At 43.8% G+C, this 72,089-nt stretch overlaps 3 protein-coding genes across 4 annotated transcripts; 2 read left to right on the forward strand and 1 right to left on the reverse strand.

Annotated features, from left to right (window-relative positions):
- Positions 1-5,511: 5,511 nt before the first annotated feature.
- LOC119161426 (uncharacterized) lies at positions 5,512-13,512 on the forward strand. 2 transcript variants are annotated; one of them, XM_075894047.1, is made up of 2 exons: positions 5,512-6,516; positions 13,363-13,512. In XM_075894047.1, the coding sequence occupies exons 1-2, from the start codon at positions 5,925-5,927 to the stop codon at positions 13,413-13,415; spliced, it is 645 nt and encodes a 214-aa protein (XP_075750162.1). In that variant the 5' UTR covers positions 5,512-5,924; the 3' UTR covers positions 13,416-13,512. The 2 variants fall into 2 exon arrangements, with proteins under 2 accessions (XP_075750162.1, XP_075750161.1); XM_075894046.1 differs by having other exon boundaries at positions 5,514-6,576.
- A 9,042-nt stretch (positions 13,513-22,554) lies between these two features.
- Positions 22,555-30,129, reverse strand: LOC142814493 (uncharacterized). The gene is made up of 2 exons (XM_075893261.1): positions 29,394-30,129; positions 22,555-22,607 (listed from the first exon to the last, which is right to left on the reverse strand). Exons 1-2 carry the CDS (start codon positions 30,043-30,045, stop codon positions 22,555-22,557), a joined length of 705 nt encoding a protein of 234 aa, XP_075749376.1. The 5' UTR covers positions 30,046-30,129.
- Positions 30,130-32,418: 2,289 nt separating this feature from the next.
- Positions 32,419-33,815, forward strand: LOC142814777 (uncharacterized). The gene is made up of 5 exons (XM_075894048.1): positions 32,419-32,590; positions 32,662-32,721; positions 32,777-32,881; positions 32,937-33,050; positions 33,349-33,815. The coding sequence occupies exons 1-5, from the start codon at positions 32,566-32,568 to the stop codon at positions 33,783-33,785; spliced, it is 741 nt and encodes a 246-aa protein (XP_075750163.1). The 5' UTR covers positions 32,419-32,565; the 3' UTR covers positions 33,786-33,815.
- Positions 33,816-72,089: the final 38,274 nt, after the last annotated feature.

Genomic DNA, 72,089 nt, shown 5'->3' on the forward strand with positions numbered 1-72,089 from the left:
TCGGGCAAACTTTTATGCGCTAATATTACGCCACAACTCATTTTACATCATATTACGTCAAGTGAATGTTCATGCAGAAGCAGAAAAAATTTTGCAGCTTTTCGTTCAAATGAAGCAGTACAAAAACTGCCTTTTAATAGTAATTCACCGCAAACGATACGTGAATATTCATGTTAGTTTCTGGTTTATTTGTTTGTAGAACCCAAACGGAAGCAAATGGTGAAAATGTAATTCAATACGTATATAACTGCTAACATATTTATCAGTATGGTCACATAAAAACATGCACATGAGCTGCTGCTACTGCTGCTGCTAACAGCGCATGGTTATCTGAACATACAATTTCCCTTTCTTAACGAATGTACCTGCGCGTATTGCTTACCACACAATAATTACGTATCATTAGAGCTTCTATAAATATATGTTCACTAACACAAACTCACTTAAAAGTGCACGTTATTGATGACTGCAGTGCCACTTGTAACTCGTCTCACTTGCTGTATACGAACGTCCAAGCTTAGAAACCTCTCTCTAAATAATTCCGATCATTTTTAATATGTCGCGTCTCCTTGGTTTCTAGGTGACATCGGCCTTACGATACCTCTTACAATACGGCCGCAGATTTGGCATTTTCGGGTTTGAAGACTGCCTGCCAACCATCGAGCTGATGGAAATGATATTTAAATGGTTCACCATACACAACATAAGAAATACAACCTTCCACGTAGTAAGCCGGGACCAAAACAGGATGCCGTTCAGTTCCCCAGATGATGACAGGTACATTCCATTTATCCCGCTAGGTTTCATATTTTCTACAATAAACTGCTTTATTTTCAGGTTGATATGGCTGGAGCAGGAATTTCTGCCCTTTTTCGCAGCATGGAAAGCCGCGGCACCACATAAGAGGGCATTCATATCTCTTGAAACATACGAAGCTCTCCAACTGACCACAATGTCCACAGTACAGTGCACACAATTTCTCATCCGTTCAGGTTTCCTATACGTGTTGACTGCCAAATTCTCCAGTGACCCTGTCGAAGCACTTTTTTCCACCATCAGACAGCTTCAAGGAAGCAACGATCAGACAGACGCCCGTGCTGCGCTTTCATCACTGCAGAAAGTCCTCGTGATGGGAATGATGCACTCATCACCAAGCGGCAGTACAGAGCAAACAACGTCTCCTCTTGGATCGCCCAGTGCAAGGCAGGCGTCGTGCTCCACAGCAGTAAAGCAAGCCGGACAACCTCTGGAAATGCACTCGCTAGTAAACCAGAATCAAGGGTCGTCAGGCGAGTGCGCGGCATCGACATCTGCTACTATAACCCAGACGATGCGGCCACATCTAGAAGCCCTGCAGACTTGCCGTGGTGCGCTTTTCATATCTCGTTGATTCCGTGTAATGGAATGATTTACATTATTTAAAAATTATTACACACCGTCCAACAATTCCCCACTATACGATATTATGCATATATTATAAACTCTGCGCTGCTTACTGTGTTACATGCAAGCCGCGTGAGGCAGCGTTTGCGTCAGTGCACGATGTAGATGAAAACATGCTTCTCAATCAGTTATACTGTGTATGTATGTAACGATAAGTCCATGGTACAAGCAGGTACTATGGCTTACATTTAAAAATATAACATGCTTTCACCAGGCGCCCACACAACTCGACTAACCGACGTCCCTTTCCCGCAATCGGGGAAGAAATTTTCGGCGGTTTTGAATCGCTGTCATAACTGGCACACAGATGATGGCATGGCTCGTTTGCGTTCGCCTTACTCTCTTGAGATGCTGTCCCTTCCTAATCCCGTCGTCTTTCTCTTGCTTCTTCTCCTAGATTTTTTTTTATTTTTAAACGTTTCTCCCTCAGTTTTTTTTATGTTGTTGTTTATACTATTCTCCGGACTTCTTCCCTCCTGTCGTGACAAGCTATAAATCGACGCGGAAAATGTGTAAATATTATTATACCTTGAAAAAGACGGGGCTCTCCCGACGCAAACGTCGGCTGAATGAACAGTTATCTTGATGATATGTGGGGTTTAACGTTCCAAAACCACCATATTATTATGAGAGACACCGTAGTGAAGGGCTCCAGAAATTTCGACCACCTGGGGTTCTTTAACGTGCGCCCAAATCTGAGAACGCGGGCCTACGGCATTTTCACCTCCATCGAAAGTGCAGCCGCCGAAGCCGGGATTCGGTCCCGCGACCTGCGGGTCAGCAGCCGAGTACCTTAGCCACTAGACCACCGCGGTGGGGCAACAGTTGTTATCTGAAAGCGCATTAACATCCATATATATATATATATATATATATATATATATATATATATATATATATATATATATATATATATATATATATATATATATATATATATATATATATATATATATATATATATATATATATATATTTCTCATATTTTGTATACGGACACGTGTCGGTTTAATCATGCATGCTTATCTATATACTGATAAAATTCTTGCACACTTTTCATTTCTACCTTCCCACAGGTGCCCCACAGCCAGGCATAAGGGCCAGCACGCTTGGCCTTATAGCGGGCTTCCTGGTGAAAGCAGCTGAGGATTGCATTACTTGCGACGACTGCATCGGCAAAATCAAGGCTCCCAGCTCATCTGGACCAGCTACTGCTGTGATATTTAATTTAGACAGGGGAGGGCTTTCATACCCAACGATCTCATTTCTTTCCTTTGTGAGCACTCTAGAAAGGGCCGCGGAAGCATTTGCGCCATTGGCCATTTCCAAAAAGAGGCCGATGGCACTTTTTGTGCAAACTGTGCTACCTGCAGTGGCCTTGAACCCTCTTTTCAGCCATAAAGGCGCTACTAGCGAGCACCGAGAAGCCATGGCGCGGCTAGTGTTGCAAAAATTTAGCCGTCCTTTCTTCTCAAACTACGTGCGGGACAAAACAGCCAAAGAAGGAAAGAGAAAGAGAATAGCCGAAAAGCCAAAATCTCGCAAGATTTTAAAAGTTTAGTTGCATGCCTCCATTGTATCATGTACGCGCCCAGAACCTTGCTAGCACATTTTATTGAACTATGACCCAAATGCACGCAGCTCTGTACGCGTACATATGTTTTTCTTTATTGCAGACACAAGCCGTCACTGTGTGCCAGCAAGTAGGATATTCTTCGAAAGTGCAGAAACTTTGTTTGAAACATCAGCTTTAACTGGCATATTGTGGCACGCATAAGTAAAGCGACAAATGTGTTTTGTTTCATTTTGAAGTGCTGTAACATTGCTCGAATCACACGCATACACTCGCCAAATTCTTTTAGCAGAAACCTTGATATCACTTTGAGGGATCTGCTTTTCATTGACAAACGAGTATAATGGCACATTTTCAGCATGTGTACGCGCCCCAACTGCGGGTGTCGCCCTTGGGCGCTATCAATCAAACATAACCACTAGTACAACAAAGGCGGTACTATTCCGCCCTAAAAATAAGTCTGTTAATGAAAACATACATTTCAAGTATGGCGATACTATTATTGAGTTAGTAAATTGTATAAAAATTCTTGGAGTTACATTTTCGAGCAATATGCTTTGAAACGATCGCATTTACAGTGTGCTGGGTCAGTTATCTCGCGTAGAGGGCACGGTGTACAGTGGCAAAACTGTTCTACTATACAAGGTAAAATTCTTACTTTATAAATGACTGTTCTGTTGGCATCTTGCTTATTGTTTCTTGGTATGAAGGACTACGACTAACACGCGCTTACAAAAACTGTACCTGATGCAAAAGACGTATATTAGAATAATTTTTTACTGGTCGTATGATGCTCGCAGAAGTGAATTGTTTCAACAGGCTGGAATACCACCCCTACATCGTCTCTACGATTTTAAGTTAGCATTGGTGGTCAGGCGTCAATTTCAAGAAAGTCGACATTATTTGTACGACCTCTCGAAACTGCAGCCAAATAATTTGTTCGAAACATGACATAAAGAAACATGGAAAATAAAAACTTCGAGAACAAACTACTCCACAGATAGGTTGTTCTACACAGTTTCTACGTTAATTGATAAATATGTGAAAGCTGGCATAGATTTCTTACTCTGTACCCGAACTCAATTGCACGATATACACATGTATAGTTTTCAAGATTTCTTTGCAGTTGCTACATTGTTATCATGGTTGCTATTTTTATTTTTAGAATTTGAACTTGATATTTTTGTAATTGTTGCTTAGATAACATTGCTAACTGTTTGCCAGTGCTGTCGTGCTAAAGGCGTCTGTGGGCCTATGTCAAGCTGCCTCTTTCGAAGAGCAGCTTTTACCTGCCGCTGTCCTTCATCAAACTATTGATGAAAAATAAAACATTATTATTATTATTATTATTATTATTATTATTATTATTATTATTATTATTATTATTATTATTATTATTATTATTAACTATGCTCGACAAGATGATGATAATGATGACGATAAAAACTTTATTGGGGTCGCAATGTGTTGCCCTCGATAGGCACATCACTGCCTTTACCATATCGTCTCATCGCACGGACATATAAAATCATAGAAACGCGCATCGGCCAGCGCTCCCCGTTCCAGCAGACAAACTCCCGTAGCGAAATTTGACGCACAATTTTTGTTGTGTAGGTCACAGTAAGAGTTAAAGCTTCAATTCCTGTGTCTCTCCTTGATATGCGTCCGTGGGCGTATGTGCATTATTCTCTTCTATCAATTGACTACAAGTGTAACACCTGTCCAGGGCGAGTGTCCAAGGTAAGTGCTCAACAGGGGCACTGCGTTTCACCTGACGCGTCCTAAACAACCTAAAATCAGTTTGATATTCTATTACCAATGAGTACATTATTAGTCAAAAGCTTTATGAATACTAAATTGAAGTTTTTTTAGGCTGGAATGGCAAAAACAACCATGCAGCAAGACATTTCTACGCAAATATACAGCTTTAGAAGTCAATCAACCAGTATAGCCTAACTACTAAAATGTAACACATAGCACACGTTAGCCTTTTCAGCAAAAAACAATCACACGTATAGGCAGTTTGTCACAGAAGCAGACGCATGGTATCAGTCCGTCGCCCTCCTGCCGGCCGCACAGTAGCAGACGAACAGGTTATAGGTAGCGCCACCTACGGCGAGCGATTGAACGAGAGCGGGGACACGCGCTCCCATAGGAACCCCGCTATCTGAACAGGTCAGGAGTGTAGTAGGTCATGGCCACGCTCTCAACGTTAGAAGGGCTGTGTTCCGGCTGTGTTCCAATTCTAGGCAGCGCGTAAACAGTCTACGCAGACTGCTTAGAAGACAGCACCGAGCCAACGCCTCCTAGAAAAACTATGCCTGGAACGTCGCTCTCTCATAGAGAAAGAAAAAAAAAAGGCAATGGCTGCTGCGCCGCGCGGCGCTCCAGCCATCCCCACACAGAACTGGCTGCTGCGCCGCACGGAAGTGACGTCACAAAAATTGTCTTGACATACGTCGTTTTCGATTTAGCGCGTTGTTCGAATTTACCGAATCGGAACGTGGCTCAGCTGGCCAGCAGACGCTCACTTGCTGCTGCTGCTGCTGCGGCTGCTGGAGTACGGCTGGTTGCTGCTTCTGCGAGCTGTCTACAGGCCTTGTTCTGCTACGTATTCGCAAGCCTCGAACATCATCTTCATCTAAGCTCAACCGCTTATTTTCACTGCTATTTTATATTTACTAACGTTGTTTATATCCATCCCAATACGTATTTTTGTGATTTTTCGCGTATAGGCTGATTTAGCAGTATCTGTGCGTGGCCCTTTCTTTGGTCATCCGTGTTAACGTGCTTCGTATCTGTGTCGTAGTGCATATGCGTAGTTGACAGCCGTGTTTTAGACTAAATATTCACTTTCTTGTTTCTTTTTTTTTTCATGGTGTAATTCTGAATTGAAAGTGTGCGCAACATGACGCGTGTGTTAGTAGCGGGCGATTCAATGGTGAAATACGTCGACCAGTATTTCCCATCGTGCCGTGGCTTGTCTGTTAGCGTTGCCGCACACAGAGGAATAAGGATTGAGCACTTGCTCTCAATGATTGCTGACAAGCTGGCCAGTTTTGATGTTGTCATTGTACATGTTGGCACGAACAACACTGTTGACAGTGTCAACATGTGCATGGACAAATATCGCCAGCTCGCTCAGGGAATCATCGAAAGCAATCCCACGTTGCATGTAGCTTTTTCTGCCATTCTTCCTCGGGGGCAGAATCGGTACCGCCAAGGGGAAGAACAGTTGTGTGATGTTTGTCATTTGAATGACCACTACAGGAATGTGAATGCCGCACTCGCACAGCTTTGCCTGGAGAGGGGCTTCACTATCCTGGATAGTCTTGTGGACAGCTGGCCTGGATTCCTGAGCAGGGATGGTGTCCACCCCAGCCGGCTTGGCAACAAGGTGCTGGCAGACTTCCTGTACCGTGAGGCCTGTGCCTTGTCCACCCAACTAGAGAGGAGACACATCCAACAGTCCTACAAGGAGTCCAAGGCATCTGCATGGAGTGGGTGGGCTCGGCAGGAGCACTTTTCCATCAACTTGGAAGTCGATTTTCCAGCACTTGGTATGCATGCAGTTCAATATTCTCCAGCAGTAGGTGGGCCTTCCGCTGCACCAGCTCTTGTCTGGAAAACCAGCAGTGCTCTCATGCAGAGACACGACACTGACCAACTGGCCAGTACCATTCATGGTATTGGCTTTACGCTCGTTGGCGGTGTCCGCGTTCGCTGCAAGGGAAGCAAGGCTTGGTGGACCTGGGACAGCCTGCCTTCCCCCATTTTCCATGGCACAAGTGTACCATGCAAGGGAAACACTGGGGAGAGGCCTATTCAGCCAATGATCCCTAGTCGAGGTGCAAGCACCACTTGTGACAGGAAAATAAGGAGAGCCTCACAGGAGCATGAGAGTGCTCTTGTGCGCTCTTCTGTGGGGGAAGAGGAGGCCAGTGCTGGAAAAGCAGCTGTGCCACAGGCTGTCGGCCAGTGTGGCGACAGTGAGTGGAAACTGGTGCAGTCAAAGAAGAGCCGGCGGAAGGCTGCGGCACTGCACAAGCAAGAACAGAGCTCTAAACTGTGTGCAGACAGTGAAGGCAAAGTTCTTGCTGTGACAGCTGCCAAGTCCATCAGGTCCACTTCACCTATGACAGCAGTTGTGAGCCAGAAACAGATTCACTCTGCTTCTTCCGCTGTCTGTGGTAGGAAGCCTGAAGGACGAGCCAGTGTCTCGCACAACGTCATTCGTGATAGTTTTAAAAAGGTGCAGCGTGTTCCTAGCAAGCAGTTGAAAGACTGCTCAGTTAGTTCCGCGACTCACTGTGAATCTGTCACGAATGACGCTGTGAACGAGGTTTCTGTCTGCAAAAGCCATCTACCAGCACTGACTCGGGATTGCATGCGAATTGAGCGCGATCCTGGCACAGAGGCTGGTGACCCTATGGAAGCTGGGTGCACTGCAGCTGTGCAGTACAAGTATTGTGAGGCTGCTTTGACATCCAGAAGCAGGCCTGTCAGCCTTGGTGCCCAGGCTATTTGTGTAAACATTGGTGCCAACCCAACCGTCCTCAATCACCCAGTAAATACACTATATGGTGGGGGTAGCAAAGTTTATTTAAATGCAACATTTGATAACTTTCCTTCTTTTAAGAAAAGCTTTGATGAGTGGTGCAGGGAGGGCAGGCATGTAGTCATGATAAATAAGAGTAATAAAAGTTCATTCACATCAGAAGATAAGGACTTCGAGTATATTAGGATTAAATATAGCTGCATTCACGGTCGCACAATAAAGCCCAGGGGGATAGGAAAGCGACCAAAGCAAGCTTACAATGGTACTGGCTGTGAAATGACAGTATCTGTAAGCCTATGTAAATCGCCTACTCTGCACTACAAGATAACTAAACTACAAGCTAAGCATAACCATCCCACAGAATACTATGATTTGTATCCTCAGAAGAGGCTCCTGAATCATGGAGAAAAAGAATTCTTTGACTTAGCTAAATGTAATATTGGCGCAAAGGATTTTAAAAACTTGGTCGAGCAAAAAACTGGTAAGAAGTTAACTACAAAGGACATTAATAATTACAAGCAACGATTTTCTATTCCTATCCGCAATGAGCAGGCTCATGGTGAAATGGTTTTAGAGAAGGTAGAGACCTTGCTAAAAAATAATCCAAACTGGGTTATTCACTATGAAATGAATCAAAATAATAACCTGCAATTCATACTTCTTCAAACAACGCACATGCGTGAGATTTTGGAAAAGTATCCAGAGATTCTATTTATTGATGGAACGTATAAAGTGAATATTGAGGGTTATATTCTTTACTCTACATTAGTTCAAGATGGTCGTGGTCGTGGAAGACCTGTGTGTTATGCCTTCTTACGAAATGAGACGACTGAAATTGTTGAGCCCATGTTCACAAAGTTTGTAGATTTCAACCCATTTGTTGTGTCTGCTTGCAAAGTAGTGATGATTGATAAAGATCTCAATGAACTGCGCATTTTAACCAATATTCTTCCTAATTCTAACATACTTTTGTGTACGTGGCATGTGTTGCATTGTTTCCAGCAAAAGCTTAATGAAAAAGCTAGACAGCAACGTGATCAGTTGGTTCCTCTCTTAAAAAGCTTAGTTTATTCCCCCACTGACCAAGACTACTTTGATAAGCCTGCTAACCTCCAAGCTATGACTTGCACAGATTTCATTTCTTACTATATGCATAACTGGCACTTGTGTAAGGAAATGTGGGTACATGCATATCGGCAAGCCCTTCCTACATTTGGTAATAATACTAATAATCGCATTGAGTGCCACAATCAAAAGATTAAAAATTATCTCTCTTCAAGCATGCATTTGGTTCAAGCAATAGAAGCATTGGTAGGTTACATTGATAATGATTCTTTATCTCTACAGTTCTCTAAGCTTAAAGAAATGAAGCTGAACCGAAACATAAATGATTTCAATGACCCATTTCAGCTAGAATTGTCCCATAATTGCACTTCTGAGGCTACAAGTAAAGTACTAGAGCAGTATGAGAAGTTTAAAAATATAAGTTATCAAGTCACTTCCACTCCTAATTCTTATGTTGTAGTTTCACCAAGATCACAGTACAGTGTTTCATTGTGCTTGGCTTCTTGCACATGTGCTTTTTATAACCAGTACACTCTGCCTTGTGCACATATTTTAGCAGTGCGTGACTTTACTAAGCAAGATCTTTTCGACAAGGCTTGCATACCAGACAGGTGGTGCAAGGATCATTTCCTGAGTGACAGCTGCACAACCACTAGTGCCACACCAGTGGCAACAAGCAGCATTCAGTCGCCACCCTGTGTGAAGCTTGACACTGCACAAGAGAAGTATACTTATGCTTATAAGAGTCTTTGCGAAATGTCAAAAACCGTGGCTAACGTATTATCTAATTGTGGTGAGAAGGAGTTAATGGAAAAACTTTCGTCCTGCGAGGCTTTCTTCAGAAATTTAACGACATTTCCTCGTAACCAAACTTCAGCAGCCATAAAGGCTGCACCAGCTCAGTTAGCACAAACTACTGCCACAAGTTATCTTGGGCATTCTAACAGTACAAAACTTGTGGTACCTTTGGTTAAAGCAAGAAGGGGGCGGCCAAAAAAAGTGAGAGCTGTCAAGCGTAAATTTTTCCCAAATCAAGTAAAAAAGGTAGGCCTTGCAACTGTTAAAGTAGACATGCTAAATGTCTACAAACGGTATTCTCTTTCAGATGCAGATTTAAATGTTCTGGTACAGGGCACCTCCATATCAGATAGCGTAATCAATGTCGCACAGTATTTAATTCAGAAAAAGTATCCTACTTGTGTCGGCTTTCAAGATGTCTTACTGGGCCGATGTTTACAATTCACTCAAATCAAAGGCCCTTTCGTTCAAATCTTGCATGTTCAGAACCCCAATCATTGGCTTACAGTAACAAATGTTGGTGCGGACAAAAACACAGTCTTCATATATGATTCAATTGATCAAGATACCCCTCCTGACACTGTTAGGCAAATCTGTCATATTCTAAAATTACAATCGCCAACATTAACCATTCAAACAATGAAGGCACAAAACCAGTGCAACACACTTGACTGTGGCTTGTTTGCAATTGCCAACATGTATTATATAGCGTCAGGCAGAAAACCAGAAACTTTGAACCTTAACCAAGTTATGCTACGCAAACATTTGCTGCAATGCATACAGAATGGTATGATCGAAGACTTTCCCCTCATAAACTCCATGGCTGCTCGCGTACAGCCAAGAGATAGTATTTACAAGTTACATTGTGTCTGCCGGCAACCACAATATAGTGGGGTAGTATTGGACATTACTTGTGCAAGTTGTTCAAGAGGATTTCACGGAGCTTGTCTCGGCTCTTTAGCAGCTAACTTGGACAAAAAAGTATTCGTCTGTTCTCAGTCATGTTTGCTGGTTGCCAAGGAAAAGATACATTCTTCTAATTAATAATAGCATTCCATTTTGGTGTAGACATATGGCAAAATTTCTAAGCATTCTTCATGTCTCCTCGTCTAATTTTTGCTTTTCTTTAAAGGGCCACTCACCGGGTTTGGCGATTTTGAGCTGACAAGTGCAATGCGTACATCGGGAGTTTATGGTCACGTCTGCCAAACATTGCAACTCTATGCGACGTGGAAATGGGTCAAATTTCAAAACGAACGCTTCTCCCCCTTTTTTTTGGGTCGCACCCCCAGAGAAGGAGGTTATGATGTGCAAGTATGAATCGCCCTACATACACAGCAGTGCAGTGACGTTGGTCCTATATGTATACGACTGTGCTCTGACGCTGCCAACAGTGGCACGTGACATGACGGAAATTATTTAACGTGACATGCGTAGTTAATGTACTTTGTTGCTTGAAGAAATTAATAAAACTTGGGATACATACTGAGACGCAATAGAAGAATGCGTTTGTCTTTTGCATTTTTTCCCCGTGAATTCCAACGAGATGGCGAGCTAATGTGCTGGCGTTTCGCATGCGTTTGTGTCTCCGCGGTTACTGCATCAAGCAGACTCCTGTCCTGGAAAAGAAATTAATGGTCCTGCACATTCGAGCACTCATTATGCTCATCTTTTCAACCGCATCAAAGCCAGCGTTTCCAAACAATGTCGCAAAAACAGGCAGTAGACACAATACAATGCTGGTCAACAAAAAAACACCGCTCGCGCGCTCGAGGGTTGGGCTTGTTTGAGCACGTCATGGGCACGTGACCTCTTGGTTGGATGCTGGAGAGGGTAGGAAAGAGATTTGGCTTGTGAAGGCTACACGGGGGAGTGGCAAGGGTTTTGAGCTTGCCTCCTTTCATCCTTGTTTCCTGCTGTTAAAAAAAGAAGAAACTGTTTTCTCAGCTCGTAATGAACCGATTGAAAAACTTTTTGTGGTATAATGCTCTCCGTTAGATACACAACTTCCACAGTTTGTTATGGGACCTGGTGAGTGGCCCTTTAGGGACTGACTTCAGGGATCGAAAGTATGAAGTTAGGCATGTTGGTAATGCATAACGGATCACATAGCACAAAAATTTGACCCAGGACAAGAGAAGGAACAAACACGAGTGCTCACTTCCAAGAGGATTTATCTTGAAGAGCAAACACATATATACTCCTGAAATGTGAAAATCAGGCAAATCATTCAAGACGCCCACAACTGCCATGCGCAAATAAATATCTTACATTTTCAAAAAAGACAATTTGACAAAGCCCGAGACATAGTGCTGATGCAGTTCAGCTCTAGTCTACAAATCCTCTTTGCCTCGATAATTTCTCTTGTCATTTTATTTGTTGTTCTTTCTTCCAGCAATAATGATGTCCCGCAAAATCATTTTGCAGCCACACGTGCTGCAATAAACACCCTTGTAACCTCAAGAATGGTCGCAATCGTTTCTTGGCCTTGCACTGTAGCAGGTGTGGCTCCAAACCACTTTTGTGTGACACCATTATCATTGGGAAAAAAAAAACTACAAGAGAAATTGTCGTGGCGAAAAAGATTTGTAGACTAGAGCTGAACTGCATCAGTACTTTCTCTCACTCTGTCTCTAGGGATTTGTCAAAACGAATTGTCTTTGCTGAGGATGTAAGGTTTTCGTGCATGGCAGTTGTGGGCTTTTTGAATGATTTGTCTATTTTTTGCATTTCAAGAGTATATATGTTTGCTCTTCAAGATAAATCTTGTTGGAGGTGAGCACTCGTCTTTGTTCCTTCTCTTGTTCTGGGTCAAATTTTCACATTATGTGATGAGTTAACTTTCTGCATGCGCCACCTTATTTTTTTTCCTTGTTGTAAGCTAGTGGTGGAGCGTTAACTAGAAGTACATAAAAACATTGCCAAATGTATGTTACCACAACGAACCAAATTCCTTTGTTGAGGCAATCCTTTCTGTGGCATTCCTTCTTTATTGACTTCTCATCACGTCAAACCTCACACCTGTCTCTTTCATAAAAGTTCTAGAACTAGTTCTTGCTTTGTTTTGTTTTTTTTTTGCCAAAAGTAGAAAACTTCCCTTTGTTGAGCAAATTTTCCTGAACTAAAATATATTCATATCTAATGCATGGAATAAAAAATAAAAAACAAGAAAATTTATAGGCTGATCACTAAATGTCAATTGAATAAGGATTTCGGAAATACTACCATGAATGGCACACAGCAAATACTCATGCATGCAGCCTTTTACCATGTGCAGCTGTAAACTGCAAACAAAAAGTATCAGATATTGTATATGATTTGCTTTTTTTTCTTTTCAGCAACAGTAACTTGCCCTTTAAGAGAAAAATATGAATATAAAATTTTCAAAAATAGTCATTTTTGAAAACCTGTCAATATATCAAAATGGTTTAGTTGATTCATGATTATGCAAGCAGTTCTTGCATGCCTGTGGCACTGGGATTGTTAATGTAGGCAGGCTGAGTTTGTAATGCTCTAAAGCCTCAGCATTTTAGTGTTATATTACAATATAACATTCAAATATTTTATGAATGCAACTATGAAATTTGCTCACAATGAGTTTGCTACAAATTAAGCAACCAAAGTCTGTGTATATATTGCCCACATTAAGGTCGCACTGCCACAAGTCTCTAGGCGGAGCCTGACCGCTACAGAGCGCGTTCTCGGGTGGCGGATAGAGAAAAGTCTTGCAATGAAGTGATGCTAAGCAGCTTCTATTAATAAACAAGACTGGCACTTGTGCCCGCGGACCAACAGGCAGAAAATACATTTGACAACAGGAGTCTTTTCACTGCTGTGGTGGGCAAGTTGAAAGTTTCAGGTGCCATTTTTTAAACTCTTTGATTTATCTGTTGTTTTTTTCGTCTGTTTTCTTCATCTTGTACAGGTCCAGTACATTGTGGACTCACCCTGTTGTCAAGTCATCAGGAAGTTGGATGATGCTGTCTTCTTCTAGCTAAATTATGCAACTACTAAGAAGGGGATCAGAATTCTATTTTATAGCAGTTATATTACAAATAAATGTTAGTAAAATTTTTCTTGGTTGTAGTAGTGTCATTGTGTACTCACGGACCATAACATTACATAAGACAGGAATTCAAGTGCACAGCAAAAAAGTGCTGCTATGAGCACCTGTTATCAACATCAGCTGGTCATTCTTAATTTTGGTCTTTTATTTATCGCACATCGAGTAGCCGCAATTGCTTGGTTTACAGGCTGAGAGAAAATTTAGCTCCCTTTCTTACACGCCAAAGGTTGCTGGCAGTGAAACAGCGTTGTCAGCATTTTGATAGATACTTTGAAAATGAACGTGAAAACGACGGAGGGACAAGACAAAGGCGAAGTACTGAGTCTTTCTAATCTCGTGTCTCCGTCGTGTTCGTGGGCGTTTTCCAAAAATGCATAGTTTCCAACTCGACCTTACTGATATATTGTGAAAACTTTATGAAAACATGAATCCCCGAAGTTAAGTATAAAACTTTCACATAGAATGCATCACTTCTTGCGTCAACAGTTGAGCTATTACAAAACTTTGATAAGTCGCAAGGCACGTAAAAGCAAGTATGGTCAAGCTTCACTGCCTTGTGAAAGCACTGCGGTAAAGCCAGCGTGAGCAGAAGAGCATTACATGATACGAAATGAACGCATGCACAGGCCACTTGTGCATCAAACAAATATAAGCATTTGCGACTGCTCAGGCCAAGTATGCATCTTGGCACGTCCGTTTCAGGCAAACAAAAGGACAAATACCAAACTATGATCAAGCTTCACCGCATAGAAAAAGCACTGCGGTAAAGCCAGCGTGAGCAGAAGAGCATTACATGATACGAAATGAACGCATGCACAGGCCACTTGTGCATCAAACAAAAATAAGCATTTGCGACTGCTCAGGCCAAGTATGCATCTTGGCGAGTCCTTTTCAAACAGACAAAAAGACAATTACCAAAAGATGATTAAGCTTCACTGCATGGAAAAAGCACTGTGGTAAAGCCAGCGTGAGCAGAAGAGCATTACATGATACGAAATGAACGCACGCACAGGCCACTTGTGCATCAAACAAATATAAGCATTTGCGACTGCTCAGGCCAAATATGCATCTTGGCACGTCCGTTTCAGGCAAACAAAAGGACAAATACCAAACTATGATCAAGCTTCACTGCATGGAAAAAGCACTGCGGTAAAGCCAGCGTGAGCAGAAGAGCATTACATGATACGAAATGAACGCATGTACAGGCCACTTGTGCATCAAACAAAAATAAGCATTTGCGACTGCTCAGGCCAAGTATGCATCTTGGCGAGTCCTTTTCAAACAGACAAAAAGACAATTACCAAAAGATGATTAAGCTTCACTGCATTGCGAAAGCATTGCGGTAAAGCCAGCGTGAGCAAAAGAACATTACATGATACGAAATGAACGCATGCACAAGCCACTTGTGCATCAAACAAATATAAGCATTTGCGACTGCTCAGGCCAAATATGCATCTTGGCACGTCCGTTTCAGGCAAACAAAAGGACAAATACCAAACTATGATCAAGCTTCACTGCATGGAAAAAGCACTGCGGTAAAGCCAGCGTGAGCAGAAGAGCATTACATGATACGAAATGAACGCATGCACAGGCCACTTGTGCATCAAACAAAAATAAGCATTTGCGACTGCTCAGGCCAAGTATGCATCTTGGCGAGTCCTTTTCAAACAGACAAAAAGACAATTACCAAAAGATGATTAAGCTTCACTGCATTGCGAAAGCGTTGCGGTAAAGCCTATAAGTAAATGATGTGCAGCAATCAAAGGATATATGCCTTATTCGTCCTACGCACCTGTAGGTGTATTAAAGCTGCTCACATTTGACAGGCTATTATGTGAGTGAGAGGCAATACCTGATGTGATAATAGCTGTTACATTTCTTCAATTGCTCACTTTGGGAACTATAGCTGGTTGATCGCAAGTTGAACTTGTATGAGTCCTTGAGTAACTTAGCCACGTGCCATCTTCGCACATGATGTCTTAGCTGTCACCAAGTTATATAGATACATTGACGTGGCGTGGCTTTGATTGCGCGCGCAGTGCTGTTTAGGTTAACTGCTGCAGATGGGGAATAAATATTTAAAATCTCGTGGTACGCGATGCATTTGGTAAGGCATGCAGGGCTTATTCCTAATGTACGGCTCCTGCTTACGAGCTGCGCAGTCTGCGATCTGCGCCGATAGACAAACTGATGGTGGAAGAAAAATTGCTCTCTCCCACTAAAGGGAACCATGCATACGTGTGAAGCAGCGGGCGCTAACGCTTACACAGGCGGCGCCGTGGACGCTGGCTCTCATCGTGGCGTTGCGCAGGAGATCAACCTGGGGACGAGGCGCTAAGCACGCAGTGATGGACCGGTGTTTCTTTCTGTAACATGCCAATCACTGCTAATGGGTGAGAGACACAAGACTCTTATTAAATGCAGAGACCCTCAGTACATTTTTAACTAAGTATAACGCGCACTCTGCTCATTTTCATTGTTCAACAACGCACAAGAGAAATCTATCACCAGCACTACCTTGGAGGTCAATATCCAGTGCCTAATACGGGGTGGCCAGTGAACGGTTGGGCAGTGCTAGCAGTCATTTTTTTTTTTATCAAGGAACTCGCTATCAGATGCTGCTTGCGTCGATGGTGCGAGTCGAGTGAAGGGGGAGTGTAGGAGAAAAGAGAGACGGGGAGGGGACGCGCATGCGCAGCAAGGGTGGTCACGCCGCACACAGCATTGAACTCGACCATAACACGCTTGGCATCTAAAGTGGCCCCAGTGTACGAGAGAAAATTGCTGGATCTGCAGTCGAAGATTTTCCGCCAAGGAAATGTAGGCTGCAGACTCTAGATCACATTACCGGCTGCCATTTGGTTCAGCACATTAAAAGTATCAGTTAATTTACATGGAGCATACTACGAACTGTAGCTACATGTACTTTATAAATGTACCCGCAAAATCACCTGTAAATTTACCCGGTGGTCACTAATCCAGAGTTCCCGCCTGTTTCTGAAGCATTGTTACAGCAGAACACTGAAAAACATTGCTGCAGGTGCATATATATATGTAACGTAAGAATGTAGCGATAGTTAGGAGTTAGTAGTAGAGGTCGAGAAGAAAGAAGTGAAAATGGAATAAACAAGGAGTATGAGCCAGGCCACGTCTCCGATTCATCATAGCGTCACACAAGTCGACAGGATGGAGACCTGCCTGCCCCTTCATCAGTCGCTCAGCATCGACGCAGTTCTACAGAAGACACCCTGCCCATACATTGACTACCGAATCATCGCCTAGAAGGACAACGACCAGCACCATGACAGAACCATCGGCTGACCTCGACATCCCCAAGTACACCGGATCAGCGGACGACGGACCCGTACAGGACTGGTTCAACCTATTCGAGGTCCACGCCGCCTCTGCATCCTGGTCGGAACGGGAGATGGTTACGAACTTCAGCGACTACGTCACTGGTGAGGCATTCAAATTTTACCTGATTCACATTTTCGAGAACGACGAGTCATGGCAAAAAATCAAAGAGGAGATGATTACCCGTTTTAATGATTATGACCAAGACTTACTCATTGGCAACCATCTAGAGACAACTGCACACTATCGTCAATTTCCTAAGCAGTCCTCATGCATTCGAAAGTCCAGCGCGAATCGACAAGTGCCTCAAGACGAAGTGGCACATGCGTTTACTTACAGAAGGCCATGCGTATATTCGGAAAAACCTAACCGTCAAGCGCGCATCCCTTCTGCGCGAAAGTCAGCATTTCCGAAGTCATCGCTTCAACATACGACACGAGACGTCGCTCACCCTTTTGATGCCTTTCATGCTTCGTCTGGCATACATGGTCCACCACCTGGTTTTCTACGACGCAGCTCTTCAAAGGCTCCTAACGGTCACTATTCGTGTCATAAGGACGCCTTGTTCATGGTAGACCAGCTGACACATGAGGAAAATGCCGAACAACGCCATGACGACTCAAAGAGTGAAAATCAGTCTTCACACATTGGATCAGCTTATTTTCCATCCAGCACAATTGGGCTACCTCCTGGTTTTCCGCCACTTGGCTCTTTCGTCGCTCACAACGCCCACCTCACATCTAGCACGCTCACAATGGTCGGGATAGAGCTGTGGAGCTCGGAGAATACTCAGCCAAGCCCTGAACCTACCATCCAGATTCAGACGCAAGAACCACTCGCAGCGAACAGTGAAGAAGCCCCTGATGATGTATCTATCAACTCTGAAGCATTACCTTCATTACCCGAAATGCAGCACAACAGCCTAGAGACTACTACCTGCCCACTCGACACCACATTCAATTGCCCAGAAAGTCAGTGTCATGGTAAAAAAGGGCTGCCACCTCAAGTCTTTTCGCAGCAACATCATCAATTCCAGCAAGTCCAAGAACAACAGAGATTCCAAGGGCTATACCAACAAGGACGACGACGAATGAAATCATCTTCGGAAGAACACACGCGGTTTATGGAAAGCCGTTTACAAACGTGTCAACCAAGCCAACGACATATTCAAGATTTCTCACTCGAAACAAAGAAAGCATCGAATCCAAGATATTTTCCCAAGGAACGTCGAGTAAGCTTTCTTCAGTCGAGATCAAGACTCAGGCAACACGACATACAACGTCGAGAAAGGCGCCGAACCCTACCCTGTATTCCGCAAGGACGCAGAAATCACCGCACTAGCCTCGGTCAACAAGCACGCAAACGGGTGGCGATGCATGGGTTCCAATCAAGACAAATAGCACGACACCTGCGCAAATCATCCAGCCAATGCTTCAAAGCCATCACACCACGTTCATTCATCGCAAGAATACCGGCTGTGTTTCCATCTGATTTCACGCTCAAAGCATGCTTATGTTGTCCAGAGCGCAACAGCCAGCCTCGCCCTCCAGAGCTGTACTTGTTACCCAGGATTGCTGTCCTCTCCTGTGAAGCTATAGTGTGTTAACGGAAACTTCCTCGGACTTGGAATGATCTTCTCTTTTTGACAGTGTTCAGTTCTAAGCCGTGCATGTTCAGTTTTCATTCGTGTTCATCTGACGCGACTTCTTTCGGGGGGAGGGGGAATCCTGTAACGTAAGAAGGTAGCGATAGTTAGGAGTTAGTAGTAGAGGTCGAGAAGGAAGAAGTGAAAATGGAATAAACACGGAGTATGAGCCAGGCCACGTCTCCGATTCATCATAGTGTCCTATCGACTTGTGTGACGCTATGATGAATCGGAGACGTGGCCTGGCTCATACTCCGTGTTCATTCCATTTTCACTTCTTCCTTCTCGACCTCTACTACTAACTCCTAACTATCGCTACCTTCTTACGTTACATATATATATGCACCTGCAGCAATGTTTTTCAGTGTTCTGCTGTAACAATGCTTCAGAAACAGGCGGGAACTCTGGATTAGTGTCCACCGTGTAAATTTACAGGTGATTTTGCGGGTACATTTATAAAGTACATGTAGCTATAGTTCGTAGTATGCTCCATGTAAATTAACTGATACTTTTAATGTGCTGAACCAAATGGCAGCCGGTAATGTGATCTAGAGTCTGCAGCCTACATTTCCTTGGCGGAAAATCTTCGACTGCAGATCCAGCAATTTTCTCTCGTACACTGGGGCCACTTTAGATGCCAAGCGTGTTATGGTCGAGTTCAATGCTGTGTGCGGCGTGACCACCCTTGCTGCGCATGCGCGTCCCCTCCCCGTCTCTCTTTTCTCCTACACTCCCCCTTCTCTCGACTCGCACCATCGACGCAAGCAGCATCTGATAGCGAGTTCCTTGATGAAAAAAAAAATGACTGCTAGCACTGCCCAACCGTTCACTGGCCACCCCGTATTAGGCACTGGATATTGACCTCCAAGGTAGTGCTGGTGATAGATTTCTCTTGTGCGTTGTTGAACAATGAAAATGATCAGAGTGCGCGTTATACTTAGTTAAAAATGTACTGAGGGTCTCTGCATTTAATAAGAGTCTTGTGTCTCTCACCCATTAGCAGTGATTCGCATGTTACATAAAGAAACACCGGTCCATCACTGCGTGCTTAGCGCCTCTTCCCCAGGTTGATCTCCTGCGCAACGCCACGATGAGAGCCAGCGTCCACGGCGCCGCCTGTGTAAGCGTTAGCGCCCGCTGCTTCACACGTATGCATGGCTCCCTTTAGTGGGAGAGAGCAATTTTTCTTCCACCATCAGTTTGTCTATCGGCGCAGATCGCAGACTGCGCAGCTCGTAAGCAGGAGCCGTACATTAGGAATAAGCCCTGCATGCCTTACCAAATGCATCGCGTACCACGAGATTTTAAATATTTATTCCCCATCTGCAGCAGTTAACCTAAACAGCACTGCGCGCGCAATCAAAGCCACGCCACGTCAATGTATCTATATGACTCGGTGACAGCTAAGACATCATGTGCGAAGATGGCACGTGGCTAAGTTACTCAAGGACTCATGCAAATTCAACTTGCGATCAACCAGCTATAGTTCCCAAAGTGAGCAATTAAAGAAATGTAACAGCTATTATCACATCAGGTATTGCCTCTCACTCACATAATAGCCTGTCAAATGTGAGCAGCTTTAATACACCAACAGGTGCGTACGACGAATAAGGCATATATCCTTTGATTGCTGCACATCATTTACTTATAGGCTTTACCGCAACGCTTTCGCAATGCAGTGAAGCTTAATCATCTTTTGGTAATTGTCTTTTTGTATGTTTGAAAAGGACTCGCCAAGATGCATACTTGGCCTGAGCAGTCGCAAATGCTTATTTTTGTTTGATGCACAAGTGGCCTGTGCATGCATTCATTTCGTATCATGTAATGCTCTTCTGCTCACGCTGGCTTTACCGCAGTGCTTTTCCCATGCGGTGAAGCTTGATCATAGTTTGGTATTTGTCCTTTTGTTTGCCTGAAACGGACGTGCCAAGATGCATATTTGGCCTGAGCAGTCGCAAATGCTTATATTTGTTTGATGCACAAGTGGCTTGTGCATGTGTTCATTTCGTATCATGTAATGTTCTTTTGCTCACGCTGGCTTTACCGCAATGCTTTCGCAATGCAGTGAAGCTTAATCATCTTTTGGTAATTGTCTTTTTGTCTGTTTGAAAAGGACTCGCCAAGATGCATACTTGGCCTGAGCAGTCGCAAATGCTTATTTTTGTTTGATGCACAAGTGGCCTGTACATGCGTTCATTTCGTATCATGTAATGCTCTTCTGCTCACGCTGGCTTTACCGCAGTGCTTTTTCCATGCAGTGAAGCTTGATCATAGTTTGGTATTTGTCCTTTTGTTTGCCTGAAACGGACGTGCCAAGATGCATATTTGGCCTGAGCAGTCGCAAATGCTTATATTTGTTTGATGCACAAGTGGCCTGTGCGTGCGTTCATTTCGTATCATGTAATGCTCTTCTGCTCACGCTGGCTTTACCGCAGTGCTTTTTCCATGCAGTGAAGCTTGATCATAGTTTGGTATTTGTCCTTTTGTTTGCCTGAAACGGACGTGCCAAGATGCATATTTGGCCTGAGCAGTCGCAAATGCTTATATTTGTTTGATGCACAAGTGGCTTGTGCATGCGTTCATTTCGTATCATGTATTGTTCTTTTGCTCACGCTGGCTTTACCGCAATGCTTTCGCAATGCAGTGAAGCTTAATCATCTTTTGGTAATTGTCTTTTTGTCTGTTTGAAAAGGACTCGCCAAGATGCATACTTGGCCTGAGCAGTCGCAAATGCTTATTTTTGTTTGATGCACAAGTGGCCTGTACATGCGTTCATTTCGTATCATGTAATGCTCTTCTGCTCACGCTGGCTTTACCGCAGTGCTTTTTCCATGCAGTGAAGCTTGATCATAGTTTGGTATTTGTCCTTTTGTTTGCCTGAAACGGACGTGCCAAGATGCATATTTCGCCTGAGCAGTCGCAAATGCTTATATTTGTTTGATGCACAAGTGGCCTGTGCGTGCGTTCATTTCGTATCATGTAATGCTCTTCTGCTCACGCTGGCTTTACCACAGTGCTTTTTCCATGCAGTGAAGCTTAATCATCTTTTGGTAATTGTCTTTTTGTCTGTTTGAAAAGGACTCGCCAAGATGCATACTTGGCCTGAGCAGTCGCAAATGCTTATTTTTGTTTGATGCACAAGTGGCCTGTGCATGCGTTCATTTCGTATCATGTAATGCTCTTCTGCTCACGCTGGTTTTACCGCAGTGCTTTTTCTATGCGGTGAAGCTTGATCATAGTTTGGTATTTGTCCTTTTGTTTGCCTGAAACGGACGTGCCAAGATGCATACTTGGCCTGAGCAGTCGCAAATGCTTATATTTGTTTGATGCACAAGTGGCCTGTGCATGCGTTCATTTCGTATCATGTAATGCTCTTTTGCTCACGCTGGCTTTACCGCAGTGCTTTCACAAGGCAGTGAAGCTTGACCATACTTGCTTTTACGTGCCTTGCGACTTATCAAAGTTTTGTAATAGCTCAACTGTTGACGCTAGAAGTGATGCATTCTATGTGAAAGTTTTATACTTAACTTCGGGGATTCATGTTTTCATAAAGTTTTCACAATATATCAGTAAGGTCGAGTTGGAAACTATGCATTTTTGGAAAACACCCACGAACACGACGGAGACACGAGATTAGAAAGACTCAGTACTTCGCCTTTGTCTTGTCCCTCTGTCGTTTTCACGTTCATTTTCAAAGTATCTATCAAAATGCTGACAACGCTGTTTCACTGCCAGCAACCTTTGGCGTGTAAGAAAGGGAGCTAAATTTTCTCTCAGCCTGTAAACCAAGCAATTGCGGCTACTCGATGTGCGATAAATAAAAGACCAAAATTAAGAATAACCAGCTGATGTTGATAACAGGTGCTCATAGCAGCACTTTTTTGCTGTGCACTTGAATTCCTGTCTTATGTAATGTTATGGTCCGTGAGTACACAATGACACTACTACAACCAAGAAAATTTTACTAACATTTATTTGTAAAATAACTGCTACAAAATAGAATTCTGATCCCCTTCTTAGTAGTTGCATAATTTAGCTAGAAGAATACAGCATCACCCAACTTCCTGATGACTTGACAACAGGGTGAGTCCACAATGTACTGGACCTGTACAAGATGAAGAAAACAGACGAAAAAAACAACAGATAAATCAAAGAGTTTAAAAAATGGCACCTGAAACTTTCAACTTGCCAACCACAGCAGTGAAAAGACTCCTGTTGTCATATGTATTTTCTGCCTGTTGGTCCGCGGGCACAAGTGCCAGTCTTGTTTATTAATAGAAGCTGCTTAGCATCACTTCATTGCAAGACTTTTCTCTATCCGCCACCCGAGAACGCGCTCTGTAGCGGTCAGGCTCCGCCTAGAGACTTGTGGCAGTGCGACCTTAATGTGGGCAATATATACACAGACTTTGGTTGCTTAATTTGTAGCAAACTCATTGTGAGCAAATTTCATAGTTGCATTCATAAAATATTTGAATGTTATATTGTAATATAACACTAAAATGCTGAGGCTTTAGAGCATTACAAACTCAGCCTGCCTACATTAACTATCCCAGTGCCACAGGCATGCAAGAACTGCTTGCATAATCATGAATCAACTAAACCATTTTGATATATTGACAGGTTTTCAAAAATGACTATTTTTGAAAATTTTATATTCATATTTTTCTCTTAAAGGGCAAGTTACTGTTGCTGAAAAGAAAAAAAAGCAAATCATATACAATATCTGATACTTTTTGTTTGCAGTTTACAGCTGCACATGGTAAAAGGCTGCATGCATGAGTATTTGCTGTGTGCCATTCATGGTAGTATTTCCGAAATCCTTATTCAATTGACATTTAGTGATCAGCCTATAAATTTTCTTGTTTTTTTATTTTTTATTCCGTGCATTAGATATGAATATATTTTAGTTCAGGAAAATTTGCTCAACAAAGGGAAGTTTTCTACTTTTGGCAAAAAAACAAAACAAAGCAAGAACTAGTTCTAGAACTTTTATGAAAGAGACAGGTGTGAGGTTTGACGTGATGAGAAGTCAATAAAGAAGGAATGCCACAGAAAGGATTGCCTCAACAAAGGAATTTGGTTCGTTGGGGTAACATACATTTGGCAATGTTTTTATGTACTTCTAGTTAACGCTCCACCACTAGCTTACAACAAGGAAAAAAAATAAGGTGGTGCATGCTGAATGTTAACTCATCACATAATGTGAAAATTTGACCCAGAACAAGAGAAGGAACAAAGACGAGTGCTCACCTCCAACAAGATTTATCTTGAAGAGCAAACATATATACTCTTGAAATGCAAAAAATAGACAAATCATTCAAAAAGCCCACAACTGCCATGCACGAAAACCTTACATCCTCAGCAAAGACAATTCGTTTTGACAAATCCCTAGAGACAGAGTGAGAGAAAGTACTGATGCAGTTCAGCTCTAGTCTACAAATCTTTTTTGCCACGACAATTTCTCTTGTAGTTTTTTTTTCCCAATGATAATGGTGTCACACAAAAGTGGTTTGGAGCCACACCTGCTACAGTGCAAGGCCAAGAAACGATTGCGACCATTCTTGAGGTTACAAGGGTGTTTATTGCAGCACGTGTGGCTGCAAAATGATTTTGCGGGACATCATTATTGCTGGAAGAAAAAACAACAAATAAAATGACAAGAGAAATTATCGAGGCAAAGAGGATTTGTAGACTAGAGCTGAACTGCATCAGCACTATGTCTCGGGCTTTGTCAAATTGTCTTTTTTGAAAATGTAAGGTATTTATTTGCGCATGGCAGTTGTGGGCGTCTTGAATGATTTGCCTGATTTTCACATTTCAGGAGTATATATGTGTTTGCTCTTCAAGATAAATCTTCTTGGAAGTGAGCACTCGTGTTTGTTCCTTCTCTTGTCCTGGGTCAAATTTTTGTGCTATGTGATCCGTTATGCATTACCAACATGCCTAACTTCATACTTTCGATCCCTGAAGTCAGTCCCTAAAGGGCCACTCACCAGGTCCCATAACAAACTGTGGAAGTTGTGTATCTAACGGAGAGCATTATACCACAAAAAGTTTTTCAATCGGTTCATTACGAGCTGAGAAAACAGTTTCTTCTTTTTTTAACAGCAGGAAACAAGGATGAAAGGAGGCAAGCTCAAAACCCTTGCCACTCCCCCGTGTAGCCTTCACAAGCCAAATCTCTTTTCTACCCTCTCCAGCATCCAACCAAGAGGTCACGTGCACATGACGTGCTCAAACAAGCCCAACCCTCAAGCGCGCGAGCGGTGTTTTTTTGTTGACCAGCATTGTATTGTGTCTACTGCCTGTTTTTGCGACATTGTTTGGAAACGCTGGCTTTGATGCGGTTGAAAAGATGAGCATAATGAGTGCTCGAATGTGCAGGACCATTAATTTCTTTTCCAGGACAGGAGTCTGCTTGATGCAGTGACCGCGGAGACACAAACGCATGCGAAACGCCAGCACATTAGCTCGGCATCTCGTTGGAATTCATGGGGAAAAAATGCAAAAGACAAACGCATTCTTCTATTGCGTCTCAATATGTATCCCAAGTTTTATTAATTTCTTCAAGCAACAAATTACATTAACTACGCATGTCACGTTAAATAATTTCCGTCATGTCACGTGCCACTGTTGGCGGCGTCAGAGCACAGTCGTATACATATAGGACCAACGTCACTGCACTGCTGTGTATGTAGGGCGATTCATACTTGCACATCATAACCTCCTTCTCTGGGGGCGCGACCCAAAAAAAAGGGGGAGAAGCGTTCGTTTTGAAATTTGACCCATTTCCACGTCGCATAGAGTTGCAATGTTTGGCAGACGTGACCATAAACTCCCGATGTACGCATTGCACTTGTCAGCTCAAAATCGCCAAACCCGGTGAGTGGCCCTTTAAAGAAAAGCAAAAATTAGACGAGGAGACATGAAGAATGCTTAGAAATTCTGCCATATGTCTACACCAAAATGGAATGCTATTATTAATTAGAAAAATGTATCTTTTCCTTGGCAACCAGCAAACATGACTGAGAACAGACGAATACTTTTTTGTCCAAGTTAGCTGCTAAAGAGCCGAGACAAGCTCCGTGAAATCCTCTTGAACAACTTGCACAAGTAATGTCCAATACTACCCCACTATATTGTGGTTGCCGGCAGACACAATGTAACTTGTAAATACTATCTCTTGGCTGTACGCGAGCAGCCATGGAGTTTATGAGGGGAAAGTCTTCGATCATACCATTCTGTATGCATTGCAGCAAATGTTTGCGTAGCATAACTTGGTTAAGGTTCAAAGTTTCTGGTTTTCTGCCTGACGCTATATAATACATGTTGGCAATTGCAAACAAGCCACAGTCAAGTGTGTTGCACTGGTTTTGTGCCTTCATTGTTTGAATGGTTAATGTTGGAGATTGTAATTTTAGAATATGACAGATTTGCCTAACAGCGTCAGGAGGGGTATCTTGATCAATTGAATCATATATGAAGACTGTGTTTTTGTCCACACCAACATTTGTTACTGTAAGCCAATGATTGGGGTTCTGAACATGCAAGATTTGAACGAAAGGGCCTTTGATTTGAGTGAATTGTAAACATCGGCCCAGTAAGACATCTTGAAAGCAGACACAAGTAGGACACTTTTTCTGAATTAAATACTGTGTGACATTGATTACGCTATCTGATATGGAGGTGCCCTGTACCAGAACATTTAAATCTGCATCTGAAAGAGAATACCGTTTGTAGACATTTAGCATGTCTACTTTAACAGTTGCAGGGCCTACCTTTTTTACTTGATTTGGGAAAAATTTACGCTTGACAGCTCTCACTTTTTTTGGCCGCCCCCTTCTTGCTTTAACCAAAGGTACCACAAGTTTTGTACTGTTAGAATGCCCAAGATAACTTGTGGCAGTAGTTTGTGCTAACTGAGCTGGTGCAGCCTTTATGGCTGCTGAAGTTTGGTTACGAGGAAATGTGGTTAAATTTCTGAAGAAAGCCTCGCAGGACGAAAGTTTTTCCATTAACTCCTTCTCACCACAATTAGATAATACGTTAGCCACGGTTTTTGACATTTCGCAAAGACTCTTATAAGCATAAGTATACTTCTCTTGTGCAGTGTCAAGCTTCACACAGGGTGGTGACTGAATGCTGCTTGTTACCACTGGTGTGGCAGTAGTGGTTGTGCAGCTGTCACTCAGGAAATGATCCTTGCACCACCTGTCTGGTATGCAAGCCTTGTCGAAAAGATCTTGCTTAGTAAAGTCACGCACTGCTAAAATATGTGCACAAGGCAGAGTGTACTGGTTATAAAAAGCACATGTGCAAGAAGCCAAGCACAATGAAACACTGTACTGTGATCTTGGTGAAACTACAACATAAGAATTAGGAGTGGAAATGACTTGATAACTTACATTTTTAAACTTCTCATACTGCTCTAGTACTTTACTTGTAGCCTCAGAAGTGCAATTACGGGACAATTCTAGCTGAAATGGGTCATTGAAATCATTTATGTTTAGGTTCAGCTTCATTTCTTTAAGCTTAGAGAACTGTAGAGATAAAGAATCATTATCAATGTAACCTACCAATGCTTCTATTGCTTGAACCAAATGCATGCTTGAAGAGAGATAAGTTTTAATCTTTTGATTGTGGCATTCAATGCGATTATTAGTATTATTACCAAATGTAGGAAGGGCTTGCCGATATGCATGTACCCACATTTCCTTAGACAAGTGCCAGTTATGCATATAGTAAGAAATGAAATCTGTGCAAGTCATAGCTTGGAGGTTAGCAAGCTTATCGAAGTAGTCTTGCTCAGTGGGGGAATAAACTAAGCTTTTTAAGAGAGGAACCAACTGATCACGTTGCTGTCTAGCTTTTTCATTAACCTTTTGCTGGAAACAATGCAACACATGCCACGTACACAAAAGTATGTTAGAATTAGGAAGAATATTGGTTAAAATGCGCAGTTCATTGAGATCTTTATCAATCATCACTACTTTGCAAGCAGACACAACAAATGGGTTGAAATCTACAAACTTTGTGAACATAGGCTCAACAATTTCAGTCGTCTCATTTCGTAAGAGGGCATAACACACAGGTCTCCCACGACCACGACCATCTTGAACTAATATAGAGTAAAGAATATAACCCTCAATATTCACTTTATACGTTCCATCAATAAATAGAATCTCTGGATACTTTTCCAAAATCTCACGCATGTGCGTTGTTTGAAGAAGTATGAATTGCAGGTTATTATTTTGATTCATTTCATAGTGAATAACCCAGTTTGGATTATTTTTTAGCAAGGTCTCTACCTTCTCTAAAACCATTTCACCATGAGCCTGCTCATTGCGGATAGGAATAGAAAATCGTTGCTTGTAATTATTAATGTCCTTTGTAGTTAACTTCTTACCAGTTTTTTGCTCGACCAAGTTTTTAAAATCCTTTGCGCCAATATTACATTTAGCTAAGTCAAAGAATTCTTCTTTTTCTCCATGATTCAGGAGCCTCTTCTGAGGATACAAATCATAATATTCTGTGGGATGGTTATGCTTAGCTTGTAGTTTAGTTATCTTGTAGTGCAGAGTAGGCGATTTACATAGGCTTACCGATACTGTCATTTCACAGCCAGTACCATTGTAAGCTTGCTTTGGTCGCTTTCCTATCCCCCTGGGCTTTATTGTGCGACCGTGAATGCAGCTATATTTAATCCTAATATACTCGAAGTCCTTATCTTCTGATGTGAATGGACTTTTATTACTCTTATTTATCATGACTACATGCCTGCCCTCTCTGCACCACTCATCAAAGCTTTTCTTAAAAGAAGGAAAGTTATCAAATGTTGCATTTAAATAAACTTTGCTACCCCCACCAAATAGTGTATTTACTGGGTTATTGAGGACGGTTGGGTTGGCACCAGTGTTTACACAAATAGCCTGGGCACCAAGGCTGACAGGCCTGCTTCTGGATGTCAAAGCAGCCTCACAATACTTGTACTGCACAGCTGCAGTGCACCCAGCTTCCATAGGGTCACCAGCCTCTGTGCCAGGATCGCGCTCAATTCGCATGCAATCCCGAGTCAGTGCTGGTAGATGGCTTTTGCAGACAGAAACATCGTTCACAGCGTCATTCGTGACAGATTCACAGTGAGTCGCGGAACTAACTGAGCAGTCTTTCAACTGCTTGCTAGGAACACGCTGCACCTTTTTAAAACTATCACGAATGACGTTGTGCGAGACACTGGCTCGTCCTTCAGGCTTCCTACCACAGACAGCGGAAGAAGCAGAGTGAATCTGTTTCTGGCTCACAACTGCTGTCATAGGTGAAGTGGACCTGATGGACTTGGCAGCTGTCACAGCAAGAACTTTGCCTTCACTGTCTGCACACAGTTTAGAGCTCTGTTCTTGCTTGTGCAGTGCCGCAGCCTTCCGCCGGCTCTTCTTTGACTGCACCAGTTTCCACTCACTGTCGCCACACTGGCCGACAGCCTGTGGCACAGCTGCTTTTCCAGCACTGGCCTCCTCTTCCCCCACAGAAGAGCGCACAAGAGCACTCTCATGCTCCTGTGAGGCTCTCCTTATTTTCCTGTCACAAGTGGTGCTTGCACCTCGACTAGGGATCATTGGCTGAATAGGCCTCTCCCCAGTGTTTCCCTTGCATGGTACACTTGTGCCATGGAAAATGGGGGAAGGCAGGCTGTCCCAGGTCCACCAAGCCTTGCTTCCCTTGCAGCGAACGCGGACACCGCCAACGAGCGTAAAGCCAATACCATGAATGGTACTGGCCAGTTGGTCAGTGTCGTGTCTCTGCATGAGAGCACTGCTGGTTTTCCAGACAAGAGCTGGTGCAGCGGAAGGTCCACCTACTGCTGGAGAATATTGAACTGCATGCATACCAAGTGCTGGAAAATCGACTTCCAAGTTGATGGAAAAGTGCTCCTGCCGAGCCCACCCACTCCATGCAGATGCCTTGGACTCCTTGTAGGACTGTTGGATGTGTCTCCTCTCTAGTTGGGTGGACAAGGCACAGGCCTCACGGTACAGGAAGTCTGCCAGCACCTTGTTGCCAAGCCGGCTGGGGTGGACACCATCCCTGCTCAGGAATCCAGGCCAGCTGTCCACAAGACTATCCAGGATAGTGAATCCCCTCTCCAGGCAAAGCTGTGCGAGTGCGGCATTCACATTCCTGTAGTGGTCATTCAAATGACAAACATCACACAACTGTTCTTCCCCTTGGCGGTACCGATTCTGCCCCCGAGGAAGAATGGCAGAAAAAGCTACATGCAACGTGGGATTGCTTTCGATGATTCCCTGAGCGAGCTGGCGATATTTGTCCATGCACATGTTGACACTGTCAACAGTGTTGTTCGTGCCAACATGTACAATGACAACATCAAAACTGGCCAGCTTGTCAGCAATCATTGAGAGCAAGTGCTCAATCCTTATTCCTCTGTGTGCGGCAACGCTAACAGACAAGCCACGGCGCGATGGGAAATACTGGTTGACGTATTTCACCATTGAATCGCCCGCTACTAACACACGCGTCATGTTGCGCACACTTTCAATTCAGAATTACACCATGAAAAAAAAAGAAACAAGAAAGTGAATATTTAGTCTAAAACACGGCTGTCAACTACGAAAATGCACTACGACAAATATACGAAGCACGTTAACACGGATGACCAAAGAAAGGGCCACGCACAAATACTGCTAAATCAGCCTATACGCGAAAAATCACAAAAATACGTATTGGGATGGATATAAACAACGTTAGTAAATATAAAATAGCAGTGAAAATAAGCGGTTGAGCTTAGATGAAGATGATGTTCGAGGCTTGCGAATATGTAGCAGAACAAGGCCTGTAGACAGCTCGCAGAAGCAGCAACCAGCCGTACTCCAGCAGCAGCAGCAGCAGCAGCAGCAGCAAGTGAGCGTCTGCTGGCCAGCTGAGCCACGTTCCGATTCGGTAAATTCGAACAACGCGCTAAATCAGAAACGACGTATGTCATGACAATTTTTGTGACGTCACTTCCGTGCGGCGCAGCAGCCAGTTCTGTGTGGGGATGGCTGGAGCGCCGCGCGGCGCAGCAGCCATTGCCTTATTTTTTTTCAGCCGTACCGTCATAAACACCATCCACCTAGGGACAACCGACAAGCCCATGCATGACTGACAGCGAGAAGCTTTCGTCGCTTTCGTCAACGTCGGCTGCGTCGGCGTTTTCGTGCGTGAGATAACAGGTGAGGCACGTTTTCAAGCGAAGCTTGTTGAATGACATGTTGTTGGGCTTGTTGGGTCATTTTTTTTTCAGAAAACGGTTACACCTACGCGAATAAGACTCCATGCAACAAACATAGAAAGATGCACACACACACGTTGCGCTTCGTGTGTGCGAGTTTGTTTCTTGCGTGGCGTCTCATTCACGCAGTTGCAACCTTTTTCTGAAGCTTGTAAGGACTGGGAGGTTCGCTAAAAAGAAAGTTTGTGGCTCTATGCAGTGGCTGGACGGGAACATTGTGCAACGTATGCAGTATAGCAAAGGCGGCACGGCGTCAAGCCGAGGCGACGCGTGCTGCGTCTGCCACGGACGCGAGCGTCTGTGCGCTGAGCATAGCTGGGCAGCTAGGTCATAGGCTCGGTGCAAAATATTGAGAAGCGTTCGCTGGGCCTTGCATGCTTCCCGACGCGTTTCCCGAAGGCTCGGAACACGAATAATTCTTGGTGTGCCGGAGGCAAATCTGGACTAGCCAAGTGGACGTCATCTTCGTTTCTTCGCTAGCCTTGTGCCACTAGTCCAAGCTGCTCACAAGTTTTTTTGACGTTTCCAATATAATTTTACCGCACAAATTTCAACTACGATTTTTCTTCCCAATGTACTGCTGATACTGCGTACGCATGAAGGTGTTCTAAAGTTCCCAGGCCGCGATACCATTGCATTACAAGGGATAGCTTCTGAAGATCTTTGTACGTGGTCTTGACGTATATCTTTGTAAGTCAGAGTTTTATGGGTCAGAGATGTATCACTGGTTTTGTATTGTGCATCGATTAGCTAATCATTCAAAGGGGTTTGTTGGTACACTTATGACATGCACATATCTTTTTCGTGATTTGACAGCGAAGCATCCACTTACTAACATTTTCAGACTGCGCTGATGCCATGCCGTTCGGCGGTCCAAGCTACGGCAGCTACTGCTGTGTATCGTGCTTCAACAATGGCAGAACCCACAAGAAGCCTGGGACGAGCTTTTTCCGCATACCACGGGACGGCAGGTGTGTTAAAGCTTTTGTATGGTTTGCATGTCTTTAGGCTTACTGTTCATACTTGCTCAGTGAGCGTAACAATAAAAAATCACTATTGAAGCACTTCCCCTTTCAGCTGATAGTTCATTGCCAATGCAGGATGAAAGCATGGATGCTGTATGCTGGACGTGATTATCTCCTGAGTAGGCCGGCCAGCCTATTGTACGCAACGTACAGGGTTTGTAGCGACCATTTTACTGCTCAAAGTTTCATGGACCCTTTGCACACAAGGCTTACAAGAATGGGTGTTCCCAGTGTGCAACCAGCTGCACCATGATGTAAGTGATTCACTGAAACTCAAATATGTGCAATAGCAGCCACTTGTATTGAATCAGTGGCGACAGTTAACCGCGAAGATCTTTGTAGCCGATGGAGAAACCTCACTATAGAAGTGACACTTGGAAAGTCTTAAATTTTGTGAATTGTGGGCTATTACCTTCCTAACAGCAGCTTTACATTTCTGTCGTTTTTTGATGCTCTTGACCTGCGCAACTTGTTTTGAAAGACTTTAAAGGGCTATTTCACGTTATCTTCAAGCCTGAGTGCACATGTACATATACCTTTCATTGGTGAAAGCTGGCACTGTTGATAATTCCAAAAATCACAAATTACTTGTTTCCTAGTTGGTGCCTTCTCTTTTCTTCCACGTTCGACCAATTTATGCATTTGAAAGAGCTGTTTAAGTTTCCCCATGCTACAAGCTTTGTAACTTGTACCAACTGCACATATATGCACGTTCTCTGAGCGTCGCTTCAAATAGTGACTGTGACATGACTGCAGAAGCTGCACTGCAAGGTGCGGATGAGCTTCAGTTTGTGTTATTTTAAGCCTCTTACTGACACATTGTTGTAATTTCATTTCTTCAGGACCTGTGGTAGAGGCTTCAAAAAGCGGCTCCCACACATTGAGGTGCCCCGATGAGCAGGGTGCGTTTTTCTTTTTTTTTTTTACCCAAATTGACTGTTCACCAAACCTCTGCAGGTGGCAGCTCCCTTGTAGCTGGTGAAAGAATTTCTGCTGACTTCGTCTTGCCGGAGAAAACCTTAACCAGTCGTTCAGCTGTCACAAAAGGAACTTGTGTGACCGGTAAGTTGTATGTTCACTTCAACACCAGAGTGGATTGATATAGAGACTTCCGCAGGCAGCTCGCAAGATTGTTCCGACAGCACTGTCCGAGGCACTGAACAAGCTTCACAAGACCCTCCAGAAGACGTCTCCGCCAACAGCTCCACGCCTGAGTGCCCTAGAGAAAATGGTGACTATGCTTTTATTGCAGCTGTTTTTAATGTGCTATTTTATGTTTAGGACATTCTGAGGAAACTATCTTCGAAAGGACATTACGTGTGCACTTACAAAATGTAAGGGTGGGCTCTCAGTGATTTTCATGTTTTTTTGTGCATTGTCAACATTGTGAATAGTTTGTTTTTAGGTAGTGCAATCGAAAACTTTGCGCCACAGAAAGTCGTGCACCTTGGGTCTGAAAGAGCGAGGAAAGTGCTCGTATGGGATTAGTTGTTCTTCGCTTTTACATCCATTTTTTTTGTTTATTGCAGTGCGTTCCTGTGTGCCAGCGACAATGTCTCCATCAATGAAGTACAAGCAAACCATTAAACATCTGCAAGCCAAAGTAGCAGCACAGCGGACCCACCAGTATTTCACAATGCTCAAAGCATACCACGTCCCCAGCAAACTTTTTGGGAATCTTACTGTGCCATCAGAAGCAGCTTTTGCATACGTACAACTTGAATCTCACTTTCTTGCCATGATTGAAACCACTGCACATCAACTGAAAGTGTGCGATGTTTTGTATCACCATCTGTCAAGTGTTGGCGATTTTCATTTCTGCTCTGCTGGGTGTCGCGCGAAGTTGCTGAAAATGTTTTGCCGGGTTCGTTTATGTTGGCATGTGCGTTTTGTGAACCGAAACTTAGGTAGGGTTAGGTTCCAGTCTTCAATCTCAGGCATACAGCTTGACAAGTTCAAAGGTTAGCAATTAGCGGCGGGTTTACACTAAAGTATTCGAGTTGAGCGGAATCCTGCAATAGCTTTGTTATTTTATTACTACGTTACAGCAGACTTCATTATGGTCTTATATGCTTATATTCAGTTCAACTGGACTAACCAGTCTTTCGTTGCATACATTGTTTAGGTTACCCGCTATGAGGAGTAGGGACACTGTGTATTCGCTCGAAGTGATTTGCATAACCTTAAAAAGAATGTTAAGTATCCTGTCTGTATTTTTGTAGCAAATGCGGGCGAACTGTACACTTTACTGTGGGTCGCTTGGTAACTGTGTATGCTTTATCTCTCCAGCTCAAGTAATATATCGATAACAAAACCGCTTGTTGAAATGTCTTCGAGCGGGTAAGAAACACAGTATGAAGTGGGCACGGTTCACGTTATCACGCTTTTCGTATTTTAGCTTCTCATCAACCTTCTCATCTCGCCCATCAAAATTGTCAAAAGAATACCCAAACGTGTAGCGTTTGATGGGGCTGCGGACGCTGCCATTTTATTTTTATATAGCTTGTGAGTGATAACGTACGATGTAGAGCCTTTGTGAAAAATAATGAGCCAAAGTGGTTTACTTCTGCTATTTATTAACCCTGTAATACCGCTCTCGTAGCACCAATTAAGGTCCACAATTATGGATAAGTGATGACTACAATCTATTTTAGCTCTCAAGCATCACAGCAACACCCAGACGCAAATCACTTGGGATCTTAAGTTGAAGATGAAGGCGACGCATAAGAAGAGCCACAAGACCTGCCAGGGTTGTAGCATAAAGTTTGTCTTTCACGTAGTGAGCAAGCTGCAAAGCCCTACCTTTCTGAGGACAAGCAGGCATCAAGTCTGCTTTTTTTCATTTTGGACTAGCTGTTCTTAAGCACAGCCAGCACACTGCACCTTTGCCTTTCTGCTATATTGTGTCGTGTGGTTTCTGTGCGCTCTTTTTTTTCTATGCATTATTTCGGTTAACCCCAGGTGTGATTCGCGACTTCATTGCTGTGTATATGTCACTTCTTCCTTGTACATCAGCATTGTGCGCTGTGTTTTTGCCATAGATCCTTACTTACCCACTGGCCCGGTGTGTCATACTTCACCAGCTTCTCGGCTTCTGCCAACTCTAGCGATGTGTGCGTTGTCTGTGTTCTCTCTGTATTTGTTACAATTTATTTGTAAGGCGAGATGCATTTGTTGTCTACCTTTGTCATATTGTGCTTTTTATATTCTCAGACTCTACCTTGCCTTTGAATAAAACATTGCGGATACTCTGTCTCTTTGACTGATATACACATTGATCACTTGTTCCAAAAGAAAAACACAAGCGCGATGAATAAAACCGTAGTGAATTATTATTACCTGCGCCTCTATTTATTATAGCTTAATCGAAATAAAAATTACGTCACGACCAATTCGCACGAACCACTGAACAAAACAAAACGGAATTGCTAAATCAAAACTACCTACAAAAACTATCCATTTGGGCGATGAAAAGTGGTCTGAAATCATGAACTTTCGTCATAGTCAAACGTCGGTTACGCAAAGTGATTCAAAATTTGCGCAAGTGAAACCGAAGCAGGAAGCGCACGCTACTTGCTCTCACCAACCACCAGGTGTGCTAGGGTCGATTGGGCCGCTGGGGTCTACGGGAGTGTCCACTCTTAACCTTTTTTTTATTTCTCTATGGCTCTCTTTCCAACACGGAGGAAGGAAAGGTGCTTTCCAATTAAGAGCCTTTTGCCAGCGTTGCCAGAAAGTAAAGTGGGCACGACACCAAACATTCGCTAAAATTTTCCCAGATTTCACCAAAAACTAAAATTGTTGCGAAATTCATAAAAATGACCCAAAATCAACATTTCTTTTAAATAAGCAAACATTCGCTAAAGTTTTTTTTTTTACGTTGCCACTAGAGCAAGTGTATTTATTCCGAAAAAATGTTTATGCCTCTCGCCAGACGATGTTCCGTCGAGACCCTGTACTAGAAAGTCAACATTCGTGAAGAAGAAGAAGAACATAAACTTTATTTGTCGTTATTGTCGTATTGTTATTGTCGTGTTTGTAGTTAAAAACTACAATCACCAGATTACGATGCAGAATTCCGCATCTGAATTACTACCTACATAAAGCTGGACTAACAGCATCTCCGTTGTGTCTCTTTTGCTAGGAATCGGAATCAATAGATCATTTCTTTTTATCCTGTAAACGTTATGCTTATCAAAGGAAAAGATACCTGGCCGAACCAATTGAGAAGCTAGGTTTAAAAATAAACGTGGAACTAATTTTATCCTTCGGAGGGATTACATTAGGTTACAGCCACAGGGAGGTTTTCTCTCCTGTGTGCGAGTACATAAGGGCAACAAAGAGATTACCCTGTTAGCCTATTGTTATTATTTACGGCTACGAGACTACCTGAATGCCTGACTGAACACACTTGATGATCCTGCCGCCCGGTTCTTGGCCGATCCCCCTTTGTGGGCGAGTGCCAGCAAAGCCGAAGGTTCACCATCATTTGTCGAATCCAGACGATTCGAGTCCGGGGTTTTTTAGTGGGCCTTGGCACCCACCGCAGATGCGGTTCCGAGACCTTGTCTCGAAGCGGCTTCCTCGGCACGCTGAACGGCCCAGAGTTGTGCTGTCAGGTTCGAGCTGAGCAGTGCGGCCTTCCAACGCGAGCGGAGGCCGGCGGTGGAAGAGTGAGATGAATCGGCACTGTTCGAATTGTTTATTAGGCCCTGACACTCCCACAGCATGTGACTAAAGAAGTCATTTTATTTTTCACGAAGTCATGATGAAGTGCCTTTAAAGTATATTGTCAAGTGTCGAGAAAAAGTTTTAGAAATAAGCACTACAAGCTTTAATAAAAAAATGTCATTAGCGAAAAGTTATGATTGTTCCTTCATGGAAAAATACAAAAGATATAGGTTCCGAGAAAATAAAAAAAAGATTTGACACAGATGCAGCGCTTACACACGAGGATCAGCAGTGCTAAAAATCTCGATATTTATAGCTGGTACCATCCTAGATCCTTCTCTAGTATGCCTTTCCTTGACCGCCAACCCGCCATTTCTTTTTTTTTTCCTAGATTGTTTTGCTGCATGAGCGCGGACGGGATATTTTTACGATGCAGTGCCGATCACTTGTGCAGCAAGCACTTGTAGTGTAGAGGCCACACTCGATGCCAACTTTCTTTAAAATGTCAAATGCATTTTGTTGTCATTATTGCAATAACCCATTTAGAAATGAACTGCATAGACAGAAACTTTATTCACCAATATTACGGGCAATAATTTGCGCATTTATCATGACCAAAAACAAAAAATTGACACATGAAAAAAACTCGCAATTTACACTTGGTCTTATACCTTAATCATCACTTGTAGCATTGTAGATGTCTGAACCAAATCTGGTCAGCATATATTTTGTAATACTGAACTTCACACAACACCCCTCTCTGGTATGCAACGCTGAGCGAATTCGTACAATTGCATCCAAAGTTTTCAGACACATTTTGTTTCGGTACTTCGTCTTCACGCATGTAACTTGGCTGAACACACGCTCAATTACTGCATTGGACACGGGGCATGAAAGGCATGCCAGCGCATACAGCTCAACTTCTTTGTAGGGCTTTTCGCCCATGCCATTTTCAAATTTGAAAATTCCTGCCCAGAATGCGGCGTAATACTCGGGAATTTTGCCTTCAAAGACGGCCTCCTCCTCCCAGAGATGCATAACGATTTTTCTGTATTGCATTTCTATAATGTCCAGGTTTTCTTTGATCAGATGTTGAAGTGAAAGTTGTAAAACAGAAAGTCGTGCCATTTGGGACAACACTCGCGAAGGATGAAGTCCACTCATCCCCTGAAAAATGCCTTAAATGGTTGTTCTTAGCGAGTTTTCTGTGCTGCCGCTGCTGCCAAGTGAATTGTATTTGTTCTGTGTGCTACATTTCCTGGTACTATGTCGACACTAAATGCATGCCCTACATGTAACGATGCCATTAAATCCGATGAATTGTCGGTGGCATGTGGCGAGTGTAGCCACTGTTTTCACATTGGAACATGTGCAGGCATATCAGAAAAACAGTATAAAAAGAAGTCCGAATCGGCTAGGCAAAAGTGGGTTTGCTCTACGTGCAAAGATAGTGGAAAAAGTGTCGAGATCACTGAAGGGAGGCCGGAAGCTGAAGTTGACATCAGATCTATTCTCAGTGGCATAAGTCAGAAGTTAGACGAGTTGTTGCCGCTCAGGGAAACAGTGCCAAACATCGAGCGGTCGATACAGCTCATGTCGGACAAGTACGATGAGATGTTGACAAGGCTTGCCTCACAAGAAAAAGATACGAAAGAAATACGGAAAAGACTTGAACGCCTTGAACAGGACACCTGCGCTAGTGATGATGCTTCAAAAAAAACTTGAGGCCGATTTAAATGAGCTCGAGTGGAGAAGCCGCAAGTTTAACTTGGAAATACATGGTGTAAGCGTCTCTGAAGGTGAAAATTTGCTTGCAAAGGTAAATTCTGTTGCCAGCATGATTGACGTTTGTGCACTGGACGCAGCAGACGTCGCTGCCATTCACCGCCTCCCATGCAAATTTGGCAAAACACCAGGTATAATCGTTCGGTATGTCAGACAATCTGTTAGAGACGAATGGCTGCATAACCGGTCAAAACTGAGAGAAAAGAAATCAAGCCTGTTCATCCAAGAGAACTTGACCAGCCAAAGTCGGCAACTGCTTCGAGAGGCTAAGGAATGGGCGAGGGAAAATCGGTACAAATACGCCTGGCACAAGAACGGGAAAATCCTGCTGCGCAAATCTGACGGCGATTCCGTGTTAGTAGTGCGTCACAGGACCGACTTTCCCGTCTAAGCCTGCTAGTTGCTGACTGTATCTAGATTATTTCATTCCTCAAAATGGCTAGTCAAAGTCCCTTTCTTCCACACGAGCTAGACGCTTTTGTGACAAGTCATCACGCACATTCCTTGAAGTGCCTTCATCTAAACGTTCGTTCACTCTATAACAAGGAAGAAGATATAAATGACTTCATCAATGGTTTTCATTTTCTGTTTGATGCAGTAATGCTTAGTGAAACTTGGTGCAGGGATGATCGTGATTTGTTCAAATTCCCGTCTTATCAATCGTATTGTGTAAACAGAACTAATCGCCGAGGCGGTGGCGTTATGCTGTTGCTAAGAGAGCACGTAAACTGCGAGCTGCTTTCCAACTTTTGTATCTGTTGTGATGATTTTGAAATAATAACAGCTCGTGTGAATGACTGTATGTTTTCCGTTTGCTATAGACCACCAAGTGGAAATCTTCCTAGTTTCTTTTGTTTCTATGAACAGCTGTTATCATTTGTTTCAGAAACTGGCGATTATTTGGTGTCTGCTGGTGATTTTAATATCGACCTGTTGACCATTTCTGCACCACAAAAGGCCATGTTAACCATGCTGACTTCTAACGGATGCGAAAATTTAATCTATGTACCGACAAGGGTAACTACTGAAAGCGAAACACTGTTAGATTTATTTATTACTAATATCGATTCTACAAAAGCCAACAGTGGTGTAATAACGTGGGACCTTAGTGACCACCTCCCAATATTTGCTCTACTAAGAAAGCAAAATTTCACGATAAATGAAAAGCATCAGTACATTTCTTTTCAAAATATTACACAAACAGGTTTGGATAATTTTAGAGCTGAATTGCTACTTAGCGATATTCCGCAAATTCTGAAAATAGACGACGTTGACATTGCATACAGTAAACTTATTGATGAAATTTCTCGTGTGTATAAGCGTCACTTCCCACAAAAAAAGTTTAAATTGGGTAAAAAAATAAGAAAACCATGGATAACCCCTGAATTGTTACAAAAAATTAAGTGTAAAAATGCGCTTTATCACAAGTTCATTAAAAGTAAGGAACCAAGCATATTGAAAGAATACAAGTCGCTTAGAAACAAACTAAACAAAGAACTAAGGTCACACAGGAAATGCTATTTTCAAGCTGAGTTTGATAGCTGCTCGAAAAAACCCGATATGTTATGGAAAAAGCTTAATACTGTCTTAAATCGCCGTAAATCGTCTCCACGTGTAGAAAAGCTATTTCTTGGTGGCCACGAAATATGGGGCGATGATTTGGCGAATACATTTAATGATTATTTTGTGAGCAATTCTAATTCTTGTGCATCTGCTGATATTACAAAATTTATGCCTAATAGCAATCCATCTTCCTTTTTCCTTCCCCCATTTACAGAGTCTGAAGTACTGTCAGTTTTTCTTTCGCTTAAAAATAGCTCAAGTTGTGACGTTGAGGGCATGCAGGTTCGTCCAATCAAGTATGTGCTTGATTTAATTTGTCCATATCTTACCTACATCTTTAATCTGTCTTTGGCGAGCGCTATCTTTCCCAGGAGGATGCAGATCGCAAGAGTTTCTGTGCTTTTTAAGAAAGGTGACATAAACGATATCAAAAATTATAGACCTATTTCGATATTACCAGTATTATCCAAAGGGCTGGAGAAACTTATACACGTGCAAATGTCTAATTTTTTCGATAAGCACAATCTTATATCTACAGCCCAATTTGGATTTAGAAAACACCTTTCTACTGAGTTAGCCTTGCTACAACAAAAAGAATTCATTTTAACACAATTTGAAAGCAAGAATCTTGTGCTCGGCCTTTACATTGATTTCAGTAAAGCATGTATCCATCATTCCATACTACTTAAAAAACTTGAAACCTATGGTATTCGCGGGCACTGCTTAAACCTCGTGAAGTCGTATCTAGATCATCGCCATCAGTACGTCCAGATTGAGCATTACCGTTCAGACTTAAAACACATCAGCAGAGGCGTTCCTCAAGGTAGTATTCTCGGCCCATTTCTTTTTATAGTTTACATCAATGACCTAGTAAATATCTACAGTGATGCGAAATACGTTATGTACGCTGACGACGCTAGCCTATTTTTTTCGTCACCTGAACTTGGTAGCCTTCAGAATAACACCAACACTGCTCTAAGGGCGCTCCAAGAATGGTCAGCAGCAAACGTTTTGCAAATTAATACTAAAAAGACAAAAGCCGTGATTTTCAGACCAAAATCTAAGCAGATAACCTGCGATCACATCACCCTTCTTTACACAAATGAAGCAATAGAAATAGTGAGTAGTGTGAAAATACTGGGAGTTACCTTCACACAAAATATGCTTTGGGATTTACACATTGAATCAGTTTTAGGCAAGCTATCTCGTGTGGTTGGTATGATGGCGCGTCACAGATTGATATTACCTTTTAAAATAAAGCTTCTTGTTTACAATGCGCTCTTTTTTTCTTCCTTGTATTATTGTTTTTTTGTATGGGGTACGACGACATATACAAATCTTGAAAGACTTCATGTACTGCAGAAAAAATTTCTACGGGCGCTTTTCAATGTACCCTACAATTCCCATACTTCAGATTTATTCTTGAAGGGAAATGTCATCCGCGTGTTTACCCTATACAATTACAAGTTAAGTATAGCGTTCAAACGAGAGATAAAAGAAAACCTAAAGTTTTTCCACGAGTTATCTCATCTTGCCAAAAACACCCATTCATACGGCACTCGTTACATAGAACAGTGGAAGGTGGTCACTGCGCGGACAAGCTATTCTATGCAGAAGCTATCATACACGCTGCCAACCCTTTTAAATTCATTTCATAAATTACACATTGAATTGAAAATAACTTCTGCACGAACACTGCGCGAGCATTTCATCAATTCATGCTAACATAGTAAATAGTGTAAAATATTGCTTTTTTTCATTCTTCCTTACTGATGTGTTTTTTTAGACATATCTGTATTCCGAATATGTGTTTCTTGTGATTTTTTTTTCTCTTTATGTGAATGTTTGCCATCGCTGCCTGCACTGTAGGGGTGGCTGCGGGCCTCTGTCAAGTTGCTTGTGCCTTCAAGCAACTTTTACCCGCAGTCTCCTCCATCGCTGATGGAAATAAAAATTATTATTATTATTATTAATTGGAGGGAAGACGCTTTTCCACTTCTTTCAGTAGGTCCATCAGAAACTCTTGGCAACGCTGTTTTAACCCTTGTATGACAGCTTTGTTGAGATTAGACTCCTGATGCTGGCAACAGAGGAGTTCACTGACAAACTGAGCTCCAAAGTCTGTCACTCCCACAGAGAGTCGGTGCCCTTGTTTGTAGAGAATTCTTGACTTCAGTGTTCGAATGAGTAGGTCAAGCTCTTTGTACATTTTATCGGGATCAATGCTGACTGATTGGAAGAAAACATTAATTTTTTCAAATTCCGAGATGACTGGAGACAAAAAGATGAACTAAAGGTAGCTAGTTTGCATCGTCACACGACATGTAATGGATCGATTGAGCTTTGTACCTGACTTCTTGAGTACCTTCTCCTGGGGCTAATGTAAAGTAAGCCTTCAGCTCGTTCCAGTGTTAGAGAAACCTCTTGATTACACGCCCTCGAACTAGCCAACGTGTGGCAGATAGCTTCAAAAAAGGCATATTGCAATATTTCTGGTCATTTTGTGCTCCCGCACCTTGTTCATTCATGTTTTCAAAAAGTTCCTTGTAAGTATGGCGTCAAAGTGTACTGTTTGCAAACCACGCTGGGATTTCGGCAAGGAGATAGCCGAGACTAGAAGGCAGGGTTTAGAATGCCTTTTGCACGCAAATGGCCAAGGAATGGCATACACATTCGTTCAAGATGCAATTAGGCGACTCCTCCCTAATTCTTGACCAGGCGCTATTGTGTACACCAACCATTACAGCAGCACCATCGCATGCAATCCCAACACAATCAAGGCAAATCCCATACTCAGAAAGTCAATCCCTGACAATCTGAAAAAGTATCTCGCCAGTGGCCTGAATCACTATATAAAGACCCAATAATGCAGTCACCACTTTGTCAGATTTTTCACTGAAATAGCGTCTGCAGATTGCGAGCAATTTCTCCACTGTGAAGTCTGTGCTCTCATTCATCATAAGGGAGAACTTCTTGCTTTTTATGTCAGCAATTACTTCGTCTCAAAGTGGAGGAGACAATACAGAATTGATTATAGAGAGAGAGAATTGACTTTAATAAAGGTCCTGAAGGGGACTGGGCACACCTTACGGGGGCCAGCCCGGTGGCTCCGCCCATGTGGGGACTGGGAGTCGGAGCTCGCCAGCCACCTTTTGGGCCTTCTGGACGGCCTGGTGTTGAAGGGCCCTGCCGGGGCTCCTGACGTGGTTGAACCAGTCGTCCTCGGTGGCAGGGGACCCGAAGCTAGCGTTTAGCACGGGACACTGCCACAGCTTGTGACTTAAATCGCACCTTGAATTTTGGCATTTGGGGCATTCTGGCCTTATATCTGGTAGGTATTTGCTGCAGATATAGGGGCTGGGGTAACTGTGCGTTTGCAGCAGTCGAAGCGTTAATTGTTGTGCTTTTTTAGGGCTAAGTGGGGTGAGGGGAATTTCTTTCTAAATAACTTATAGTGCGAGCAAATTTCATGATATGATAGGAGTGGCTCCCGGTGCGTGTTGGTGTCCCCGGCCAGTGAGCCGGACTGTGACCTCCCGCGGCACGTAAGATCACGCGCGAGGTCATGGGCCAGCTCATTACCGTTGGGGACCCCTGGTTGAACGTTAATCCCTTCTTGACCAGGAAACCAGTGGATATGCTTGTCTACAGTTATCTTAACAGATGCTAGAACTCTTAATGCCGCCTGGCAAACTGTACCGCGGCGGTATGCCAGTGCAGCGGGTTTAGAGTCGGTAAATATTGTGTAGCGCTGAGGGAGTGCTAGAGCAAGGGCAATGGCCCCTTGTTCAGCCTCGCAGGCTTTCTTTGTTTTTACGGTAAGAGCATTAAGAGCTTTTCCGTCTGGGGCGACCGTCACAGCTGCAAAGTAGGGTTTGTCCACGTATTTAGCGGCGTCTACGAAAACCACGTCTGTCGCGTGTAGGTTGGCCGCTTTTAGTAAGGATTGAGCTCGTGCCCTTCTTCGAGCCTGATTGTGCACCAGGTGCATGTTCCTGGGGAAGGGTAGCACTGTGATTTTAGCGTGAAGGTGTTGCGGTAATGGTTCTGGTTCGTTGACTTGAGTTGGGATAGGAAGACCTATGTGTGAGAGGAGTTCCTGATTCGCAGCTGTCGAAGACAGGCGCATGAGTTGGGACATTCTTTGTGCTTCGATGATTTCTTGGAACGTGTTATGTACCCCAAGGGATAGCAGGCGCTGCGTGCTTGTGGACATGGGTAGACCAAGTACTCGTTTTGTGCATTTTCGGATGAGATTGTCTACTTTAGTTTCATCGCCTTTGCTCCATGGGTGAGCGCAGGCAACGTAGTGAACGTGGCACATTAAGAACGCATGAAAGATGCTTATTAAGCTTTCTTCTGTGAGCCCTGCGTGTCTATTAGCGACGCGTCGGGCGAGGTGCAAGACTGCCTCAGCTTTTTTGTTCAGATGTGTGATGGTTAAGTCATTTTTGCCATTCTCCTGTAGGGTAACGCCCAGAATTCGAACCGACGACACTATCGGGATAACCGAGCCATCCATTGTGGAGAGGTGTATGGTAGGTTCGGCTTTGGTGCGGCCGTACTGTGGTGGCAGAAGCAGCAACTCGGACTTATATGCCGATAGTCTGAGACCCGTGGGCTTTAAAAATGTTTGTACTGCAGTGACTGCTTCCTGAAGGCTCGCTTCGATTTGTCCATCGCTCCCTCCAGTACGCCAAATAGTGATATCGTCGGCGTAGAGCGCGTGTTCTACGCCTTCGATGTGTCTCAGCTTTTGCGAAAGTTGCCTGAGGGCTAAATTGAAAAGAAACGGTGAGAGCACCGACCCTTGCGGGGTGCCGCGCGGGCCTAGGTTGTAGGTGTGTGACTTGAGATCCCCAACTTTAAGTGTGGCTGTTCTGGCTCTTAGGAAAGAGCGGACGTATTCGTAGAAGCGGCGGCCTAAGCCTGCCTCCTGAATCTCGTGTAGTATATGAGCGTGGCTTATGGTATCAAAAGCTTTCTCTAAGTCAAGAGCTAGGATTGCTCTGAGGTCTTTGCTAAGTAACGTCTCCTGCAGCATGAGAAGTACGTCCTGCGTGGCCATAGCCGGCCTGAACCCTACTTGATTGAATGGGAAGAGGGGTTTTCGCTCTGAATATTTTGTGACTCGACGGAGAATAACGTGCTCCATGACCTTACCCACACAGGATGTGAGGGAGATGGGTGGTAGAGAGTCGAGTTCCAGGGGTTTGTTCGGCTTGGGAATGAGTATGACGGTCGCGGCGCTCCATTCTGGCGGGACGCTCTCTTGCTCCCAAACCTCATTCATGTGGGTGGCTAGTGATTCAATGTGATGGTCAGCCAGGTTGCGGAGTAGCTTGTTGGTGACTCCGTCAGGACCCTGGGCTGACTTAGTATTGAGCTCTGCTATTACCGCGCGTATTTCAGCGCTAGTTATAGCCTGCTCAAATGGGTCGTCTGTGGCCCCCGTGTAAGGTGGATAGTCTTCATGTGAGGTAGGTTCTGTGCATAGATACCGGGCTGCTGTAGCATCTAAAATCTGCGCGTCGGTAAGTTGCTGTCCTCACGCTTTGTGTAACAGTCTATCTAGAGTTAGTCGTTGCTCTGACTTGGTGGGCTTGTCGCTGAGCAGATGCCTGGGAAGGTCCCATTTTAGACCCTTTCTCATGCGTACGTCAAGCGAATTACACACCTCATTGCACTGATTGCGTGATAGTGTGTGACTGTACTCTTCGATTTGTCGGTTGAGCAATGCAATTCTTTTTCCTAGCCTACGATTGAGTTTATGCTTTCTACATCTTTCTTGAAGACTTTTGTGAGCCTCCAGGAGATGTGCGTGGTGGCTGTCCATGTGGTCTATGTTGCGTGTTGTAGAAATATTTTTGGTAGCTTGTTTTACGTCCCGCTGTAGTCTCGCAAAGAGTTCAGAAAGTGAAGAGTAATGGTTGGTGTCTTGTTTGCGTATTTGCCTAAAGAAGTTCCAGTCTACTACTTTAAAGTCTCTGGGCTCGAGGCTGCCTATATTGACTGTTGTGCTACAGATAAAGTGATCGCTACCGAGGTTAGCTTGCAGATTAACCCATGTGGGATTCGAAACGTTGCGTACTAGGGTCAGGTCAGGGGATGAGTCCCGTGACACTGAGTTACCTATGTGTGGGGGGGGGGGGGGTAGAGAGGTCGTTAAGTAACATGAGATTGTGTTGAGTGATGTGTGTTTGTAAGTGGCGTCCTTTCTGTGTTGTGCGTTTGTAACCCCATTCTACATGGGGGGCGTTGAAGTCCCCCGCGATGAAGAGGGGATGGTTGCCTGCTATCTACGTCGCTTTAGTTAGTAGTGTGGTGAATGTTTCTGGGCTGTGTGAAGGTGAACTGTACACGCTAAGGATAAATACCGATTGCTTAATGTGAGCGTTGGGGATGATCTCTATCATCTGATGCCCTATTTTGAGGTCTGGGCGTACTGCATGTGTCGTGTAAGCATAAGGCTTAGCCACACAGGCGGCTATTCCTCGAGCTTTGTTCCCACAGACGGCCTCGACTCTGTATCCGCGAAGAGGGAATCGGTCAAGACGCGTTTCCTGCAGGAGAATGACGGCCGGTCGTTGGGTCATATAGCCAATGAATTGTTGTAACGTTTGTCTCCGCGTACGGAGGGTACTTGCGTTCCATTGCCAAATTGTGAATGATTGTGACGACGCCATTTTAAGGTCTAGGTATTAGCCCAGCGCGCTTACTGCGTGCCAGGTCCTCCTCCAACACTTTAGTCTGCTGGCCATGCAGCCAACTCGATAAGTTGTTTCTGCATGCTCTCTAGTTTAGCGTTGAAAGCTCTATACTCGGCCGGCGTCTCTGCGCGGTACTGCTCTAGTATCGCGTATATATTGGCTGTAAACCGGTCAAATTCGGATTGCTCTTCGGCCTGGAGCGTCGGGCCTGCCCGTTTCTTAGCGCCGCGTATCAAGACGGGGCCGCTGATAATGCTACCGTCACGCGATTCGGGGGCCTGTTGTTTTGCTAGCTTTTCTTTAAGCGATCGGATTTCTTTAGCCTGCTCCGCATATATGCGTTTTAACTGTGCTAGTTCTGGGTCAGGTTGCTGTGGCGAGTGTCCCTGACGCTGCGCTGAGTGGGCCTCACCTTTGCATGCCACCTTGTCGGCCCAGGTCGGCTGGTCAGTGGGAGTAGGATTTCGTGGGCCTAAAGGAGGTCCTTGCAGTTCGGTGGTCTTGGCAGGAACCGGGCTGGTTGCTGGGGTGGGTGTTTGCTGCTGGGCTTGCTTTCGCCGGCGACGGCGCTGACGACGGCAACGCACCAGGTAAGGCAGCTGGTAGCAATGTCGGCATTCGCGGTCGCCCGTGTGGTGTGCTTCGCCGCATAAGGCACACACTGGTTGGTTACACACGTGTGGGTTGTCCGTTGGTAAGTGACCACAGTGGTCGCAGACCATGGTTGAAGGAGTGGGGCACACGTCTTGGCGATGGCCCACTTGGCCGCAGGTACGGCAGGTGTCTATTTGGCGCTTGTACAACATGCAGTGGTAGATGACCTGGCCGCAGTAGACGTAGTTGGGCACTTTGAGCCCGTTGAAGATCAGAATCACAGTTTCAGTGTTCTTGATGCGACGCGCTCCCAGTAGGCTTGAGTTGCGCGGTTGGATTAGCATGCGGTAGAGTGCGTCGTCGTCAAAGTCAGTGTCGACGCCGCGAATCACGCCTCGGCTCGTGATACCGGCAAGTGCCCAAGTAACCACGGATATCCGTTAGGAATACGTCGGGACGTCCGTCTCGGATATTCCGGACATCCATCAGATATCCGCGGACGTACAATGTACATCCAATGGACATACTGTGAATGTACAAAGGTAACAAATTTGTACGTTCGCTCGTCATCCGTCTTGGACAGCCGACACGGACATTAAAAGGACCATCAGGGGATATATAATACATATACACAGGTACATATATGTTCATAATAGATATGTATATTGATTTCTTATTCATTGTGCATAAATAATCTACCCCCTAATGGTCCTTTGAATGTCCATGCGGCCTGTCCGAGGCTGATGTTGAGTGAGCATAAATACCTAGCTATATATATATATATGTGTGTGTGTGTGTGGTAATATCGAGGGTCCTTGAGGTTTTGTGCACTATCGCAATTGATGCTTGAACGTCTTTCACAATAACGCTTTTGCTGCAGATTAAATATCAAAACGCTAAAATTATTTCTGGTGCAATGCTAAATTAGAACAAGATTCATGGACACAAATAAGATGACGACTAGGGATCCGGAGTGCCAATTACCAACTGTTTATTGATGGTATAAGCTAGAAAAAACTTAATCATGCACAGGGACGTGAAAGAATACAGCGAACTTTCATGCCACTGTGCATGCTTAGAAGCTTACTTGTTTTCAAGCTTTTACCATCGATAAAACAGAATAACATATGTTTGGCAAACTTAGGCATCAATTGCCCAGGAACAAGTGCTAAAGCGTAAGAAGATTGGGCTCACACAAGGTCTCAGATGCAATAAAACGTTTATTATCATTAGGTCAAATCATGTACTCTGGTAATAATGAATAAATAAATTAAGCAAACACTAATTAAATTAAGTACAATGTTCAAGTTGAAGTGTGAACACAATGATGAGAATAGAAGCACAGCTCCACACATTTAAGAAATTCTAGCAGTGAAGGTAATACAATGAAAGAAGTTAACTGTGGTTATTTCATTTTGTAATATCAAAATTGAAACTTACAGGGTCATAAAGACACAAGCTTTGGTACAAACAAAAAATGTCAAGAACATTTAGCAAGAAATAAAGAAGGTTTAAGTTAAAAACTGACAAAATCCAGTATGATGCAAAACACCATTCCAATACAATACTGCAGAACAGGCGACAAATATGACTGTTGCAAAAATACAAAAACAAACATGAAATGGTAAATACCAAAAAATGTACAAGACAAATTCACATCATGGAAAGCACAGGGCTCAATTCCATCACACGTTGAAAATGGGTGACACAGTTTTATTGTTTATTAAGTACAATAAACATTATTCATACATAAAACTGTCATTCGCCCAGAAGCATTTTAGAGCTCTACATAGAACAATGCAATGGGACAATTAAGATACCCTTATGACATGGATATCTCTTAAACACTATGAACAGTAGTCACATAGACATCAGTTTTAATTCAAGCACAACCAATACACCTCTTTATCTTTGGAAAATGTGAATGTTTATTGCACAATAGTGGCTGTTTCGTTTCACTGCTAGCACAATATGGTGACCAAATAACTCATATTAAAGGGGTAGTGACACCATTTTTTTTGAAGGACAGTTTACTCTGCCCTACAAATCTCCTGTGTACAGAGATAGCTCGGAGCAAGTGTAGTACAGCAAATGCCGAGATAGATTATTTTGGAATTAAAGCCAGAAGGGTGTCTTGAAGGGCCAGTTGATACACGATTTGCATGAGCGCATGACTCAAACTATGTACCTAAGAGACGACAAAAATTTATTGTCCTTCCTGTGTTGAGCAAAGCACCAGGAAACACCCAGCACAAGACAAAAAATTTCCGCCATCCCTTACGCACGCGGTGCGAGCCATGCACTCAAGATCGTTAGCAAAGCAGGCGTAAGGCTTTCTCGGCAGCCTGTGCGAAAAAGTAAAGTAACCCCGAAGAGCATGCGTGCATAAAGAAGCACAGGACACAGTACGAAGAATGCATTGACAATGTATTACGACATTCCGTTGTCATGTGGCTACACCTATGCTGGATAGACCAGTCAATGTTTGAACGATCACCTGAATGAGCACCCGTTCAATCTCAAGACTTCAACAAGCAGCATCTTAGCAGCCCATTGTTCTTCGTGGAGCTCCACCCAGCTCTTCCATAATTGAAAGATGTTTTCACGATATCGTAACAAGATCGAGTGCGAAATCAACGAAGCCTTCCATATTAGGAAGAAAGGACACGTGTGTCAGTGAGCCTCCACTTGCCCTCCTCGAAAAAGAGAACATGTTTCTGAGCTGTTAACTTTGGACATTTTGACTCGTGAGAGATTCATCTTGCTTTTCATCTTTATGAGCAAGTGTTGTAGTCCTATTTGTTTTTGCAGCTCTATATTTTCCTGTGTAATAAACACACACACAGTTGTTCCTCAGTTTCATTGTTCCTCAGTGTTGTGCGGTCATTTCTTCATCCCAATTTAGTGCTATTTTTCCCTCAGTACTAGTAAAGCCAATTTTCCCAAGGTGCACCTCGCGACATCGACACTAGCTTGACGTCAGGCTACAGTACTAATTCTGGCGACATCATACAGGATACTCGCCTGGCCATGGGAACGTAACATTTTCTTGCTCCAGCATGTGAAGAGCTCATATCGCGACTTGAGAGTACAGTAGGAACCAAGACTAGTTTTTAATAACATGTTGTAATTACTTTTTCAGGAAGCACTTACACCTATTTTCTAGGATCAGCAGGGCTTGGCTTAACATTTAACGCAACGGTGGTCTAGTGTCCAAGGTACTAGGCTGCTGACCCGCAGGTCGCGGGATCAAATCCCGGCTGTGGCTGCTGCATTTCCGAAGCGGAAATGTACGCCCGTGTGCTCAGATTTGAGGGCACGGTAATGAATCCCAGGTGGTCGAAATTTCCGGAGCCCTCCACTACGGCGTCTCTCATAATCATATGGTGGTTTCGGGATGTTAAACCCCACATATCATTTAATGCAAGAAAACAACAAATTAAAACTTTCATGTAACAGCCACTTAAAGGGGAACTCCGGCGTTTTTTCGATATTAACTGATTTCAATAAAATTTTAAACATGTGTTTTCATTGGTACCGTGATAATATGTGCCAAATTATGCACCCTAAGTCATTCAGTTTCTTGGAAAACAAATTTTAAAATTAGTAGCCGATTCTGCAATCACACTAGTAAACGCAGGCCACCCTGTGCATGTGACGTAAGGGCCTACTCTTTTTGGAAAACCCTGCATTTCCCACCAGACAGATGCAACGTGCGCTTTCTTCTACGAGGTGACAACGCTAGCACAGTTCAGTTTTGTCAGCTGTATACAGCGTGTTCGTCATCGTTGATGTCGGTCTTACAATATTGAGCAACAAGAAAATCGATTCGGGACATGTCAGATGCTTCACGCGCCGGCGGGTCGAAATCAAAAAGCGATGCTTCTGCGCTGAGATAGTAGCTGCAATCATTGCTGAACTTGTCACTAGTAAGTTCAGACGCTCTGGCACAGCTTGCTTTTGCGTCGATATCGCCAACTTGCTTTTTGCGCATCAGAAGAGGATTGTGAGCTATGTGTGCGCCCTGGCAAGCCGTGGCGGGGTGTAGCCGATCTCGTGACGTCATCAGCGACGAATTCTCGAGACGTCATCTGATACCCACCATGGATGACAGAGCAGCTTCCCGTTTTGGTCTTTGTTTTGACTTGTCGCTTATTGCTTAATTAAAATTACTGACGAGTGCCTGGGCAAAATTAACCATCTTAGCCTTTGCAGGATTGTCAATACTATTTGAAAACAGCATTATCTCAGTATGATCGAAAATGCACCGGAGTTCCCCTTTAAGAAAACAAAGCATCTCTTCATAGCAAAGCGGTGTGTCAAAAACTGTTGAAGGGTAATCTATCCTAAATGCAATCAATTCTTCTTTTAGTGCCCTCAAGACAGATGAAGCAGTGGAATAGTAACAAATTTTCCGTGCCAGGGTAACCTAGCAACCTTGCGTACATTTCTTAATGGCCAACATTTAACACCTGAAATCTGTGAAACCACAAAAACATCAATGGTGCCAGAAATAAATGGCTTCTCATACAAGTTTACTTTTACTTTGAATTCGCGGCCAATGATGCAGGACACCTGCATACCTCTCAATCTTGCAAAACTCTCTACAATAATAACAGAAGAATCTATCATGCAGCAGCTGTTAGGAACCTCTACACTAAGCATGAGGCTATCAAATGTAGCCTGTTTGTACAAGAGTGGTTCACAGGCGGGTAGAAGGGGTACATCTGAATGTTCTTTTGAAAACTTAATTTTGTCAAAAGATGGAAGATCAGCTACCTCTCCATCTCGCTCCTTCAAGTGATTGTATAGTTGGGCAAGTGGAGTTTTGTGGCTTTTCAGAAGCCGCTTGAGGAACTGCATATTGTTCTCGAATGGAAATGCACTGAAAGTGTCCAGGGGTCCGTGCTTGCTTACATCATTTCCAAGATGTAATAAGCAGTGAATATTATAGGAAACCTGGTCACTTCCATACAACTTTGCAAAACCTTTTACAAAGTGCTGTAGAAGGGACTCTGCATAATCAAGATGCTGCTGGCACAGGCTGGCATTTGAAACAATATAAGTTGCACAATGTAGTGCCATGAAGTTCCTGTAAAGAGAAGGAGCTAGAACAGGTCTGAGCACTAGAGGCCCGCTATACAGGAGGAGGAGCCTGAATTCTGTAGCTTTCCAGCGGTCAGCTTCAGATAAACTTCTTGGCTTGCGAGCAAATTCTTTCGGCACATATGGTGCTAACAACACATTAAGGTGAGAGAATTGTCTGCGCTTTGCAGGCCCAAGGCGTTATGTCTAAAGGACCACTTAGCCAAGCATTGAGCAGCTTTTTCGTAATCCCCAAACACAACAGGTGCATATAGTCCAGTGGTGCAGAGGTCACACAGTCTATGGGCAGTGATGTTAATACTGATGTGCCCCGGTGATGGTCAGAGTCAATCTGACGCCTGAAAGAATCATCCGTATGCAAAGTGGATGACGTAGTAGAGAAGCTGAGTCGACTGTTTCTGTATGTACCCTCAGCTGTGCACTTAGGACACCCAGAATAACCTGTATGTCCTTTAATCTGAAACACAAATGATCGTGCTGGGGCATCCAAAACAAAACACTTCAAAGAAACATCAATTAGGTGCCCATGAAAAATCATTCCTTGGGAAAGAAGCTGTTGCAGGTCACTGAAAAGTTTGTTGAGAAACTCATTGGCTGAAGCAGGCTTTCCTGGGCCTGCGAAAATTCCAACTACAAAGGGTGGTATTCTTCGATCTTCACGGATCATGCACTGTATGGGCCACAACTGCATGGTGGAGCTTTTGGAAATTGGCAGCCTGTCAATGTTAAAGGCAAGAGAAACATGACTGCCTTCATAACGTGCTTTTGACAAAGCATTCTCGAGGCTTTTCTGTAGCCCAAAGTGGCAGTAATGTCCCGGTACCATTGAACTGACAACAGGTGCACGCTGTGTATCTCTAGGCGTAGCGAGAAGAGTATGAGCGTCGCTAGGCAGAGATGAAGAATCGAAAGTACTGACCTTGAGAATTTTTAGAATAGCGGACAAAGCTGTATGAGTAACATTTTCTTTGATGGCCCAACTGCGCAGTGACACAACAAAATTTTTGTGCTTAGACAATGCATCAGTGGAAGATGAACAAACAGGTACCTCCGGGACTCCGCTTACAGGAGAAGGCACATCACTGAGTTGCATTGGCGAGCCGTCGGGTTCAGTGTGCGATGCTCCCCTGGACGAACAGAGTGAACATTTTGTGGGCGATGTGTCCAATGAGTCACTTTCGGTGACGCAAGGCGAACTGCCCTCAGGGGGCGCCGAGCTGCAGCAATCCGCCTGAGTAGCTGCTGATGTAGCCACAGTGTTTTCGTCAGCCCCAGGCACGCAAATGCTCGCACACTCACTGGCACAGCATGCGTTACTGCATGCGCGTAGTGTACCACACGCACTACTGCATTGTTCGAAGTTCCCGATTCCTTCAGACGTTGACGGCTGGCTGCCGGCTTGATATCCGAAATCCCGAAATATTGCCTTTGTTTGCAATGACGCTTTCTTGCGCGTGTAAGACTTTTCCTTCGCTTTAGGCATGCTGGCACCTACGACGGAAATACATTGTAGTACTCATATGAAGTTCTGAAGTCTTTGACTGTATTCTTAATAAATAAATAAATGTAGCTATCTTACCTCCGTAGCTGGGGAAGAAAATACAATCGTATCTGCACTGGCACTACAAGCACGCCGCCATTATCCACAGGACTAACAGAACGAATCCAGTGGCTTGGCTTGACTGAGCGATGGCTCAACAAACAAAACTTTTTTTTCTCCGCTGTTTGGATAGATCACCGTCTATATAAACAACGTCGTTAAAGTAGCTTTATAATATTTAACAATTAGGCGGTGTATTACAACCGTTTTTGAGGATAATTATTATGAAATAACCTAAATTTGAAACGCCATTTTTGTGACTTGTTTCAGTTTTTGAGAGAGACATTTGCGACGCAGCAGCAGTGTCATCGCTAGCACCGTGCGTATCACCTTCCTCCGTGGTGTACCGCATGTAAATATTACATTTGTCGGGTTGTCGGGTTGCGCTCGCTCCGTGGCATTTATTTACCTAAAGTATTCTTACACGTGATTTGTAATAAACGTTCAGCAGTGAAAAGTTAGTCTATTCAGTGATAGATTTAGTGTATGGTTTGCCCCGCCGCGGTGGTCTAGTGGCTAAGGTACTCGGCTGCTGACCCGCAGGGCGCGGGTTCGAATCCCGGCTGCGGCGGCTGCATTTCCGATGGAGGCGGAAATGTTGTAGGCCCGTGTGCTCAGATTTGGGTGCACGTTAAAGAACCCCAGGTGGTCGAAATTTCCGGAGCCCTCCACTAGGGCGTCTCTCATAATCATATGGTGGTTTTGGGACGTTAAACCCCACATATCAAATCATTAGTGTATGGTTTCATTTTATATCTGTTGCTACAGTAGTCAACGGGATAAAAAAATTGAATTAATTTCATGGAACAATTATTTTTAAAACTGTTTGTCACTTTCGACTGACAAAAACTACAAAAACTAGCAAGATTAGTGCACGATATACTACAAGCAATGCACAGTATACAACATAAATTATACGAGCACATATATTTTTAAACCTGACAAAAAGTGCACATGCCTTTAAAAAACCCTGAACTTCATGCTATATTTTTTTGCGTTTAAAAATAGGATTGATATGTGGGGTTTAACGTCCCAAAACCACCATATGATTATGAGAGACGCCTACGTAATGGTGGGTTCCGGAAATTTCTACCACCAGGGGTTCTTTAACGTGAGCCAAATCTGAGCACACGGGCCGACATTTCTGCCTCCATCGGAAATGCAGTCGCCGCCGCCGGGATTTGATCCCGCGACCTTTACGTTTCAAATAACCGTCACATTCAGTTCAGAATGCCTTGAAAATTAAAAAAACAATACCTCATCCTTGAAGGACTTTCTGGTTTCCCCAGCGTGTGTGTTGGCCTGGGCATCGGCATGCGAGTCAGCTCATGCCATTTACGGAAACTGTCTGCTCGCAGATACACACATTCGCCACTACTCCGGCCGCTATACAAGGAGAGATGAGCTCTAGATCTGAAAGCAGATCACTTGTGGATCACCATACGCAATTAAAGCCCCACTATTATCACAAGATTTAGAAAATTTCTGATGACTGCGAGCATAAGATATGCTCATGCACTGCAGTACTCCAAAACTAATTTCAATTCTTTGGGGCCCTTTGATGGATAGCCAGTGGACATTCGCAACTGGCTGTCCCACTGAAATCCTGTTCGGATATCCACCAGAAAGCCACCTAGTACATCCCGTCAATGGACCTTCCTTGTACGTCCAGCGAATGTCCGTGCTGTGTCCGCTCTGGATATCCGAATTTTTCGACCTTTGGATTCATAGCGGACAGCCGACGGATATCCGTGGTTACTTGGGTGAGAGGTAGGCCGTGACCGGGTGTCTCTGGTCGGTGAGAATTATCTCGGTTACTCTACTGTACGCTGCTGCATTAGTAGCACTGGGCGTACTGACGACAAAAATGTTTTGCATCGAGTTGGGACAAATAATGTCCTCCTCCGTTACCGATGGCGCTAGATGAGCTGCCATGGTTAGTGCGGCGAGAATCCGGTGCGGGCTGCAGGCTTTCACGTTGAGGCCGCCTCCCGGTCGCACGATGACTCGATTGTGACTACGTGGCATCGCCGGCAGTCGACTCACAGCTGCGACGCGTCGTAGAGTAGCGTTAGGCGTCGCTGTCGCGTCTCGTTGCGTTCATGAAGCAAGCGAGCGCAAAGCTCAAAACGACAGCTGATAGACGCAACCTCGTGATAATTTCAGGCGGTTTAAACGATGTCCTAAATGAAGATGCAGCAGGACTAGCAGCCACACTGGCGAAAGGCGTCGATGACATGCGCGCCACTTCTCCTAAGGTGCAGGTAGGGATATGCACGATAACGGAGGTACCGGTGCGTGATAGCAACCTGCAAAGAGCGGTGGTCAACGCAAACCAAGAGATATGGCGGATGAGTCGAGAGAAAGGCTTTGAGGTGGTGGAAATAAACAGAGAGGTGCATAGGTGGGGGGGTTTTCAACGAGACAGAATTCACTTCGATGGGCGGCTAGGTCATGAGGTGGGTTGGCGACTTGCGGGACGCGCAGTAGCTTTTTTGGGGGGCAAGCGAGCCCTTCGGGGTGCAGGATAGCTAGTAACGAGGAAAACAACCAGGGAGACTCTTCGACAGGTGGTATGGACAGATACAATTCCAAAGTGGCACCAATATCTAAGATACGTAGAGTCCGGGGCATAAATATACGTAGCCACGAGCGCCGAGCCAATTCAGACATAGGGTATATTAACATGCAGGGTGGTAAGAACAGGCTGAAGTGGGAAGAGATAGAAGAACAGCTAAGGGAAGAGAGGCCGATGGTATACGGTTTTGTAGAAACACATCTCAGGGACATGAAACAACCTCCGAACAATCCGGACTACGCGTGGGAGTATTGTAATAGAACAGAAGGCAGGAGAAAGGGGGGTGGTATTGGGGCATTCATTCATAACAGTACAGACTGGCAAAGGGTCAAGCAGGAGTGCAAGGAACATTTATGGCTAAAAGGGAAAGTGGCAGGTCAAATGACACTCCTTGGTTTCGTGTACTTGTGGACGGGAGCAAAGGCCAGAGAGGAAAACCAGGCAATGGTAGAGTGTATATCAAAGGACATTCAGGAGTTAGGAAGAGAGTGCGAGATAATTATACTAGGAGACATGAATGCCCACATAGAAGATATAGATGGGTATACCGACCCGACAGGCAAAATGATCATGGATATGTGTGAAAGGCTTGATTTGATTATTTGCAACAGTACCGAGAAGTGTGAAGGGCAAATAACATGGGAGGTAGGAAGGCTTCAGTCGACGATAGATTATGCACTGATGTCACATAGGATGTATGATAAGCTCAGGGAAATGCACATAGATGAAGGTGGCTCCAGAAGTCTGGGTAGCGATCACAAACGTATCAAGCTAAGTTTTGGAAGAGCAGTGGAAGTGGGAAGGAGACAAGATGAGCTACTACAGGAAAATTTTTATCCAGAAAGGCAAATTGAAATCGCCACTAAACAAATTGAGAAAGTAATCACGGAGGATAATAAGACAGTGTGGACATACACGAATCTAATTAGACTCTTTGAGATAGAGCTTGCTAAGACGCGTGACAAGTCACCCCGGAAAAGAAGACACAAACCCAAAAGTTGGTGGGATGAGGAAGTTAAGAGAGCCATAGCAAAACGTCAGGAAGCCTCTAGGGAACACAGACAGGCTAAGCAGCGGGGTGAACCGACAGATGACGTGGAAAGAAAATGGGCAACCTTTCTAAGCTGTAGAAGGGATGCATCCCTTCTGGTGAATGAAAAAATTAGAAGGAAGGGAGCTCAGTGGCTGGCAGAAGTACATAAAAAAGATAGAAAGGCAGCTGCGAAATTTTGGAACCATCTAAACTCCCTAAGAAATGAGACGAGCCTAGAGCAGAACTTTATAACTACAGCCCAAGGTGCTAGGCTAGAAGGGGACGAAGCTATTGAATATATAAGAACAAGGGTGACAGAAAAATTTCAACAAAGAAGTACTTTATGCACCACAATAGACAAAGACGAATCAAGTGGTGCAATGGCTCCATTTTCACAACAAGAGTGGGAAAGGGCTGAGAAAGGGGTTCCTAGTAGTACATCAACAGGCCCAGATGGCATTCCAATTAGGCTGATAAAAACATTAGGTCCGAAGTCTAAGCAGGCTTTGAGGGAGGCAGTGAGTACAATAATAATCGATGGCGAAGTTCCCGATGGATGGAAACTTAGCAGGATGAGCATGATCTATAAAGGAAAGGGGGACAAAGCTGACATAAACAACTACCGTCCTATAACAATGACATCAGTGGTCTACAGGCTGGCGATGCAAATTATAAAGGAAAGACTGCAGGCGTGGATAGAGGATGAGGGGGTGCTGGGGGAACTGCAGAATGGGTTTCGGAAACACGGGAGGTTGGAAGACAATCTGTTCTCACTGACGCAGTGCATCGAAATAGCAGAAAAGGAACTCAGGCCCCTGTGGCTAGCATTTTTGGATATCAAGGGAGCGTACGATAGCGTGGTTCAAGAGGAATTGTGGGGAATACTGGACACACTAGGCGTGGAACATGTCGTCACTAATCTTTTAAAGGGTGTCTATAAAGGTAACAAGGTAGTTATAAAGTGGGAAAAACAGGTATCCAAGCCTGCAGAGGTAAAACGGGGGCTTAGGCAGGGGTGCCCCCTGTCACCCTTATTATTCATGATGTACCTACAAGGATTAGAGGCAAAATTAGAGGGAAGTGGACTGGGCTTCAACCTCTCTTTAGTCAAACAAGGAAAACTTATTGATCAGGCACTACCAGCATTAATGTACGCAGATGATATAGTGCTAATGGCCAACAACAAGGAAGATTTGCAGAGATTGATGGACATCTGCGGTAATGAGGGAGATAGGTTAGATTTTAGATTCAGTAGGGAAAAATCAGCAGTCATGATTTTCAATGACAACGAAGGTAGTGAGCTTAGAATACAGGAGGTCACGGTAGAGATAACAGATAAATACAAATATCTGGGCGTATGGATAAGCAATGGGACCGAGTATCTGAGGGAACATGAAATATACGTGACGACTAAAGGTAACAGGAATGCAGCAGTCATGAAAAATAGGGCACTGTGGAATTACAATAGGTATGATGTTGTGAGAGGAATATGGAAAGGGGTCATGGTTCCTGGGCTGACGTTCAGCAATGCGGTCTTGTGCATGAGATCAGAAGTTCAAGCAAGATTAGAAATTAAGCAACGTGGAATAGGTAGGCTTGCTTTAGGAGCTCACGGGAATACACCAAATCAGGGAGTACAAGGTGATATGGGATGGACATCATTTGAGGGCAGGGAAGCTAGCAGCAAGATAAAATTCGAGAAGCGATTGAGAGAAATGGGGGAAGAGCGTTGGGCTAGGAAGGTTTTCAGCTACTTGTACATGAAGAACGTCGATACAAAATGGAGGAAGCGAACCAGGAAGTTGACTGGTAAATACTTAGAAAACAGCAGGTGGCCAAACCAAAAAGAACTATCGGTTAAGAAAAAAGTGAAGGAAACGGAGACTGACATGTGGAGAATGGGCATGATTAAGAAGTCCGCACTAGAGATCTATCGAACTTTTAAGCAGGAAATTGCCAAGGAAAGGATCTATGATAATACTCGGGGTAGTTCTCTACTGTTTGAGGCCAGGACGGGAGTACTTCGAACCAAGACATATCGGGCCAAATACGAAGGGGTCGACACAGTATGCAGTGCGTGTGGAGAGGAAGAAGAAACTGCCGAACACTTGATAATGTTCTGTAAAGGGCTTCACCCTATAGTTCAGGATGATGGCGCAGAGTTTTTCAAAGCACTGGGATTTGAGGACAGCGAGGGCAAAATAGACTTTAAGCGGGTAGACTTAACTAGAAGGAGGTTATCTGATTGGTGGCTAAAGTCAAGGACCGAGTGAAAATTAAACCCTTCACTGCGAAGTACGAATCCTCAACTTCGTTATTTAAAGGAAAAAAAAGATAAATGTAATGGTTAGTTCACCAAGTATTACGGCTAGGTGGCGTTAGCCGCCGCCCGATCTAAAGGGTACAGCCACATCCATCCATCCATCCAGCGTTCCAGACTGGCGGGCTGCGTGTGACTTCGCGCGCGATTCTTGCCGTCTTTTTAGAACGGAGAACCATCCGTTTCCTTGTAATTCCTCAGGGGTGACGTCGTCCCCTTCCATGGCAATCTGCTGCGGCATCTCGCAGCTGGCGTGCGAGCCCCGTAGGCGGGAAGGCTGGCCTACCCTCGCCTAAGCATAGCTCGCCGGTGCAGCGAAAAGGCCTCTAAAATGATAAAAAACGAGCCCACCTTGGTGAACCAGGTGTCGAAATGTTCAGGTGAACTTCCCGTAAGAGGGTCCGTGCAGCTAAGGAAGATTCGAGGCTGTTGACCGGTCAGAATTGGCATTCGCAGCGGAGCGCGATGGGTGTGCGTCCGCACACCAGTCTGAGACGTTTCTCAGAATTGATTATAGCAGTACACTTGGTACGGAGAAGACACAGGTTTTCAAGAGAGCTTCCTTTTACATTTTTTTATCACTTCCCCTAAATGGTCAATTGCCAATGTAGGGCAGTGGCAGCAGGTTGTAAGGGCTAGCTCCAACTCGGAACGTTTTACTTCATCTGACAGGTTTGACTTCTTCGGGAAATTCAGCGTCCTAGAAACCGATGCAGCCTTCACAGCCCCTTTGTGCTGAGCTCCCTGGGCATGTTTAGTTTAGAGTGCCACGATGTGGTTGCAGATATTTGTGACACAATTTGCAGAATGGAAGCTTGGCACCTTGTGACATTGCACTTGTAAGCCATGGGAATTCTGTTTCCCAAGATTCTAGGTACTTTCTGCTGTCTTCATAGGACTTTCGGGCTCTCTTTACTGTCTTGGCACAGCCTGAATTGTCATCTCCCGGATCTCCGTCCGAAGTTGACTTGCGTTTACCATTCATGGTGACAGCGTGAAGCGGTTGAGTCTAGAACAAAGAATCAGTGCATTCGTGGAAAACGCTGTGAATAAAGAAACACAAATAAATAATTACTGACAAACTTACCAAATCACGATGCCATTTGCCTGTGATCTTAGGCCACCAATTTCATACAGGCTAGGCGTCGTTATAAAGCTGCAAAACGAGCGGAGCGGCTGTACCGATCGTACCGACTGAAGCAAATGCACGTGTGCTGGCGGCCCACTTGACAACAATGACAACTGCAAGGTGTCGGCAGCCCTATAGAGTTTTCCATAATTAACTAGAGGGCACTCTGGCGCTGTGATCAATCAATGACCATGGGAATAATGGGTAGTACACACATTTGCCTAGTCTTCGTACTTGCGGGCGACAAATCGTACTTGCGGCTTTGTTTATTACTGGTTACGGTTTTGTTTTGAAAGAAAGAACGATCCCTTTTGAACTTAGGGACTTGATTCGAAATAGTAAGCTTAAAAGAATAAGGTTGTGAAGCGCAAACAGTGAATATTTGCTAATTTATGTTTTCGTGAAAAAACAACTTCAAGTCACACAAACACACACGGAGCCAGAAGCAGGCCAGAAGTACGAATATTAGACAAATGTGTGTACTACCCATCATTCCCATGCTCGCTGAAGCGCCGTGTGGTGCAACTTCCATAGACACTAGCGTCAGAGTTCCCTCTAGTAATTATTGTGGGAAACTCTATGGGCAGACCAGCGCACCCAACCAGCGTTGCTCTGGCCGCGCTAACTGCATTCCTTCACTATACCAGCTGGCGCCGTCTACTGAAGCCTCTTCTAACTAGGCATGCTTTGTAGAAAGAAGCTTTCGCGCACTCCAACTATGCCCTAGCAGTGGCGCAGCAGCACAGGTAATAAACAAAAATAAAATGTGCTAGGCTAGAAAATGCTATGCTAGAAGGGGACGAAGCTATTGAATATATAAGAACAAGGGTGACAGAAAAATTTCAACAAAGAAGTGCCTTATGTACCACCATAGACAGGGATAAATCAAGTGGCACAATGGCTCCATTTTCACAACGAGAGTGGGAAAGGGCTCAGAAGAGGGTTCCAAGTAGTACATCAGCAGGACCAGATGGCATTCCAATTATGCTGATAAAGACATTGGGTCCGAAGTCTAAACAGACTTTGAGAGAGGCAGTGAGCCGAACTATAATCGAATGTCAAGTCTCTGATAGATGGAAACTTAGCAGGATGAGCATGATTTATAAAGGAAAGGGGGACAAAGATGACATAAACAACTACCGTCCCATAACAGTGACATCAATGGTGTACAGGCTGGTGATGCCGATTATAAAGGAAAGACTCCAGGCATGAATAGAGGATGATGGGATGCAGGTGGAACTGCAGAATGGGTTTCGTAAACACAGAAGGTTAGAGGACAATCTGTTCTCACTGACGCAGTGCATCGAAATAGCAGAAAAAGAACTCCGGCCCCTGTGGATAGCATTTTGGGATATCAATGGAGCGTACGATAGCGTGGTTCAAGACGACTTGTGGGAAATACTAGACACACTGAGTGTGGAAAATGGAGTCACTAATCTTTTAAAGGGTATCTATAAAGGTAACAAGGTAGTTATAAAGTGGGAAAAACAGGTATCCAAGCCTGCAGAGGTAAAACGGGGGCTTAGGCAGGGGTGCCCCTTGTCACCCTTGTTATTCATGATGTACCTACAAGGATTAGAGGCCAAATTAGAGGGAAGTGGACTGGGCTTCAACCTCTCTTTAGTCAAACAAGTTAAACTCATTGATCAGGCACTACCAGCATTAATGAAAGCAGATGATATAGTGCTAATGGCCAACAACAAGGAAGATTTGCAGAGATTGATGGACTTCTGCGGTAATGAGGGAGCTGGTTAGATTTTAGATTCAGTAAGGAAAAATCAGCAGTCATGATTTTCAATGACAACGAAGGTAGTAAGCTTAGAATACAGGATGTCACGCTAGAGATAACAGATAAATACAAATATCTGGGCGTATGGATAAGCAATGGGACCAAGCATCTTAGGGAACACGAAATATATGTGACGACTAAAGGTAACAGGAATGCAGCAGTGATGAAAAATAGGCACTGTGGAATTACAATAGGTATGATGTTGTGAGAGGATTATGGAAAGGGGTCATGGTTCCTGGGCTGACGCTCGGCAATGCGGTCTTGTGCATGAGGTCAGAAGTTCAAGCAAGATTAGAAAATAAGCAATGTGGAATAGGTAGGCTTGCTTAAAGAGCTCAAGGGAATACACCAAATCAGGGAGTACAAGGTGATATGGGATGGACATCATTTGAGGGCAGGGAAGCTAGCAGCAAGATAAAATTTGAGAAGCGATTGAGAGAATTGGGGGAGCGGCGTTGGGCTAGGAAGGTTTTCAGTTACTTGTACATGAAGAATGTCGATACAAAATGGAGGAAGCGAACCAGGAAATCGACTAGTGATTACTTAAAAAACAGCAGGTGGCCAAACCAAAAAGAACTATCGGTTAAGAAGAAAGTGAAGGAAATGGAGACTGACATGTGAAGAATCGGCATGATTAAGAAGTCCGCACTAGAGATCTGTCGAAGTTTTAAGCAGGAAATTGCCAAAGAAAGGATCTATGATAATACTCGGGGGAGTTCTCTACTGTTTGAGGCCAGGACGGGAGTGTTGCGAACCAAGACATATCGGGCCAAATACGAAGGGGTAGACACAGTATGCAGTGCGTGTGGAGAGGAAGAAGAAACTGCCGAACACTTGATAATGTCCTGTAGAGGGCTTCACCCTATAGTTCAGGATGATGGCGCAGAGTTTTTCAAAGCGCTGGGGTTTAGGGACAGGGAGGGCAAAATAGACTTTAAGCGAGTAGACTTAACTAGAAGGAAGTTATCTGATTGGTGGCTAAAGTCAAGGCACGAGTGAAAATTAAACCCTTCACTGCAAAGTACCCGGCCAACTTTACAATTTAAAGGGAAAAAAGGAGATAAATCTAAGGGTTAGTTCGCTAAGTATTACGGCTAGGTGGCGTTAGCCACCGCCCGATCTAAAGGGTACAGTCACATACATCCATTCATCCATAAATGAAGAGTACAGTCAATAGACAACTGATAATATAAGTCAATAGGCGTATGATAATATAAACTATATTGTGCAAGCCTTAGGATTGGGCGGTCACAAGCGCTATCTTGTGTTAAAAGGTTGGATGAGCAACCATGGTAGGCGTAAGTTGGTAGACTGATTTTCCCCAGATTTCACAAGATGTTGGCTGGTGAAGAAATTTGCAGGCCTGGTCACCAGAAGCTCAAGAATTTCACCAAGTTTCCAAAATCTGGTGGTGAGTTTCACCAGATGGCAACGCTGCCTTCTGCGTTCTGCCAGCTTGCCATCTCGGAGGCCATGCTACAGTGTATGAGAAGGGGGCAGTAGAGGGAACGAGGCGGCCGCGCCGCACCTCTGCTGATTCTCCTGCGGGTGACAGTGGCGGCAGCGCTGTTGTCCCATGGTACTAAAGATCTCAGGAGCGTCTGCTTTGGGAGCGTGCCGCCGTAGCCTGCGAAAGCGTGTAATTGCTCGTTTTTAGCGCGTTTAATGCGTTTCTGAGCCTTTATAAGTGAACTCACCTTCTACGCGCCTTGGTGCACGAGTGAATATGCAGGCACGCCGAAATTTCGTAGATAAATTCACTGTTTAAAGAGCCTGCCGACCCACACACAAAAAAGAAAATATCAATCAAAATTCGCATAGATCCGCCTAGCTTCTCACTCAAGCAGCACATTGAGCTGCGTTACATCGTAAGTGGCTACTAGCGAACTACAAAGAGAGGGGAAGTATCAATACCGCTAATAAATTATACGCTCGTTTTGTCGACAGTCTCTACGATATGCAGAGCACAGTGTTCCTTATATGAGCCTACATGCACTCGATCGTTTCCCAAGAAACTCGTGTATAAGTAACGCTGTTACGACATTTATATCGGTGGCGACTCAATTTTATCATGGCAGTTTTGCAGAAGATGATAATTTTTGCTTTCTGAAATACTTAAGACATATTGAACATATTAAAAAATAACACAAACATATTAAAAAGTGTCAATTGTATTTATAGCATGTCTGCTAATCTGCGTAAATTTATTGTAACCAGTTCTCATTTTGTATCGACAGCCTAAAGTGGGCTGCTTCCAAATAACCTATTGGCATAACACCAATGCAAGCCAGTAAATTTATGACGATGTTTTGTATTATAATTATACTTCTATTATTAGGTGTCAAAAGTGTAGGCAGGTAGTGGTGCATCTTGTTTTGAGAAATTGAGCTTGTATACGTTCACAGTAAACAGATATGTATATATATACATATATATACATATATATATATATATATATATATATATATATATATATATATATATATATATATATATATATATATATATATATATATATATATATATATATATATATATATATATATATATATATATATATATATATATATATATATATCAGTCCCCAGCAACTGCGAAACAACTGACCACGGCGGCGGTCAGATCTGCAACGCAGCAGAGGGTGCTAAGAATCTCTGGATCCGGACAGGCCGCCATTAAAACCTGAACTTGGCAACGTTTAACGCTAGAACCTTATCTAGTGAGGGAAGTCTGGCTGTACTATCCGAGGAGCTAGAGGGTGTTAAATGGTATATAATAGGGCTCAGTGAGGTTAGGAGGACAGATTAGGCCTATACGGTGCTACAGAAAGGGCACGTCCTTTGCTATCGGGGCTTGGCAGACAGAAGAGAACTGGGAGTGGGGTTCGTAATTCACAGAAACATAGCTGGCCACATAGAGGAATACTATAGCATTAATGAAAAGGTGGTAGGTATCGTAATTAAACTGAATAAAAGATACAAGATGAAGGTAGTACAGGTTTACGCGCCTACATCCAGCCATGATGACCCTAGTTGAAAGCTTCTATGAAGACGTGGAATCGGCAATGAGTAAGGTAAAAACACAGTATACTATACTGATGGAAGACTTTAATGCAAAGGTAGGAAAGAAGCAGGCTGGAGACCAGGCAGTAGGAAATTATGGCATCGGTACTAGAAACGCCAGAGGAGAGCTACTAGTAGAATTCGCGGAACGCAATAATTTACAGATTTTGAATACCTTCTACCGAAAACGAGAAAACCGATAGTGGACATGGAGGAGCCCTAATGGCGAAAATAAGAACGAAATCGACTTGATAATGAGTGCACTCTCAGGAATCGTGCAGGATGTGGAAGTGGTTGGCAAGGTACGATGCAGTGACCATAGCATGGTACGGCCTCGAATTCGCCTAGACTTGAAGAAGAAACAGAAAAACTGATACGCAAGAAGCCAATAAGCGAGCTAGCACTGAGAGGAAAAGTACAGGAAATCAGATTGTCGCTGCAGAACAGGTACTCGGCTCTTAGTGAGCAAACCAACCTTAGCGTAGATACAATGAATGATAATCTGACGAGTATCATTACGGAGTGTGCAGTCGAAGTTGGAGGCAGGGTAGTTAGACAGGACACTGGCAAGCTTTCCCAGGAAACGAAGAACCTAATTAAGAAGCGTCAAATCATGAAAGTGTCAAGTACAATAGACAAAATAGAACTGGCAGAGCTTTCGAAGTTGATTAATAGACGTAAGATATGCGATTTAAGAAGGTATACCATGGAGGGAATGGAACATGCTTTGAAAAATGGAGGAAGCGTCAAAACAGTAAAGAGGAATTTTTGAATAGGGAAAAATTGGATATATGCACTAAGGGACACAGAATATCAAAATAACTACCAATATGGATACGATAGTTAAAATAACGGAGGAGTTTTACAGAGATCTGTACAGTAGCCATGACAACCACGATCTTAATACTATATAAACTTGCAGTAACCCAAATGACACCCCACGAGTAATGATAGAAGGAGTCAGAAAAGCTTTGGAGAGCATGCAAAGAGGCAAAGCTGCTTTTGAGAATCAGGTAACCTAAGATCTGCTGAAAAATGGAGGACAGATTGTGTTGGAAAAACTAGCCACCCTGTTTACGAGGTGTCTCCTGACGGGAAGAGTACCAGAGTCTTGGAAGAACGCTAACATCATCTTAATACATAAGAAAGGAGATGACAAGGACTTGAATAAATACAGGCCGATCAGCTTGCTCTCTGTAGTATACAAGCTATTTACAAAGGTAATTGCTAACAGAGTAAAGAAAACATTAGAATTCAATCAACCAAAAGAACAAGCAGGATTTCGAACAGGCCACTCAACAATTGACCACATTCATACTATCAATTAGGTAATAGAGAAATGCTCAGAGTATAACCAACCACTATACATAGCCTTCATAGATTACGAGAAGGCGTTTGATTCAGTAGAAATATCAGCCGTCATGTAGACACCACGGAAACATGGCGTAGATGAAGAATATATAAACATTCTGGAAGAAATCTACAGAGGATCAACTGCTACCATAGTGCCTCATAAAGAAAGCAACGGAATACCAATCAAGAAAGGTGTAAAGCAGGGGGACACAATCTCCCCAATGCTATTTACCGCGTGCTTACAGGAGGTTTTCAGAAGCCTAGAATGGGAACAGTTAGGGATAAGAGTTAATGGAGAATACCTTAGGAACTTGCGCTTCGCCGATGACATTGCATTGCTGAGTAACTCAGGGGACGAATTGCAACTCATGATTACGGAGTTAGACACGGAGAGCAGAAAGGTGGGTCTTAAAATTAATCTGCAGAAAACGAAAGTAATGTACAACAACCTCGGAAAGGAGCAGCACTTCGAGATAGATAATAGTGTACTTGAAGTCGTAAAAGACTACGTCTACTTAGGGTAGGTAATAACCGCAGAGCCGAACCACGAGATTGAAGTAACTAGAAGAATAAGAATGGGATGGAGCACATTCGGCAAGCACTCTCAAATTATGACAGGTAGATTGCCACTATCCCTCAAGAGGAAGGTATATAACAGCTGTATCTTGCCAGTACTTAGCTATGGAGCAGAAACCTGGAGGCTTACAAAGAGGGTTCAGCTTAAATTGAGGACGACGTAGCGAGCAATGGAAAGAAAAATCGTAGGTGTAACCTTAAGAGACAAGAAGAGAGCAGAGTGGATTAGGGGACAAACGGGGGTTAAGGATATCATAGTTGAAATAAAGAAGAGGAAATGGACATGGGCCGGGCATGTAGCGCGTAGACAGGATAACCGCTGGTCATTAAGGGTAACTAACTGGATTCCCAGAGAAGAGAAGCGGGTTAGGGGGAGACAGAAGGTTAGGTGGGCAGATGAGATTAAGAAGTTTGCGGGTATAAATTGGCAGCAGCAAGCACAGGACCGGGTTAACTGGCGGAACATGGGAGAGGCCTTTGTCCTGCAGTGGACGTAGTCAGGCTGATGATGATATATATATATATATATATTCCTGCTCACGGCTGGTTATTTTTTCACCCACTTTTCTTTCTTCTTATTTACATTCTATTGGTTCTAATAACTTCCCCTGTACATTCCTTGGCATTACTGTCTGTTAGATCTCATTAATATTGTGTTAAAACATGGAAAAACGAGCCATCAGGAATACACTTCATTTTCTTATTTCATTAAACGAGGGTCTCGTACTGGCAGACTTGGTTTGATTGATATGTGGGGTTTAACGTCCCAAAACCACCATATGATTATGAGAGACGCCGTAGTGATGGGCTCCGGAAATTTAGAGCACCTGGGGTACTTTAAAGTGCACCCAAATCTGAGCACACAGGCCTACAACATTTCCGCCTCCATCGGAAATGCAGCCGCCGCAGCCGGGATTCGATCCCGCATCCTGCGGGTCAGCAGCCGAGTACCTTAGCCACTAGACCACCGCGGCGGGGCTGGAAGACTTGGTGTCATTAGGTTGTATACGAGGGACTATTAATCAGCTGCCCGTTCATATTAAGTTCACGTGCTACGTGACGCCAAACATGCTCATAAAAGAGTGTTTTCACACTCGTCGCTTGGCTTATAGATGGCGCTGACTGTCACTCCTACTTCTAAATTCACATATAAAACCCCAAAAAAGTGGATGAAGGGAAGGCCGCTGTGTTAGCTCAGTGGTTAGAGCATCGAACGCGTTATTCGAAGGTCGTAGGTTCAATTCGTGCTCAATGCTGGTTATTTTTTCATCCACTTTTCTTCTTATTTACAATTCATTGGTTCTAATAACTTCCTCTTACATTCCTTGGCATTACTGTCTGTTATATCTCATTATTGTTGTGTTAAAACACGGAAAAACGAGCCCTTAAGTATACACTCTTTCCCTTATTATTATTATATATATATATATATATATATATATATATATATATATATATATATGTCTATATATATATATATATATATATATATATATATATGTCTATATATATATATATATATATATATATATATATATATATATATATATATATATATATATATATATATATATATATATATATATACACACACAAAAAGATAACATTTTCATGGCACTGCTACTGAGACCAGAGCCGTACGAAATTCCAATAGTTATGCCACCTCCATGTATTGTGATTGTGATATGTTTTACCATTGTCTTCTCTCCGTTCCAATCTATGTTTTCTCTTTATTATTATTATTATTATATCCTTTATACTTTTATCTATATATTTTTAACAATCACTGTTTTTACGCGTCCTCCCTCATATTTTTGTCACTTTTTCCGCAAATGGTCTTTTCCCAGAAAACTTCCAACACCCCACCTTTCATCCTTACGCACTTATATTTCTACGTATACCTGCGAGCTGCACATAAGAACCATGTGCCACCTACAGACCAGCCGTGAGCAAGGAACTTTTAGACTATTCACAGCGTTAAGCTTTCTCAGAAACGCACCTATAACGACCTACTCAGGCTGAAAAGCACGGCTGTGGTCATTTCTTCCCCCTGCATTTTTCATCATATTCTTTGCACTCTCTCTCCCTTTCTCTCTTCGTCATTTTGAATAACTAAAACCTAGCGTTTTCCCTGAACCTAGTGCTTGATGTCACAATTGGTTTGTACATTTTTCTGCATCCAGTTGCTCCGAGGAAGCGAAAGCCACCGAGAGAAAGAGCACTGCCTGTGCCCAAGTTAAACCACAAAAAGGTGAGCAACCCTTTCGATGTACCTCACGCCGCATCAGACATAGTGGAAATGCTCTCTGAGTCATCTGAAGCGGTATCACAAGAAACGTCAATGGACAACATGGAAGTGAACAGCCCAGGTGTCGAAGCTTTGAACATCAGAATAGCAAACTCGACGGATGAAACTCCCACAGTTAGTGAGACACAAAGAGACTATGCTCAGCTGAAAAAGCAGTTGGCAGACATAGAAAGAAAATACGCCACGCTTCGAGAATATCACAGCATCACTACGAACACAATCCAGAACCTCAGAAAGCAAATCCATAAGCTTGAAAGTAAGGCTGAGAATTTCGAAATAAATATACGCTTCTTGAATGCAAATCAGGTTTGTGCTCTTTCTGAAAACAGTACCCTGGGTCACACTTGGTCAGTGGAGACAGTTAAACAAGGTTTGCAAATTAAATTCGCTTGCGGAACGACCGGGTACGAGACCCTGAGGAAGTTGGGTTACCCCCTCCCATCTAGCAGGACGTTGGCGCGGAGGATCCAGGGATTTAAATTCCTTTGAGGAATTCTTCAAGAAGTTTTTGATGTTATGAAGTGCAAGACCAAAACCATGGAAAACGTGGAGAAAGACTGCGCGCTGTTTCTTGAAGAAATGGAAATTGCTACAGCCTTCGAATTGTACCGAGCTCAAGACATTCTCCTTGGAGGTATCACAGTTCCTTCAAAGCCAGAGGAACCCGCTAATCACGCTTTGGTGTTCATGTTGGGCGGAATTAATCAGCGGTGGAAGCAGGTGATCGGATATGAATTTACTGGACGATACGTGGATGGTGCCTTGCTCAAAGACTATGTGCTCGACATCGTCCAGCGTTGTAGCCAGATTTCTCTCAGAGTCCGAGCAGTGACATGTGACATGGGCTCAGCAAATCGAGCAATGTGGCGAGAGTTTGGATTTTCAAGCCACAGAAATTCCACTACCATCTGCTCAGTACAGCATCCATGTTTGTGAGGCAAAGAGCTTTTTTTTACTGCTGACGCAGCCCATGTGTTAAAGAACCTGAGAGGGCAACTTTTAAGCTCCAAAGTCTTCACACTGAGTGATGTCACCATGCGCGACAACAAGCTCCCGTCACAATACGTGAAACTAGAGCACGTCCAGGCGGTAGTGGACTACGACGCAGAGAGAGAGTTTAAGGTCGCACCTGCCCTGTCCGAGGTTCATGTGAGCTGCGGTCACTTCACAAAAATGAAGGTTGGAGTAGCTCTCCAATTTTTCAGAGAAGCCGCACCAGCTGTTAGATTTCTGGTAAAGGAAGGGCTGCTTGACCCAGCAGCCGAAACAACAGCGTGGTTCATGGACTTAGTGTCGAAGTAGTACGCTTTGAAGTCATCACGCCATCCCACTTTAGCACTAAGCCACCGAAATATGGACAAGTATTCTGCTGCTCTGAACACCCTGCGCCTTGCAGCAGAGACAATCAAAGGAATGAAGATGGGCGCCACAGCTCAGTGGAAACCATCCCAAGCCGGGCTTCTCATTTCCACGACAGTTGTTCTTCGCCTTCAAGAAGTCTTTCTGGGCAATGAAGGCTATGAGTTTTTCCTAACGAGCAGGTTACTTCAAAACTGCCTCGAAAATCTGTTTTCTGTTGTGCGCCTAATGAAGCCAGTGCCAACAGCATATGATTTGAAATGTTCTCTGAGGCTTGTGAGCGTGAGCCAATTTCTACATACACTGCGGACAACAAGCTATGAGCTTGATGATCGAGACTACCTCGTCGAACTTCTTTGTCAAGCGAAGAAGCAACACTCAGAAAATTTGTATGAAGAAATAGACGACTCCGAGATTTTGTTCATTGAGGAGCTGACGGCAACGGAATGCTGCATTTTGTACTATCTTGGAGGCTACATCCTGAAAAGCGTTTTGAAGTCCGTATCCTGTTCGCAGTGCAAGGATGCCCTCCTTGGTGCTGCCAGCAATGAATATGCTTCTTTGACAGTTCTCAAGTAATATGTCAGTGATGGGCGAAACTGGATTTATCCGAGCGGGAAAGTGATCCGCACTCTGAAGAACTATGAGGAGCACTTCATGGGCGTTATTGCGTGGTGTACAAACAATGTACACACGATGAAGTCGCCACTATGCTCTCTGACAGAATACCTTGC

Source organism: Rhipicephalus microplus, chromosome 4 (assembly GCF_043290135.1).
Source record: "Rhipicephalus microplus isolate Deutch F79 chromosome 4, USDA_Rmic, whole genome shotgun sequence".
In the NCBI taxonomy this organism is placed as follows: Eukaryota; Metazoa; Arthropoda; class Arachnida; order Ixodida; family Ixodidae; genus Rhipicephalus; species Rhipicephalus microplus.

Coding starts and splice junctions, on each gene's coding strand:
- LOC119161426 (XM_075894046.1), top strand. CDS start 5,925: ATGACGCGTGTGTTAGTAGCGGGCGATTCAATGGTGAAATACGTCGAC. Junction 6,577..13,362: donor AGTCGATTTTCCAGCACTTG/GTATGCATGCAG, acceptor CATCTTGTACAG/GTCCAGTACATTGTGGACTC.
- LOC142814493 (XM_075893261.1), bottom strand. CDS start 30,045: ATGACGCGTGTGTTAGTAGCGGGCGATTCAATGGTGAAATACGTCAAC. Junction 22,608..29,393: donor AGTCGATTTTCCAGCACTTG/GTATGCATGCAG, acceptor CATCTTGTACAG/GTCCAGTACATTGTGGACTC.
- LOC142814777 (XM_075894048.1), top strand. CDS start 32,566: ATGACTGCAGAAGCTGCACTGCAAG. Junction 32,591..32,661: donor TGCAGAAGCTGCACTGCAAG/GTGCGGATGAGC, acceptor TCATTTCTTCAG/GACCTGTGGTAGAGGCTTCA. Junction 33,051..33,348: donor TGAGTGCCCTAGAGAAAATG/GTGACTATGCTT, acceptor TGTTTATTGCAG/TGCGTTCCTGTGTGCCAGCG.